This window comes from Anastrepha obliqua, chromosome 4 (genome assembly GCF_027943255.1).
Source record: "Anastrepha obliqua isolate idAnaObli1 chromosome 4, idAnaObli1_1.0, whole genome shotgun sequence".
NCBI classification, from domain to species: Eukaryota; Metazoa; Arthropoda; class Insecta; order Diptera; family Tephritidae; genus Anastrepha; species Anastrepha obliqua.
The window spans coordinates 124,266,132-124,327,079 of NC_072895.1; the positions used below are offsets into that span (position 1 = coordinate 124,266,132).

A 60,948-nucleotide genomic window follows, 5' to 3' on the forward strand; every position below is an offset into this window, starting at 1 on the left:
ATAGCAGCCGCCCCTCAGCAGGCAATGGCAAATCTCCGAGTGTATTTCTTCCATTAAAAAACTCCATTTGTGAAGCAACATCAAGACGAACGCCTGAAATATGAGGAGGAGCTCGACCAAACACCCAAACAAGAGGTAAGCGCCAATTATATATATATATATACACATATATATTCTATGGACCTGCTAAATAGAGGCGGAATACTATCAATATGGACCAATTTAGCATGTAGGAGCATTCGTGTATGACCGCTTGGAGCAACCAGTGAGCAGCCTCAAGTCGTAGCCATAAACCTTCAAGTTATATATACCATGGCGGCTGCCGTGGCCGAATGAGTTGGTGCGTGACTACCATTCGGAATTCAGAGAGAGAACGTCGGTTCGAATATCGGTGAAAGATCAAAATTAAGAAAAAGTTGTTTCTAATAGCGGTCGCCCCTCGGCAGGCAACGGCAAACCTCCGAGTGTATTTCTGCCATGAAAAAGCTCCGCATAAAAATATCTGCCATTCGGAGTCGGCTTAAAACTGTAGGTCCCTCCATTTGTGGAACAACAAAAAGACGCACACCACAAATAGGAGGAGGAGCTCGGCCAAACACCCAAAGAGGGTGTACGCGCCAATTATATATATATCTATATATATATATATATATATATAGATATGTATATATTATATATACCCATTGAATATTTGTTTTATTTTACAAAGTAAATGAAAACACTTTTAAGAGTGAAATAAGGGTAAAAGTTTCGCAGAAATAAAAATAAGTTTCCACTACATCAATAAATGCAAAAATTCTCTTCATAAGGCAAATGAGAGTATACCTACCGATTTTTATTTAACCCATCCACCTTCTTTGTAAGTATTTCTGGTGAAAACCGCCTCAAATCAATAAAACCCTCTTCCTAATTGATACAAGCCTTCATGTCAGACTTTTCACTGGCATCAATGAATCCACTCCACCTTCACACAAATCGAACTTTTAGCTAATAATTGGCAGTGCTCCAACAAATCGGTAGAAAAAACGGTGTGCGCGACTTGCTTGTGACAAGTAGCCTAACTACGGGGGCAGGAAGCTCATTTCTTTCTACTGTAATTCTATATGAAGGCTTCGAGTTGGTTGCTCTGAATTGGTTATGCTGCCCCGGAAAGTGATGTCAGTGATGCTAAGCACAAAATCACATAAGTACATACATATGTACATATATTCAATGCATAAATGTGCTGAAGAATATAGCGGTGGGAGGGCGGCAGACATGTGGGTGCGGGCAACTGGTTCGTTGACGATGAGTGCGATTGTAGGAAAACTGCTGACGAGCACCTTAAAACCACTTGTCACAGTTTCGATGCATAAATTGCTCGCTTTTATAGTAAAGCAGCAACAAAAATAAAGCATACGTTTTCATAGAGGCAATATAAACATTTTTACATGAAATAGAAAGCAAAATCTCAGTACAATAAATGCGATGGGTTAGAATGTGGAACTGAATTCATTCACACATTATACATATACACATGCATACGTACATATGTATGGGCAGAAGCAATAGGGAGGCACATCCCGAAGCAAGGTACCTCATAGTCTTACAAACGGCCGTCTTACTCGGAATGAGCCACAGAATAATTCATTAACTTATTGACAACTGAATTTAAGTATAAGATGAATTTAAATTAAATATCGGGTGTTTTTTTAGCTAACTTAAGGCATTGCGTTGGCATTTCTATTCAGTAAGGTTTGGCAAGTTGGTTTTTTGGTGGATTTGGTGGTGAACGAGGACAAAACGAAGTACCTCCTGTCTTCAAACAAACAGTCGGCGCACTCGCGTATCGGCACCCACGTCACTGTAGACAGTTATAATTTCGAAGTTGTAAAAGACTTCGTCTATTTAGGAACCAGCATTAACACCGATAACAATGTCAGCCTTGAAATCCAACGTAGAATCTCTCTTGCCAACAAGTGCTACTTTGGACTAAGTAGGTAACTGAGTAGTAAAGTCCTCTCTCGACGAACAAAACTAACACTCTACAAGACTCTCATCATGCCCGTCCTAACGTATGGCGCAGAAGCTTGGACGATGACAACATCCGATGAAGCGACGCTTGGAGTGTTCGAGAGAAAGATTCTGCGTAAGATTTTTGGACCTTTGCACGTTGGCAACGGCGAATATCGCAGACGATGGAACGATGAGCTGTATGAGCTTTACGACGACATAGACATAGCGCAGAGAATAAAGATCCAGCGGCTACGTTGGCTGGGTCATGTCGTCCGAATGGATACAAACGCTCCGGCTTGAAAGTATTCGATGCGGTACCAGCTGGTGGTAGCAGAGGAAGAGGGCGGCCTCCACTGCGTTGGAAAGATCAGGTGGAGAAGGACTTGGCTTCACTTGGTGTGTCCAACTGGCGCCGGTTAGCACGAGAAAGAAACGACTGGCGCGCTTTGTTAAACTCGGCCAAAATCGCGTAAGCGTTTATAGCGCCAATTAAGAAGAAGAAGAAGGTTTGGCAAGTCATCATGAATCGTTTAACACCAGAACAACGCTAACAAATTCTGCAAATTTACTTTGAAAAAAAAAAATATGTTTATACAGCACAGGCAGCATCATCAGTCCTTATTTCTTTCGAAAGAAGGAATGAGCCTGCGTTACAGTGAATGGCGAGCGCTATCGAGCCATGCTGAAAGAGTTTTTGTTTCCAAAAATTTATCAGCTAAACATCCCACAGACGACAAAACTTGCCACAATCGATTTCTTGCAATATTCAAGGGACCATACGGCCAAATTTATTTGAAAAAGTAGTTAAAATTTGACTGATCGAATGGACCATGGAAATCGTAGGCGCGGCGGACATACTCGTACACCGGATATTATATTCAAAAAATAAATTACATGAAATTATCCCTCAGATTAGAAAAAAAGAAATTTAATCCAACAATATTTCTGTTTTGCATTAGCATTTTAAGTTTTCATGCTCTTAAAACACCCGATATATTGTGGTAGAAAGTTTCTTTCGCTAATAATTAAGAATTAGAGTTATAGTAGTTATGTACTAAAGCTTTATGCGCCCTTTTCTGTTGTTTGTCTACGTTTTCTTTCTCACTCAGTTTGTAGAATTTGTTCAAAATTAATTAAAAATATCTAATTAAAATAAACATATGTACTATTCTATAAATAAGTTTCTGGTAAGAACCTTCAGATTCATAGAGTTCGAAGTAAACAAACTCCATTAAAAAACTAACTTTGTTAAATTTTTTTTTTTTAATTTTTCCAATTTTTATAATTAAGAAACGGAAATCTTGGACAACTATTTAGTTTTTACAATAACCCCTTTTTATTATTTTTTTTTTCTGAATTTTCTGAGAAAAGTGAGTTCCGGACCTATACCTGTTATTTAGATTTTATAATTTTGTTTTCTTCCATTTTTTCTATTGCATATAGAAAAACTGAACCTCGAAAAACTCAATCTCAATCGCGACATTGTGAGAACTCCGCATGTTAGATTAATTTACTGAATTTTGTTGAAATTAATAAATGTGAGACCCGAAAACAGTCCCGAAATGTCGCGATGAATAATATTTGCATCACTAAATGTATCTATGAATGTACAAACCCGCGTACGAGTACTATAATGAGTAATTATTAGTGGACTTTCCCAAGGCTGTTGTGCTCGTATGGGCCAGCAACTGTTCTATGCGGTCTGTTTTCTCTGAAAACGCGAATTAGCTGGAGGGCGGTGATGCATCCGCCAAGTGGCCAAGCAGTCAGCTAGAACATACCGCGCCTCTAACCATTGCATGATTGAAAATAATTGAGTAATCTTTATTCTCGCATATATGTACATATGTGTGTATGTATATACGCACGAATGTACGATCAGCCACATATGTACATGCATATCTACATACGTACATACATGTGTTCAACTGTTTATGTAAATAAATATACAAAAGCGTAAATGCTAAATCTCTGGTGCGTGATTTAAATGCTTGTCCAGCGGTCATTGAATGAGTGAAAGGGGCTAAATAGGCATACATACATATTTACATATTTCTAATTAGAAGTGACAGTTTTATAAATATAATTTTTGTGCGTGTGAATGCGCACAGATTCATAAATTTATGTATATGTCAATCACTTTCGCGTAAACTGAGAGTGAAGGTTCGGTTAGGTTAGCCTGGTTGGCAATAAGCCACGCGTAGACCTTTTGGTCCCTAGCGATACCAGATGGAGACCGACCTCTATGAATATCTAAAGTAGACATCATGTAGGATGTCAGCGCTTTTGGCGAATCTAAGTAGGGCTGGGAGCTCCGCTTTTGAGACGTCTTCCAGACCCTCAAACAGTGGGGCCGCCAGGCATCTTAGACGCGTTTTTGATAATGCCGGACAAACGCACAGAAGGTGTTCTAAAGTTTCCTCAACATCCTCTCTGCATTTTCTGCATTTGTCCGTGTTAGCAATCCCTATCTTGTACGCATGTGCAGCCAATAGATTATGACCTGTTAGCACACATGACTTTTGCTGTTTTGCATGTGGGCAGGTTAGTCCACCTAGCTTCCACTTGTCTTTTCATGTGGTCGTCTATTTCGTTTTATATTGCGTTTAGCGGTTTTAGTATGTCATTCTCTTGCTCAAAAGGTAGTCGAACAGCACTTTTTGCTATCTCATCTACTATTTCGTTCCCCATAATGCCTTTGTGACCAGGTACCCAGTAGATGTGCCACCTACTGTTTCCGGCTAGCCTTTCTATGGCCTCCCTGCTCCGTCGAACATTTTTGGACTTAATACAATATGAGCTATTGCTCTTATTGCTGCTTGACTATCCACGTATGTATGTATATATTAATTGTTGAGTTCTTTCTTGTTCTAGTGTAGGCTAGCTCCGCGGCTTTCCCCACAGCAAAAACTTCCGCTTGGAAAATACTGCTGTGGTCTGGCAGCTTGATAGGCTGCCTTATTCCTAGTTTTGAGCAGTAAATACCCGCTCCCACTCCGTCTAGAGTTTTAGAGCCATCTGTATAGATGTGAAAAGTTCTATGGCCAGGCTTCATGCCTTTGTGCCATCCCTCCTCTTCAATTGTAGTGCAAAACCTTCTCTCCCAATTAAAGTACGGAGTCCTGTAGTCCGTGCCACCTGAGCTCCACTTTCCCATTGAGCTGTGACCGAAGCTTCTGCAGGTGAATACCCCCGCAGCAATTAACCTCCTCGCGGATTTCGCTGCCAGGTTTTCCGCCATGAGGTCAATAGGTGGCATGCTGAGTATCATTTCCAGCGCCGCCGTTGGAGTGGTTTTCATCGCTCCTGTTATGCACAGAGTAGCGAGTCGTTGAATCCTTTCCAATGGCATTAAGTATGTCTGTTTTCTTGTTGCAGTCCACCATGCTTTTACATGCGTACAGCGCATTACTGACCTTTTTCACCCTCTCCTCAACGTGGTGCTTCCACATCAATTTGCTGTCCAGCATTACTCCGAGGTACCTCGCATAATGTTTGAGAAGTAGTTCGTTGTTGCCTAGCTTCGGGAGGTTCCACGCCGGAACTTTATACTTTCTGGTAAAAAGTACCATGCCCGTTTTTCCCGGGTTTATCCCTAGCCCTTCGCGAGATGCCCATTGGTGTATCGTTTTGACAGTGTTGTTCATCACATTACTGATGGTGTCCAGGTACTTTCCCATAACTACTATAGCTATGTCATCGGCATATGCCACTAGTTTTGGTGCCCCTCCGTCAAGTTTCTTAAGCATTTCATTTGCTATAAGTAAGTATAAGTAATAGCGGCGATAGTACCCCACCTTGCGGAGTACCTCTGCATGCATATTTGGTGACGCTCGCATCGTTCCACTCCGCTCTTATCTTTCTGCTAGCTAATAGCTGCCTTATCCATAGATAAACCGCGAGTTGCACATTAAGTGACTCTATGCTATTTAAAGGCCCCTGATATATCTAGAAATACTCCTAGAGCATACTCCTTATATTCTAACGCCTTTTATATGTTTAGTACAAGTGAGTGAAGTGCAGTTTCAGTAGATCTGCCTTTGGTGTAAGCATGCTGCGCCTTGGATAATTCGTCCGGCGCAATTGTGTCTCTAATATATGTGTCTAGAATCTTCCCTAACGCTTTCAGGAGAAATGAGGTCAGACTTATGGGCCTGTATTCCTTTGAGTATAGAGGGTTGCTTTTTCCTGCTTTTGGAATAAACACAACTCTCGCTTCTCTCCACAGTACAGGAACGTAGCTGAACTTCAGGCATCCCCTGAATATCGTTCTTAACCATGGTACCACAAGATGGCTTACCTTTTGGAGCATGGCTGGGAAGATTCCATCCAGTCCTAGCGATTTATATGGGTCTATTTTGTTGGTTGTAATTACGTTCGTTGGTATTTCGTGCATAATATCTCCTCTGGGTTCGAGATCTGCAGTGCCCGCACACCCTGGAAAATATGTGCTGACTAGGTCTTCTAGAGAGTCCTCACAGCTGTCAGCCCACTCACCGTTAATTTTTCGTATTGTTCTTGGCATAGACGGATTCTTGGATAACAGTTTCCTAAGTCTAGCCACATCGTTAGTGTCTTCCATACTGCTACAGAAGTTCTTCCAAGATTCTCTCTTGGCTTTACGTATCTCTTTCTTGTATACTTCTAGTAGATCCTTATACTCTTTCCAACAGAACTCATGGTCAGCAACTTTGGCTAACCTATAGAATTCATGTCCTGCACGCCTCTGTGATCCTAATTCGCTGTTCCACCAAGGAGGCTTCACCTTGCGTCTATTACGTGTTGGAGGGCAGGATCTTTTAAAGGCTCTGACAAGAGTAGTTGCAAACAATTCAACCCCTTTCTCAAGCGCGACGTGTGACTTGTATTTCCGGGGTATCATTGGTGTTTTTGATAGTATATCCCTATACAAGACCCAGTTCGTATTTTTAGGATTTCTAAAGGATATAGGATTGTTTTTTGAGCGGAATATAACCTGAAAGCTTATGTATCTGTGATCAGAGAATGAGGGCCTACTCAACACTTCCCATTCCTGAACCATAACATGCCTGCTTGTGTAGAGTGTTAAATCAAATACATTCTTCGAGGTTGGTCCCACATATCGCACTTGTTACGTTAAAGCGTAACAACTCAAAATCTGAACATTTTCAGTTGAGACGAAAAACTGTTTCCGTAAATATTAATAATATAGGTATTACAAGGGAAAAAATATGTAATTGCACGAAAATATCATTTAAAACAATATAACGGTTGTTTCATTCTTATTTGTTTAGTAGTTGCGCTAAAATAACAAATTTTTGAGTGGTTACTCTCTTCCTTTTCTTTTTGAGTTGTTACGCTTGAACGTAACAAGTGCGATATGTTGGTTCTTCACCTCTATTAGCTATTTCTAGGCTACTCTGAAGAATATATGTAAATTGTGATTCACCTCGGTCGTTTATGTCTGCACTTCCCCAGACCGTGTGATGTGCGTTTGCGTCCGTTCCTACCACCAGAGCATGCTTCTTTCTGGCAGCGGTTTCTACCAGCTTCCGAAGTTCCGTCTGTGGTGCTTCTTCATCATGTGGCATATAGCAGGACCCAAAGAGTAGCGTCTCATCCTTGCAGCCCTCCAGCGCCACCACTGTCAGATCGTCTGAAGAGAGATTATGATCAATATAAGAACATATACTTTTTTTGACCATTATCGTTGTTCTTACCTTATTTTTTACAATCGGGATGTATGTGTTGTAGTTTTGTGACTTTAGACCGGAGACTATGTTGCCCGATGCTATACATGGTTCCTGGACTAGAGCCACATCGTAGCCGACTCCCTCTATGTTGAGCAGGAGCACGGCTTAGGCGTTCTTACTTTTGTGGAGGTTGATCTGAAGGACTTTCAGCATCTGGCCTCAGTACCTTCTCGGGGTTGGATACTACCTCCAAGTCACCCTTCTCCACTTCCTGTATATTGATGGAGGCTTCCAGGTTCTCTTCTATACCGAGATCCTTTTCCATCTCCCCCGCAGCAAGCGTGTTGTGGTTATCATCTGCCGGGTTGCGCTTTTTGAGGCGAAGGTGCACGCTACCAACTCCCCAAGCCATCCTCCCGAATCGCGCGTAAAGCAGGTCCTCTGCCGGCTTGTTGATTTGGATAATGTAGTCCTTGCCACCATCAGCAGTTGCTGGTTTTGCCACGCTCAACACTTTCCAATCGTCTGTCAGCACGTCTGTGTTTTGTCTTTGTAGTAGTCGCAGCGCATATTCCGGTTTTACCACTCGGGGAATGAAAACCTTTGCCTTCGGTATTGAGGGAATGCAGCTGCGATCAACAATTTCTAGTGATACCCCCTCCCACAGGCCGTGAAGTGTTTTTACCGCTTCCTTTAGCCATGTGAGCGTGGGGTCATCCTTACATTTTATGATTTTGACGCCCCTGAACCAACCCTGCTCCGTCGAATGCTGGCATGGGTGCGTTCGGCTCTGCGTCCATTTTAGTAAACAGGGTTTCCAGTAGCTTCATTTCCACTACCTTCCACCGTTCCTGCGACATTCGCCCCAGCTGTGCCACTATAAGGTATCTCTTGGCAATTTCACTGGCCGCTGCCGCTGCTTTCGACGTCGTAGGTCTTTCGTCTCCGTTTTTCGGTTTAGCCGTCTCGTGCCTGCGCTTCTGCTTTGAGAGAGTGAAAGCGTTTCTAATTATTTCCAAAGTCTCGAATACACACAACATGAACTTTTAAGCGAAGTTCCTCGCATCAAATATTGTTCAGGCCATATAAGCACACAGGCTCTTCTGCATTTCATCATATGCACTCAGAATTCAAATTATTGCTCTAATAAATTCTCATTTTTCGTTATCTGCGTTGGACTACAGCTATTTTAACTGGGTTATTCTGCATTGACTACTTCCACAGTGTTTCCGGCCATTTCATTGCCATTGGAAGTAGCGGCTCAGAAATTCCTCTTATGTGATACCAAGTCGCCTTTATATTTGATTTTGCGCCGAAATTCCTCTCACTCCATGCCTACTTCCGCTATCAAACCATTTCTACCGCTAGCATCCATCTCAAGCGGAAGTTCGCATCGGTCAAACAAGTTTCTAACCTCTACCTTCTTATCCCAATCTCATGCAAATCTACATTTACCCTTTTTATATCGAGGAAATCACTTGAATTCACGCAGCGACACGCACGCTGGAAGTGTGCAATCCTTCCACATATCCATATGTACATACTTGCATCCTTCAATTGATTGCTTGCAGCTTGATTGAGATCCGGATTCACCGCTTCATTCAGTACATTTTTTAAATACCGTTCCACCTATAAATACAGCTATCTTTTCTTTATTTGCCAAATATAATCGAGCAAACACATACATACATATACATACGTATATGTATATGCATAGGTGTACCTGTCAATTTCGTGTGGTGAGAAATTTTTGGAGTTCGCATTGATCGTATTTAATTTAGATTCACATACATGCATACATATGTACGCCTCTGTGTGCGTGCGCGTATGGGTTTAATTTCTTTAGAATTCCCTGGGAATATTTTGCATGTCTCGATTCTTTTACTCATTACACACTGCACCGCTACACTTGCGCGTTGTTCTTTGTGTCTCCTCTTTCCCACATTTTTTAGCCATTATTATTATTCCTCTGTATGCCAACTCATTTCATTTGAACTCATATTTTCATTAACATTAACAGGTGTCCTGCCCGAGTGCTTCGCTCCTTTCTTCATGAGTGTGTATGTATGTGCATATGTATGAGTGTCTGTCTGCATGTACAAGTACATCTTTGCCTTTGTAGGTGTTACATTGCTTGACAGCGCAAATTTTTATTCATACTCGTACAAGTGGTATCCTTCATTTATAACTTTCCCATTCTACCTTTGTTGTTGGTCTTTCGCTTCGTGGCTCCTATTTAGTGCTTCTTATGCGGGTTGTTATCTATGTACTTTATGTCCACGTCTTGGTTCCCATGCTAATCGTCATGAGAACCAAGTGAAAAAATAGTTCTTATCTACATTCAAATTCTTATCTGTATTGCGTTGCAGACTTGGCAAACTGTTACTTGATGGATTGCTCATTGACAATACTGTATATCCCAGAGTATGTATGTATGTATATGAACCCATATTTTCGGCAAAGTTAAAATGATATTTAATGGAATCAAGGCCTAAAAACTTGAGCAATACCCTGAACGTTGGTGGCGAATCATTTCTAAAAATCTTAAAAACAATAAATTATTATTATAAGCGCTGTGGCTTATTGTTGCGTCTAATATATAATAATAGGAGTTTGCAATACAATTGCAGGCTTAAAAAGAGTATGCGAGTGTGTTTGTGCATGTTAGCATATTTTTTCCCACGCCAGCCTTAGCCCAATGCCATTTCGATAAGTAATTTCTTGTGCGGTAGAACCTCAAGGGGTTCCGTGTTGCAATATACTTATCAAAGGACTACTGGTTATTTAGAGGAGTATCAATAGGGTTACCAGTTCCAAAGTACTGCTCTGATGCTCTTTGTACAAATGATCATTTGATTTCTAGAGAACCAGTCGGTTTACCATCAAGTGTATTCCTTGTAATTCCTTTATGTTATGAGGAGCACGGCTAACGACTTGTAACTCCACAGCGAGCTGACTCAGAACCAAAATCTACTTGCATTTAGTAGATAATAAATTGCAATCAAAATAAAACTCCTGGAAGAGCCGTTCCTGAAACAAGCTGGCCTCCTGTTCCCTGTGGTAGCAGTATTAAGGCATCAATGAGACCTCGATTCTAACCAGTGACGGGAACCCCACTAGAATTATATCGTCCATGAGACCATCGAATTTTCCTCACTCGCGCACCCATAGTCAGTATCCAGTATCTAGCTTCACATATCTGGCGCTGAAATGGATCACCGTTGGAAAGTCCAACGACAACTGGTTGGATATTCTATAAAAACAAGCAGCTCATCGGCGTGAACACTGAAATCACAAAGTATCACTAGCTGTATATTACATTATTTCCTAGACCCATTCCACCTATATACTATATAACATCGGTATCCACGTTTGTTCTTGCAGCACTTCGCCAAGTACTCGAAGGTGTCTAACGTTATATCTCGATAGCAAATGCGCAATCATATTTCCTGACATTCCTTTATCTTTTAACTTAGCACAAGCTATTTCTATATTTTACTAGCGAAAACCCGCCCGTTCCGCTGGTCGTCTTTAAAAAAATCTAGATTAATTTATTAAATTAAGCCGAAAAATACTGTGTGTTTTTTATAAAAATTCTCGCGCATAAATAGTAATGAAAGAAGTTTTGAATAGTAGTAGCAATTAAAAAACGTTTGATGTGATTTACTTTTTTATAATGCTCTTTGGTATACAATATTCTTCGTTTTTCCATGCGTTGTTGAATAGATGAACAATACCGATGGCTTACCAACTCTTGATCATGAAACATAAAGTTGGCTATGAGAAAAACATGGGTATTCTAAATCAATACCACAAATTGATAAAGTTTGGCCTTGTGACTTATTAAGAGCATAACCTTTCTGCAAAAAATTAAGGAAACGATCACCAATCACGCCGGCAATGATACAATGAATTTTTCACTATAACTGACTTCAGATTAACGTTTATACCGGGTGCTTCAAAAAAATGTATACACACTTTGAACTTCCATAGAAAATTTATTTACCGGTCTACAAAGTTAAATTTCAGGAAAATAGAAAGCTGAAAGTCCAATGTAAATGAAACATAAATAACAAATGTTAATACTGTTCAAATTGGTGACCTGCAGCATCAATACATTTTTGAGTACGAGTCACCACAGATTCTGTACATTGTATCAAAACGTTGATGACTCATCACTTGTAGCTGTTCGAGGCCGACCTGAATGACCTTTATGCACATCACACACTGTTCCATGAACTTCGAATTTGTCTCGTATGCGTGTAATTGTTAATCTTGAGGGTGGTTCTGTATCATACTCCCTTCTCCACTGTCTTTGAACTTCATTTACATTCTCAAACTTCCAGTACCACTTAATAACCTGCTTACGTTTTTCAAAACTCAAACGTACGTCTCCCATGTTGATATTACAAATTCCAACTGATAATATAACATAGAGGGACGATTATGCTGGCACCTGGCGAAGAAATATAACATTAGCCTTGTAGAGCGGGAAAACTACAACAGTTCAAAGTGTGTATACATTTTTTTGAAGCACCCGGTATAATAAGCGTATATGTAATATAACATTTTAAAATTTTTTTAGACTTTTTTTTTTTAGTTTTTAATAATAAGTGGTCTTCCTCTTCCTGTAGCTATTCCTTTTCCTCTTCCATCTCCAGCTCCATCTCTTTTCTTTATCCCGGAAACGGGCAGTAAAAATTACTTCACTTAAAAGCTTTCATCAACAGCTTCCATCTGATATCCATATTGTACAAACACATCCAAGGGTACCTTGGTCCACCTTTTCGGCTATATCTCGAGACCCTGGTCACTCAGAGATCTAAAAAATACTCTGTATTAAAGCACTCATCAGTAGCTTTGATTTGATACCCACAATGTAAAAACACATCCTAGGGTTACCCGGGTCCTCGTTTTGGCCTTCGGCAGCGCCACCTGGTGGCGAGTGGAATCAATAAGCATATTATACTAACCTTCTCCGTGGAAAAATATATATATATACCAAATTTCATAATAATCGGCCCAGACACACACGACCAAAATGTATTCAATTCTAATGAATGCAATGTGCGGTACAAAAAATACGTGCGGCAAATAGCAAAAACATATGTGTTCCTTACACGCGTTGCTGAGATTACCACGGACAAACGCACACTTTTTTTCGGCTTAATTTTTATATTTATATATATTTATATATATATAGACGTATCACTAAATTGCAGTCAACTGTGACCATTTCTTAAACCCTCCACAACGTGTGAGATTTTCTTTAATGTCCCCCAATTTTGTAGCACCTTGAAGTTCATCAAGTAGCATCAGAAGCCAATGACAATTAGCGCCAAATTTCAATATCTGGGAAAACATTTGCTTTTATATACACATACATATATAATATATGTACAAACGTTGGGGTACATATTACGAGCTCACTAGGTTCAACAAGCCGGCACGCACACGAAGGCACATGTCTGCGGAAATGAGTTAATTAGGGGGTGATTAAATGTAGAGCCAGTATTGGCATTAGGAGAAGTCATCCCTATTTAGCTGTTTATTTTGAAAATAAACAGATAGAAGCATCTCTGAAGAGTTGTGAAGAATTGTTGGAAACAAAGTACTAATTGGAAAATGTCATAAATTAAATATTACCAGGACAATTTTTAAAGAGAAAATATTCTCACCAGCAAGAGGATGGGAAAGCTGATAAAATTCTTCTAGAAATTATTTAAAGCAAAAAGATGTTCCTTGTTTTTTTTTAGAAAAGGAAATCTTGAATGTGTAATGAGAAATTCAGACATTTGCAAATACTCTTTATTCGAAACTAAATTCCTTCCTTAGCCAAACCAACAAAATGAGCATTCCCAGCATGGCTTCTGCACCGCTACGAAACTGACCATTATAATTACGATTCATTAAGCAACTGTTATTGGTAAATTGGTATTTAAAATTGCTCGACGTCGCTGCTAGAAGTAACTGTCCCTCAAGAGAACAGTTGCTGCTGACCGTAGCACGAAAGGATCACAAAAATGATGGGAAAAATTTCCCGCCATTCGTAAGAGGAAAAAAGTGATGTGCTAGTGAATATGCTTTACAAATACGTGTATGTATGTATGATATGTATGTACATGTACATATTTATGTATGTACAAGCTAAGCGCTTCTGCTATTTCGCATACAATCACGAAGATAATGCGTCTGACGATATTGGATCATCCAACCCTTCAATCTCGACCAACTTATTGCCACAAAAGTGCTGAGATTAAATTCACAATTAACAGGCAGTTAAATTTGGGTTAAATGGCTTGTGGTTGCAACTCAAAGGCAGCCACAAACTACGTGTTGCTAAACGTGTAAAGTGTCAAAATCAAAAGCACAAAAAGTGGCCATGAAAACAGATTTCACACGCACACGCGTGACAAACTCATGCACTTGCGTGTAAGGATAATCGGGCAGCAAGCACAATATGTATGTATGTATGTAGGTCACATCAGGTTCCCACTAAAATATTTGCCTTCAAAAATTCTTAACAATACAACCAGACAAAAATCTGTTTTACAATTATACTTTCCATTTTTTGTTTGCCTTGTAGAAGCACTATTTCTGTGGACCACCAGCAGCTGTATGACAAAATTTTAAGTGACATTTAACTGTCGAAGATGTCTTTACATTGTACTTGTTCATGTCGAAAGTGGTTGGCCCAGCAGTAAACGTAAAGTCGAATTTAATTGACATTTTTTGGCGATTGCATTGAAATACACTCGGAAATGATTGCAGAACCGGCCTGAATATTTCCATTTTCAGCTTTAAATTCCGAACACGGCTTAAAGTATAGTAGTTATCTTAGTCCGCGATGTACTTATCAATTTTGATAGTTAAAATAAACTCATCTTTATTTCTTATACGCCATACCAAGTAAACTCACTAAAGCAAAAAAATTTAATCTCTTTTTTTCAATTTGCAGGTTTGAATGTCAAAATTTCAAGCCGAGTGTAAACGAATACACAAAGCAACAACAAAAACCCAGATCACTTTGACATTCAAACAACCAAATAACGAGAAAAAAAATCGGTTTTCCCTTCTATTAAAAATTTTCTGAATAGATAAGCTTTTTTCCGTATAAAAAAATCGTCTATGAACTTATGCATGAAAGAAACGGCGTGAGAGCTCAGCGAACAAAAATTGTAAAAAATCAAGGGTATTTTGCCAACACATGAAACTTAAAACTTATACTTACATACAAACTTATCCACTTGTTGCACTAAAATTCAATGGGCTAAAAACTTGCATACCGAGAAAGGCTGTGTTCGTAAATGCGACATGACTTGCAGCATAAGCATCAGTGGCAACACTGCAAGTTTGACATTTGATACTTCTTATACAATTTTTGACAATTTGCAAATACGTTTGTTTGCATTTTTGAACGCGTATAATACTACAATGGAAATTTTGCTGAATCTAACACTAGACAAAATTTGTGAGCAAAGAAAAGATAGATTTTCTTTAAATTTAAGAAAAAGAAGGCTATTGAAGTCAAAGAGAAAAATCGAAAGTCCTCAAACTACCTCCAGGATGTAGCTTCTCTACCGGAAGAATTATTTCTTTTCTTAATGCGCTTGTACGTTACCAAGGGATTTAAGAATTTTCTCTGCGCTGTGGTGCTGTCCAGTCTTATATTGGGATTTACATTTTTAACTTCGGTCACAACTTTCTTCCACAATACATTTGTTTTCCTTCCACCCGATTTAAACTCGTCCTCCATATTCAACCGTACTCTCAGCAATAACTGTGTCTCCGCATTACTGAGATTTTCACTAAAAATTTAAAAATAATAATTTATACAATTATTATTAACATAATTTAACTAAATTTCAATACAAAAATTAAAATAAAACAGTTTTGCACTTACTTTTCATCAGACATCGTAGTTAAATGCAGTAAACAATTTTTTGTTAGAAATTCTGAGTGACAACTGATAGAATTGTTGTCTTTTTGAGCGCTTGATTATTGCAGTGCTGCCATATTGGCATTTCGGAACGTTCTGTTTGTTATGCAATTGTAGTTTGCGCGTCATGTTGCATTTACGAACACAGCCAAAAATTGCGAAAGCATTGACAAAAAAGTTTTGCTGAAAAAAAAAATTACAAAGTTTGAAACATTGTATGGTTTTTTTTGCAGTATGACCTTTATTGTTATGTTGTTATTGTAGCATTTATAAAAAGCAGTTTTTATAAAAAGGAGTGGTGTGCACATGAGAAGAAATCGTTGATATGCGAATCAATAGTTGTCAGTGCAAGTAACTGAAATAGTAATTTCTGATTCATTTAAAAGAAATAATTTGAGCAGCATATTTAAATTATAATTTCTATTAAACAATTTTGCAAAATACAAAAGCTTGTAAAATCTTTGGATTAATTAGCTCACCGTCGATTATCAACTAATTATCACTCCAAAGCATTGTTATTACTGGTAAGGTCATTTCTATTTCTTCTTGATTAGTCATTCAATGTCTTGCGAAAAAGCAAATAGATTATTATTCCAAGCTATGAGAGCGGGAGAGAGAAGAGCGAGAATCGATCTCAACATTTTGTTGATTCTGGCAGTCTATGGCGTTTTCACTGCACTCACGCCAGCTCACGCGACGAGGTGCATGTGTGTGTGTGTAGGTTGCGCTCACGCGATCCCGCTTTGTTTATACGGGGCCATTGCCAATGCAAAAAACAATTCAGTATTTGAATATTTAAATGTTATGCCGCCTACCTGCGTAACGGTTTTCACTTACTTTGAATTTTTTAATTCCAATTTATTATTGGCAACAAATTTATAAAGCTTGAAAGTGTCAAAAAGTTAAAATCTGTTATAAATGCAAATGCAGGCGAAAGCACGTAAATGTTCTTATATATAAATACATGTACAAAGACACATAAGAATATGTACACACACACATCTACTGTTATATACTTGAGATCAAATGAAATGGAATTGAAAACGAATCTTGAATACCCTTTTACTTCTTTGAATCTTTTCTTTCTTTGTTTTCTAAAAGCATTTCCCTCAAGTATTTAAATAAATTCCTCTGTGTATTTCTATAGCTCTACCCAGTCGGAAATAGTGATGCATAGTCAAATGCTCGGGAATGTATTGGCCTTAGGCATGTATCCGTTATATGTATATGTATGTATGTACTTAGTCCTGCCATAAGTTCAGTTTCACGATAAGTCCGTTATACATATGAAATTATAATACTTTTTTAATGAAGTTAGTTTTATTTAATCATGTAAATTTTTAATTTTCATACGAAATGGCTACCATTTGCTTTTACACCAGGAATATTGTTTTTTAGCCACTGCTGGGTGGTTTTTCCGGGAAGATCCAACGCTCTCCACTGTTCAACTGCTTCATAAATAAATAAGTTCTAGTTCTTCTTTTTGTTTCTTTATTTTCTGTACTGACGTCACAGCAAATGCGAAGGCGCAATCTTGTACTCTATCATTTTTGCAAGATTGTGTTTTCCCAAGTGCCGTGTCGAGATGCTGCTGTTGGTGAAGATGAAGAAGATGAAATTTCCGAAGTTGGACGCTTGTGACGCCAATTGATCTGAAAGAGCGGAAGAAGAGAAAGAAATTTCTGTCTGTCAGGAAGATAATATCTGCGCATTGCCTCCAGGTTAGTCTGTGTTTATACAAACTTGGGTTGAAATAGATAAGATCACTCACTATTGAATCATATTTTGAGCTTCTGTCTCCGGAGTTGTAAGATTCGACAAGAAATCTGATAGTAATTAAAAGCGAGCTCCCGATAGGCTATACGAACGAAGAAGCAACCGGAGAGCCTTACGGTGGTCACAATCTTTGTTTTACTATATGCTGAATATAAGCACATACAATTCTTTTATAATTTTTAGGGAAATAAACTCTGCATGGAGGAAAAATAACTGTCCTTCCTCGTAGCAGTCCAACCAAAACTGCTGTAAGAACCTACCAAAATACCGCAGAAAGTATTGAAAAAGCGCCGCAACCTACAAATCTAAAACGGGGACGTTGCTTCATGTGACCCAATCAATCCAACATCACAAAAAAAAAAGTAATGAATGTATTACGCAATGTAAAGCAATTATGTATTATGCAAAGAGATGCAATAATTGCTTAAAATAAACCTAAAAACTCTATACTTTGTACTTTTATAAATTACTAGCAAACCCGGTCCCCTTCGCTGGACACACTAAAATAGAATAGATATGGTTTAGAACAGAAAATATATGGTTTTCATATTATTTATTTCTTTATTCTTTATTCAATCGCTTTGGCATAAACAATATTTTTTGTTTTTCTATTTGTTTTTGAGTAAATATAAAATATAAATTGAAAATCAGGAAAAAAGAAGATTGTTTTTAAATTTCAAATCAACGCATATGAATAACTAAGAAACAATCGTCTTGTTTCCTGATCATCCATGAATTTTTCGTTTCAATTTATATGTTTTATTAAGCATTGGAGCACGAACACATAATTTCATTCGGATTTCACATTAAATTCTCAAATTTCGTAAGAAATTATTCACTGTTCCAAAATCCACTCTAAAAAAAATGCACAAACAATTTTTACATGTTGCACTTACGTTTTTTCCTTATGGCATCCAGATCAGAAAGAAATATTGACACATTGTAACTCACACTGTCAATTTGACAGTTCAGTTCCGCCCCAAGCGTTAAAAAAGTAAGCGACATTATGGCTGGTTCAAAAAAACGCTGTACCAGTTGCCAGTGCTCCTAATTACAACCAAACTTTACGAAACCCATTTTGAATACTTACTTAACAATGTGCGTAAGTTTGGTTTAATTCGGTGCAAAGACACGGCGGGTCCACGTTTTGGTATATATTTCGAGACCCTAGTCATCAATAGGTATGAAAATTACCCCGTATTAAAGCACTTTCATTTGATACCCATATTGTACATACACAACCAAAGGTTACCCGGGTCCACGTGTTGACCTATATCTCGAGACCCCAGTCACGGAGCGGCATGAAAAATACTCTGTACTAAAGCAGTCACCAACAGCTTCAATTTGATATCCATATTGTACAAATACATTCTAGGCTCCACGTTTTGGTCTCTATCTCGAGACCCTAGTCACGGAGCGGATGGAAATACTCTGAACTAAAGCATTCACCAACAGCTTCCATTTGATACCCATATTGTACATACACGTCCGAAGGTTACCCGGGTCCACGTTTTGACCTATATCTCGGGACCCTATCTACCAATAGGTATCAAACTATACGGAAACCATCTGCAATACCTCCTTAACAATGTGTGTAAGTTTGGTTTAATTCGGTGCAAAGACACGGCGGGTCCACGTTTTGGCATATATTTCCAGACCCTAGTCATCAATAGGTATGAAAATTACCCCGTATTAAAGCACTTATCAACAGCTTTCATTTGATACCCATATTGTACATACACAACCAAAAGTTACCCGGGTCCACGTTTTGACCTATATCTCGAGACCCCAGTCACGGAGCGGCATGAAAAATACTCTGTACTAAAGCATTCACCAACAGCTTCAATTTGATATCCATATTGTACAAACACGTTCTAGGCTCCACGTTTTGGTCTCTATCTCGAGACCCTAGTCACAGAGCGGTATGAAAAATACTCTGAACTAAAGCATTCACCAACAGCTTCCATTTGATACCCATATTGTACATACACATCCAAAGGTTACCCGGGTCCACGTTTTGACCTATATCTCGAGCCCTATCCACCAATAGGTATCCAAACTATACGGAAACCATCTTCAATACCTTCTTAACAATGTGTGTAAGTTTGGTTTAATTCGGTGCAAAGACACGGCCGGTTAGCGAACACTCACACAAAGTTGACTTTATTTTATATTACAATATAAGATTTTTTTCAGTTTGTGTCCGAAAAATCCAAATATCTTACGGAACCCTATTTTTTTCCAAAATAAAATATAATCCATGTTACTCGTGGATAATGTAGCTTTCGAATGGTGAAAGAATTTTTAAAATCGGTCCAGTAGTTTTTGAGCCTATTCATTACAACCAAATAAACAAAGTTTTCCTCTTTATAATATTAGTATAGATATATGTATATTTATGTATTTATTAAAATGCTAATATACGCGAATTTTAATCAAAATATTTTATTTCATATTTTATCTTTAATTTTTCGATTTCACAATAGGCTTCTTTTTTTAGGAAAATATGAGTTAAAATACAAATGAGGAAAAATTAAGAAGTTTGGTACGAACTAATTTACAGTTACATTGGGTGCATCTTTACATAAGTCCTAAAAGCCATAAGTGAACATCACGAAATTTCCGACTGGGTGAGAATTGTACTTGTACATATGTAAGTATATGCGCATCTGTATGTATGACATATGTGTGTGTTTAGGCGTGCATGCCTTAGCGTTCGCGACCCAATAACTTCCGATACTTTTGCTGTTGTTGCTATTACTATATTTGTTTGTAGTGCTTTTGTTGTTGTTTCTTATTTTTCTATGTTTCCCCCCATTACTTATCAGCATTTACTCGATGAGGCATTGCAATAAGAACTAAAACCAAATGTACGGCAATAAAATAAGAACTTTTTTAAATTTATTTACAACCGTTTTGGCTTTGAACGTCGGTCGGTAGTGATTGCAGAATGTTGCAATTGGTCACGCCACTGTGGGCGGGCGAGGGCAGGGAGCGCCGAATGTATGCATTTCCAAATAATGTGCGCGACCACGCAGGCGGAACGTTAAGAAGCCTCAATTCGAAAAGGCATACCAGCCAGTAAAATATTTTAATTGTATAACTTTCACGAAAATTAGTGATACAGTTTTTGACTTTGTCATAATGATTAAAGTTCCTAGAAGGAAATGAGATCCATTCGGCAATACAATTTATCACACATACTACGAAAGTTCTATATAAAGGTAAGCGAGGTATTCAATACCCTTCTTTAGTCCTCCCCCGTTAGACGTCTCCCCGCTCACACTGAAGCTGTGAAGTAATATCTCCTAAGTCGCTTCTTTCCGGCCCGAAGTAACATCCGTCAAATAATCGGCGTTGGTCTGTGATCAGTGACGAAGTGAGTTAAGTCATACAACGATGAGTGCCCCAGTGTTCAGCAAAGCATACCTCGCCCTTCGGACTCCCTGTATTTGGACTTGGTGGGAAATTCGACCGAAGGATTGACGACCATACAGGTAGTTCTTTTTTTTTTTTTGTTTTTTAGTAAACTTTATTTTGTATTCTGTCTATACTTTTAATCCAGAAGACATTTTTTGAATATTTGATTACATTTAAAAATGGCTTTGATTGTATTGTTAAAGTATATTTCTTGCGAAATATCCTTTCTAGTAAATAAATTCAATATTTCATAGGTAGCTCTTAAACGATCTGGATGGATGTTTTTCTTTTCAACCTTAAAAAGACACATAATGGTGACTCGACAGTAGAGGCCAGTTCATTTGGGGGCGATTGAAGTCGATTTCCAAATTTTAATTTAGTGTTGTGCCCCACAGTTGGATTCCATAAGTCCAGACTGGTTTCATCACAGATTTATAAAGGATAAGCTTGTTGCCCAATGAGAGGGTGCATTTATAGTACATTTTTATTATTATTATTATATATAAGAAAAGTAGAGGAGCTCCACTACTTTACATTGGAATGGAGCACTAGTGAAAACACCTTCGGCTCGCTTGTTAATAAATTTACCAGAGTAACTATAAATAGTATTAATATCTTACATTATACGCTATTAGACAATTAACTCTAAATTAACTTCCTAAGCTCAGCTAACTTGTACTTGTTGATGTTCTTGATGGATTCGGAGTCATAGCTTTTCAGGACATCGGAAGGGGTGTTGTAACCGAAGACGTTGAATCTTATTGTTGAAAAATGCTGACAATTATCGAGCAAGTGGATGACCGAGATTGAACCGCTGTTGCAAAATGGACACTGTGGAGGTGGAAGACCCTTAAGGAGATGGTTGTGCGTTGCTGTCGTATGACTAATTCGTAGGCGGGAGAAATTTCTAAGATCGTTACAGTTTATTCCCCTCGGGAAGGTGGGTGACTGCCTTACTGAGTTTAATGCTGAGTAGTGATGCCGGAAATTATTCCACTCAGAAAGTTTGGCTTAGAAAAATGTTGCTTCTGAAAGCCTAAAAACATCTTCTTTGAGAATCACGTTCAAGGCGATAAGTGATTGATTTGCTGCCAGTTTCGCTCTTTCATCAGCGGCTTCATTGCCAGGTATTCTTGCATGGCTTGGAACCCACATGATTTTGATTAAATTATTTCCACCAGCTAAAACGTTGTGGATCGTTGAGATGATAAAGTTGCTTTTTGGTATGTTGGTTACTGAACGAATGGTGGACATGCTGTCAGTACATACAACGTATTTTTCACCAGTTCGAAGAGCATACTGCGTTGCCAGCAGAACGGCGTTTGCTTCCGCAGTAAAAACGGAGCAGAAGTTTAGTAGATGACCAGCTGAAATTGTGTTATGGTCGGAGTCTATTACCGCAAAGGCTGTAGCGGAAACAGTTTTAGTCCCGTCCGTATACAAAAATTTCCATCCTTGTTCTTTTAGATTTGAGGCAAGTTGTTCGAAGGCTTGACGGTAAACTGCCGGAGGAGTTGTACTTGTCTTAAAAGAATGCATGTCTAGATACAGCAAACTATTAAACTGGAACCATGGCACAGTGTTGGCAGTAGCTCTCTCTTCGATGGTTGGAAGACCAGCTTCTGTCAAAGTGCAAATAACCGCTGAGGTAGGGAAGGCACATATGCTTCTCCTGGCTGCGGTGTGGTATAGAGGGAGAATGAGCTTAACATTGTTTTTCGCACAGTGCCCATAGATCGATAGGCCATAGTCGATTTTAGATAAGAGTAGCGCTTTGGTCGCATTGATGAGCGATGCTGGATGGACAAGACAGTGTTTCGACGATAAGTATTTGATTATATCTAATCTTTTAAGTAGAGCTAGTCTAAGGTATTTACAATGACTTTTGAAAGTTAGCTTAGAATCAAATATAATACCAAGAATTTTTAAAGTACTACCTAACAATAGGTTAACATTATTGTAAGATAGGTTCATCGGTGGACACATTTTCTTATTGCATATATGAAAGTTTCTGCATTTATTAAACGATATTTTGGCCCCAGACGTATTTGACCAGTTTGTTAATTCCGATCAAATTTGTATGAAATCATTCTGTACCACCGATAAATCTTGACATTTAGAGAAGTGAAGTAAATCATCGGCATATATTATGTGGTTAATTCTTTTATGCGTCGATATAATTTTGTTTATGTCGTCAAATGCAATAATGAAGAGGATCACTGATAGTGGTGACCCCTGTGGGATACCATTAAAAAGTTTGTATGTGTTTGAATATTTATTATTGACTTTGACTGAAAATAGACGGCAAGTAAGGAAGTTTTTGACAAAGTTATATATCTTTTTACCGATTTTCCAAGACGCAAGATTTCGAAGAATGGCATGCGGACCGATTCTTTCGTAGGCTTTCTCGAAATCAATACTAAGAACAGATACGTGGTTTTTTGTGGAAAGAGCAGAAGTGAAAATGTTCAAAAATAAGTAAGGCGTCCATCGTTCCCTGGCCTTCCTTGAACGCTACTTGATGAGCATCAAATAGTTTGTTTGAAAGTGCGAACCATACAATGCGGTTAGCACAATCTTCTTTAGCGTTTTGCCTAAACATGACAAAAGTGATATAGGTCTATAATCAGAAGCAGAAGTTCCGCATTGAGACGATTTTGGAATGGGAAGTACTAATGCATTCTTCCACGTGTGTGGTAGGATACCTTGGCTTAGGATGGCGTTGTACAGGTTGACTAATCGAGTTTTGACTACAGATGGTAAGTTTTGCAGCAATGAATATGAAATACGGTCACGGCCTGGGGTTTTACCTGACGTGGAATTAATAGTAACTTCAAACTCGAAAATGGTAATAGGGGACTCAATTTTTTGGGCTGAAGGCGATGGAGAGTTATTAACGTACTTTTCTATTAGAGTTAGATTTTTCTCGGCAACAAAATTAGGGTGGAAATTGGAGTCCTTTGAATAGCTTGACCAAGCTGAGCCAAAATGATTTGCCATGTCCGCAGACGAGTTGATAGGGCCATGAGGGGTGTCTAATACTTTGATGGATAAGGGGGAGAAAGTACCCGAAAGCATCTTTATATTAGACCAAATTTTTCTGTGGCGGCAATCTGGGGTTATTGTACTAGTTAACACCTCTAAGCTTTGTCTATTTGCGTCTTTCAGTTTTTTTTTTAAATAAGCGTTACTTTTTTGGTATTCCAATAGATTGGAAAGGGAACGATTCCTCTTATAATTATGCCAAAGGGTTTGTTTTTTGTTACGTAAAGAAACAACAAATTGAGACCAGTAAGGCACCATACTTTTGTGAAATAATTTTGTGTTTGAGGAATAGATAGGTGAGAAGCTGTACGAATAGTTTTAGTTATATTGTTGGCCTCTTTGCTGATCGTAGATGATTGGTTGTACTTAAACGACGTTCCAGTTTCCGTACGTTGGAAAAGTTCCCAGTTCGCCTTTTGTGTTATAAACTTTGGTTTAGGGGTCCCTGGATTGGACAAGGCGGCGACAACTTTAGTGAGAAGGTAGAAATGATCACTACCGTGGAGAAAAGGGGAAGTGGAACAGGAGAGTTTTGGGGCCAAACACGTCGACCACATGCTTATGTCTACATGGGTAAATGTCTGGTGAGTTGAGAAATGAGTTGGCGCCAAGTCGTTTAACACTATGTAGTTATTTAGAAGGATGAAATCTTCTACTATTTTGCCCCTGGAGTTATCTGAAGTGGATCCCCAAAGGGGGCTCCACGCGTTCAAGTCACCGATCAAGAGTATATCTGTAGTAATACTAGAGGTTATGTCTAGAAGCATTATTAGATTAAAAGGTTGTTGCGGAGGAATATAGAGAGAAACGACAGTAAATTTGAAACCTAAATTGACTTCGACGGCAATGACTGACAACGGGGATATAATGTCTAATAATTTGTGGGGCGTTCCTTTTTTTACCATGACGCATATGCCTTGCTTTGAGGTAGCGTTATGGGGCAGGTTATGAAAGTAGCTATGAAACGAATTCGAAATAGGAGCAGACCTATTGAAGGGGATGTGAGTTTCCTGCAGGCAAACTATAGATGGAGATAAGTCTTTAATTAATAGTTTTAATTCATTTAAATTATTATAAAGTCCATGGATATTCCAATGAAGTATATCAAAGGTCATCAATGGAGTTACTAAACCTATCTGATCTTTCGCTTTCAGAGTCAGAGGTCATCCATGTTGAAGAGAAGTAGCGGTTTTGATTTAAGAGTTCCTAGTTTAAACGAGTGATAGGCGAAGAGATTGTAGATTTAGAGATCGGTTGTGATTGCATAGTGTTGCTTGAAGTAGTTGTTATATTAATGGAAGTTGAAGGTTGAGATATGTTGGATGGTTTACTTGGTGGTGGGGAGAAAGTAGGTGAGTTAGAAGTAGTGTTGCTTGATGAAGCTGTTAGATTAATAGGAGTTGCAGATTGATCAACATTGGATGATTGACTTGATTGTAGGAAGAGAGAAGATGAGTTGAAGTTCGTTTGATCATTGGTATTTGCTGGCTTAACTATATTTTTGCTTGAACTCGAAGTGGTATGTTCTTGCTGGAGCAGTAATACGTTCTTGCTAGTGTTTGTTTCTGTTACTGGTTGAATGATTTTGTTGCTGTATGTGACACCAGCGAAAGAAAAGTGAGCTGAGGTAGAGGGAAGTTGAGAAGAGTAAAATTCTCTCGCTTGCTTCAATGTGCATTTACGTTGGGTTTTCATTTTAAGGATTTCCTTTTGTTGCAAAAATTGTAGGCATTTGTTGAAGCTGGATGGATGTTCTTCATGGCAGTTTGCGCACCTTATGCGTGAACACTCTAAGTCTGGATGAGGGGGAGGCTGCATACTTGACACAATGGAGCATTATTGCAATGTTTTTTAGTATGATCTAAATACTGACAAGACTTACAACTCATCGGATTCGAGAAATATTCCCACACCTTAACTTTATACCAAGATATGTTGATGGTTTCTGGAATTCTGAAAGCATCAAAAGTAAGAAGGATGACTCCGCTTGGTGTTGCTTTGTTATCAACTATCCTAGTGAATTTGAAACAACTTACTACACCCTCCGTTGATAGTTCTTTTACGATTTCCTCATCAGGAAGACACTTGAGAAAAGGAGCGAAGACCGTCCCTTTCACGAAGTTGAGGTTAACGTGGTATTTGCATGTGATATCGCTTATTCCTGGAAGTTGTTTGGCAGCTATAAATTTTTGTGCAGTATGCTTGTCTTTGACCAGTAGTAAAAGGTTTCCATCTCTCAGTTCTGAAATGTTTTCTATGTTTTTGCTTAACACGTTTAACGATCTTTGCACTGCGAAGCATGAATAATGCGATAGGGGCTTCTGATAATTAGTAGAAGAAACAACAATGTATTTTGGGGTGGATATTGTTTTGTTAAGATCTGGAAGATCAAGAAAATCGTCGAATTTAATTGGACGTTTTTTCTTCCGTTTTGGGGAGGACGCTAAGGTAGCGAACCTATTATCCCCTAAATTATGCGCCCCGGGGGCATTGTGTCACAGTTTAATAGAAATAAATTAAGCACGTGGTACACTTGAAAATAATCAAATAGAAAAAACCAAACGTAAGAGTGTAGTTGTTGGGATATAACTGCACCGCGAATGAAGAAACTCAGAGAACACTATCGAAAAACAACCTTATGCTACGAATGTTAGTGTTATGTTAATGTTAATGATGACTGCAGCCAGTACATATTTCGAGTTATTAATCATATTTTGGTAAAGATATGCGTTTTCCACGTAAGCCATTTATCCAAACGAATATTTAGCGGTTTTACATTGCGGAATCGAGATACGGTTTAGGTTTATTGATGGGCAAGTGGTGTAATGAAATTATAGGATTCAGGAGGTAGTTTCTTGAGAATTTCGGCGGTGATGCGATCATACCCTGGTGCCTTGTGATCTTTTAGCTTTTTAATAGTGCTAACTATTTCACTTTTGGTGAACTTTTTCGTCGGCAGCACCATTTGGTCATCAGTATCGTTTGGTGTAAGAACATCTTTTAAGTGCTCAGAAATAAGCTCTGATTTCTCGATTGCGGTTTTCGCCTATGGTAAAATTTCTGTAATATCGGCAGGTTCTGTAATTAATTCCAGAGTGAACTTCATTGAAACTGTTTGACAAATGCCTACTTATATTGAGTATAATAACCAAAGCCATGGACAGAGACGTTCCTACTCGTGTATGTCTTACTGCTTATACATAAATATGCACGTTCATATGTAAATAAGTTGTAGCTTTCAAACACCTCATAGGGAACTCTGTCCGCTATGCAAACTTCGCGCAGTATTCACATTTGCACCACTTAATGCCATACTTTGCCTTTGCTTTGTTTTGGAGCTAAATACATTTTTTATTTACAGTTGAGGTTGTTGGTGAATGTTTGTTGTTTTACCAAGTTTGAGTCATGCAATGCAAAGACTCATGTTTATGCACACCCACCTACATACATATATATACATCTGTATTTGTGCATATGTGCGTAAGTACGGCGGTACACACATATGTATGTAAATTCCTACCACCCAATCAACCGTCCGATCGACACTGTGCGCGACTCCAACGCCTCCGTACCTCTTTCTTTCAATTGCCCATTAAAAGTGACGCTTCATTCGAAACTCAGGCGTCCGCTCGCTTCAAATCTGACTGAGCAACGTTCATTGATCGGCGGCACGTCGCGTCGTCGCAAAATACTCAACGAAACCGCTAAACAATTTCTAAGTAACTTCTGTATATGGAATGTGTTGCGTTGAAATTGGCCTGGGCGGGAGAAGACAACAATACCAGTGACACGGCCTGTCCGCATACATATGTCCATATGGCACTCCATATGCATACATGCCTAAGTGCATATTAAAATTTTTATATACATACATACATGAGTATGTATGTATGTACTTCTCTGGCATAACGACTTTTGAGATTTAATTGCCCTGAAAATATTTTTTATTTACTTTTATTCAGTTTTTGAACTGTATAAAAAGTTTTAATTTAGTACGCGAATACAAAAATGGTGGCTGCTGGATTGGTTATTGCTTTTGTGGCGCAATGTAGTATTAATTAAAATGTTTGGAGAATATTTTGAACGCACTTTCTCTTATTTGAAAACTTAATCAAATAGCATAACTTGTAAAGTCATGAGTCTTGTTTTTATTTCTAACCGTTTTACTTAACTTCCGTTTCCGCATTGCAAAGTCCTGATACGAAATTTAAAATTTTCCAATTGAGCGAAATGCATTCTAAGAAATACCCATATACAGACAGTTGCGTGCATCTCATTAGCAACGAGGTGCTTTGACCTCTTTTCTTTTGTTTATAATTTTAATCAATTTTCTATAAAAAAAGGGAACAACTTAAAAAAAAATCGACGAAACTTCTTAATTAGAATTTTTAGAAAATTCGAGTAAGCTGTTTTACAGCCCATTTTAGTGTTTTATTCCATATAAAAAATTAAGTTCATGCGTTATGTGGAGAAAATGTGCAGCACCGTCTAGTAAAAATTAATTAATTAATTTAATATATGGAAAATAACAATAAATTATTATTTTACAATAAAAAAATGAGCACTAGCTGCCAGGGCTTACGGCTCAAATATGAAAATATCACTTGTAATTTATTTGCACACAAATTAATTTACATTTTTACATTCCGCCCCCATCCTCGTAATCCGCAGCATCAGTTGGCTGTATTTTTCGCGATTTTCGTGATGTCACCTCGTCTTCCTCCGAGCTGTACGCGCTCAATTCATCCGACATATCATTGTTAGCATTTAAATCGTTGTAGTTGTGGTTGGTCTAGTAAAAAATTATTAATAATCAACGAGAACCTTGAGACAACTCAAACTTGCATTTTATTGCATTAAATTTAATGGCGTAAATAACTGGGAGCCCAAATTTTTGGTTCAAATAATGACTAAAGCTGGAAACTTTGATGAAAATTGGTCGAAGTTTTATAAATCATGTACATATTTTGGAACTTAAATTTATATGGTATTTTTTGTAGGTTGAACTATGTTTTTATGAAAATTAAAAAAAGATAAAGGAAAATAGTGAAACGTGTTCGAAGCATCGCTTTGCTAATTAGGTACACGCAATCGTATGTAGGTATGTATGTATGTATGAAAACTAGACTTTGAATTCAGTGATTTTCATAAATATTTATGTCGTTATATTTATTTTGTATATATGTACATACGCACATGTATGCATACTGCTGATAAGCAGCTTATGAATTAAACAAAAGTGGCATTTTGGGATAGTCCCATAAACTGACTTGCTCTCTACCACCCATTTTGCGGCTTTATTTACCAAAAGGTAAAGGTGTCCACACATATTTACGCATGTATGCTCAAAATAAGCTTATGTGTATCCCTCTAGTTCAAAGAAAACTCTAATTACTGCTGGATTACAATATTTTTTCTCTCACAGCGAACTGGGCCACCTACAATTTCTCAATATACCCACCTCCGTCGCTTTAATGAAGTGAAGAGAGCGCACGGCAGCATCATTTGCTACTCACTCAACCAACAGAAAATGCAATTCTAGAGTACTACACGCAAATGGAGCACATCACTTAGACCACAACAACACAATCCGCTTGTGGCCCAGCAGCATTTCAGCTAATTATCACTACAAAAGTGTGATGCATCAAACTCCTACGCTCTCTGCCGTCCACATAAAATAAGCATACGGCCACGGGGCATGCCGTCATGGCATAGATAGGACAGCGGCGTCAACAATGTATGCGTCATGTGTTCCCTATCAATTATGACTACTGTGCTATAAACAAATTTATCAGCAGCAATAGTAGAATGTGTAGTAATTACCATGCGAAGTTACATACGTCACCGCACATTCACATGCATTCAACCAAACTGACATAAAAAAATAAGCAAGATCCTGGGAATAAAATGGAAATACAGGAGCTGCAACAACGGAGATGTTAGCGGTGGATATCCAATGGCATTTGCCAAGCCAGAAAAGTGAAAGTACTACACATTTTAAACTAAAGAAGACTTTATTATATTTTTGTAGGTATATATAGTAGGTAATAGTTTCATAATTAATGCAAGGAGAGTATGTACGCTACTCGTGGTTTAGCTGAGGGGTTTGGGGAAGTCGTTTTTGTTTTCGTTTTGGAGTGTGTTGGTTCGCTTGCTTGCTTGCTTTGTAACGTATTTTAAATACAATTTTAGGTATTTCATTACTTAACACAATTCGTCAGCATCATCATCGTCGTCAGTATTTTACCTTCATACCTAGATATATCTGTGCCACCATCTCTTTTTCAGTGGCAACTTTCGTTTTGCATTGATTTTCTTTAACACTAATTTTGCTTCTTTGTGTTTTTAGTTACTCAATACTGCTTCTAGGACTATTGTTTTAAAATTAGTCGTTAAATTAGTTTAGAAACAGTCCCTTCTTCTTTTTTTCCTTCTTGCCGTCAACATTATCGCTGCTACTATTCGCGCCAAGACTGCGTCGCTTCAATTCCTCAAGTGTGATATGATTAGCTTCCTCCCACTCCTTCTTTTCGCGCTCAAATTCACGTCGCTTCTCTTCCAGCTCACGCACTTGCAATTCCAAAGCTTTCTTGCGTTCTTCATGTCGTCGCGCTAGCTCCAATTCGGAATCTTTCAGTTTCTGCATTTTTTCTTTCACTTTCATATCGAAGACCTGTTCCATTTCTGCCTCCATTTTCTTCATTTTTAATTCATGTTCACGCTTCTCCTCTTCCATTTGTGTCAAGGGATTTTTGTTTGAAAGACGGGCTTTGCCATCGACTAGTCCAAGCTCAGATAATTTGCGACAACGATAGTTCTCGTAGTGCACATTGTTGGTAACATCCTTCAAATCCTGTAAATGTGTACGTATAACCATATTGCGGAGCGCAATAAAATCGCAGTGACCTAGATTTTCCACCTCGACCAGGCCCCAGGGATAACGGCGACCACGTAGTTTTTTGCCATCCATTTCGATAATGGAGTTGGCACCTACTACAGCAAAAGGAACGCGTACACGCAGATTCTGTGTAGTTTTCGCCTCTTCTGCGGCATCCTCAATGGTGGAAGGGAAATCGTAAATCTTTATTTTGTGCTGAGCAATTTCATTGAGAATTTGTTTTTTGAATAGATGCACCTCGTCCGGTGTCATTGTGTCTGCTTTGGCAATGATAGGCACCAGATTCACTTTATCGGAGAGACTCTGCATGCAAGCGATGTCTAATGGCCGCAACCCATGGCCGGATGGCGCAATGAAATATAGACAACAATGTACTCGATTATCTGGAATCTGTTTGCGATATACGCGTGACTCAGCCGTCAAGTATTCTTCGTACTTGCTGTCTACATATTCCAGAATGGGTACCCAACAATTTGTGTTATCGACAGCGTCGCCAAAGCCAGGTGTGTCCACAACAGTTAGCGTTAGATTGACACCATTCTCTTTGAGCAGCACCTTTGTAGCTTCTACGGCAACTGTCTTCTTGCGACGCAACGATGGCCCAGGATATTGCTCCGCATTATAGATATCAGCTAAGAACATGGAGTTGATTAATGTCGACTTTCCCAATCCGCTGGCACCTACAACCATCAACGTAAACTCGAAGCCACGCTTCACCGCTTTACGGTACACTTGGTTTGGCAGATTTGCGAAGCCGACATAACCCGCTATTTCCATTGGTTTGTTGCGCACAGGCAGTGGCGGTTTCTGCTTCTGCTGTAGTTGGTTTTGGTTTTCCTTCTCCTGCAACTCGGTGGTCACTTTGTTCGAATCGGCAGCGCCGCTTGCAGATGAATTGCTGCCACTGTTGGCACCCACTCCACCACCACCATTGGCGGACGATGATCCTTCGACCAAATGGCTCTTGTTGGGCACGCTCGGTGGCTGTGTCTGTGGCAACTGCGGAGGCTGTTTATCCCTCAGCGCCAGTTGCGCCAATGTACTAGGCAGCGACTGTATTGCTCCATTAACGGCATTCGTTCTCGGACTCTGCATGCTGCGATTTTTTCTCGCGTTAACACAATTTCAACGTGTTTTACCACACAACTTATTATTTTCGCACAGTTTTACTTCAATATTATGTATTTTTTCTCAACGCGCTGTCACACCTATTTTTCTTCCTTTATGTTTTATGATTTTTTTTCAATTCGCTTGTGCCTTTTTCGTATATTAATCTTTTGTATGTCAATTTGTGTCAACAAAATTCGAACGCGTACTGAAGCGACTCCAGCCAAACTATACCAGCAGCAGCGAATAAGTATTTGTCAGAGAGAGACAAATTAGTCAACTAAATTCCAGGCAAGAATACGTGACACACATGCGAAAAAGGTACGAATGGCAATGTACGATGAAATCGGTAAATATACACGTTGTGTGCTCTCACTCCAGAGAACGCTCTATCTCAACCTCTCTCGGCGCACTCAAACGAAGCTTACGTCAGCGTCGCAGTACAATCGCGCTGACAGTAGTTGTGCATTTTCCAGCAATGACAGCGGCAGTACTGCCAGATATGAGAAAATAACTTGTACTACGAATATTTAAATAAATAAGCAAAAAATTTCATTAATTTATATAAACCACCCATTTTGCTTCAACAACTTATGAAACTACGTGCACAAAAATTATTTTTTTCTTTATTTCTGTTATGTTCACAAGTAAGCGAATGCGTTTTCATCCAAAAAATCACATTTAAATAAAACAAATTTTTCTTGAAGTAACCTATAATATTAGAAGGAAAACATTTCTAATATGGCAATGATGCTTTACGAAAGTGGAATCAATGAGACGAGGGAAAGATTGGTCTCTCATTTTTGAATTGCTGCGCTGCTAGCATTTGTATACGGTCATGTTTTCGAGCCGATTTTCTATTTTTAAGGATTTTTTCGGGTGCATATGAACTTTAGGGCTCACATATTCGCTGTAAATCAAACCGTAGTATTTCCAGACCAAAATTCACGAAACTTCAATAACACTGCCCCAGTACAAAGTGTGCCTCTGCCAACTACGACTTTCTCTGCTGCAGCATTCTCCTTTACACAAAATGCAAATTCATAAGTACATACATACATATATATGTACAATAACTGAGCATTCGGTGTTTTGTAGCCCTATTGAAACGATAACGCCATGTATTTGGCAATTGCATCTACACTTTATCGTTAGGGGTATAAGCAAATGGAGTTTACTGTGAGCATCAGTTTTAAATAACTACATATGTATGTATGTACCTAAATGTGTGAGGTGTATCATGATAATGGGGCAGAGTTATGAGAAAAATACATACATATATGTATATGTGTGTGGGCTTTTACAAAACGACTTGGCACTGCCAACCGTCAAGCACTAAATTGCTGTCTTGTAATGCAATATTGAAACAACAGTACCCATTCGTTTATGTGAACTAATTAACAACAGACCTTTTTACCATAAACGAATTGTGCATATATGACATTACATTAAATATACACGCACTTACCTCTTTATCTATCATATGATAACAAAAAAAAAAATTAAATTTTAGCACTAATAAAAATGTGTATTTAGAAATGCATTGTAATTGTGTACAAACTTAGAACATTTGTTTCTCAGTTGCAATGTCGAAAATATGGAAAAAATGTTAATGTTTTTGTTTTTAATGACGTTTAATTTCATTTGCAATACTTGCACTCTACAAAGTCTTCCATTACGAGAAGATATAGCCATACGTATATTTACCAAATTTTCAGAATGATGGGACAAGTCGATTCAGCCATGCCTGCCCGTTCGTCCATGCGCACGACAACTCACAAAATTTTAATATATTTGAATGATGTCACGTCCACTTTTAGGTAAATCCGGGTATATGTATATATTTGCCATGAAAATCGGATAAGACTCGTGCATCTTCTGCCATTTAACGAATGCTCGACATTTTTTTATATGAAAAAAACACCCAACACCGCCAGCAAAGGAGCATTTGTCAAAAATCAAAAACATACATATGTAATAGTTAAATAAAAAAATATATAAATTGTCTAGCCTTGCCATTGAGTCTCTGGGCATACATAGTTATTTATTATTTATTTATTTCAAAACTTATTTTTATTTATTTCTAAATAACTACACTATTTTCCATTATTTTCGTAACAACCTAAAAGCAAGCGATAGTAGATTGAAAATAATAACGAGGATAATTAGGATGTTGTTCACTCAATAGAGATTAGCCTTGTTCACTCCTCAGAACGTTGTGCTAAAAAAAATTGGAAATTTGTTCTCTCTAATAAATTTTCATAAAGGTGAGGGTCCATATAAATACGTGGATACTGTATTAACCATTCATAACTGTACCTTAAGAAGTCAACTCAATAAAAGTTGAAGTAAAATATTATATACAGTTGAACATTGTGAAACATCAGAATCCATAGATCTACTCAAACCGAATTGAGTGAGAATTTCTCATAAATTACTTTGAATTATGTTGAATTTTATATACATACACATATACAGTAGACTCGGGGTTGAGGGAACTAATTCGTGCACGGGCTATTCCCCTCAACCCAGACTTTCCCTTCAATTGAGATTAAAATTATACATGTACAGAAGTGGGCGGATTATAAATATTTTATTAATACTGTTGTACATACATATGTAAGGTAGAGGTACATAGTTTGTGCAGTGAGTGTATTTATTTCATGTAATAAAAACATATTATTTAAAGAAATCCAATATAGTACATACTTTGCTTTTTACTAGCTTCCAGTGATTTTTTCACTGCAATATCCCTGATATTGTTAAGAAAAATGATGTGTTCGAGCGAGTTGGTATTGTGTTCTGTCCAATGGATTGCTTTGTCAAAAATTTTAATGGCTTCAGCTGCCTCTATTGTACACTTGTCGCCGTTTATTTCGTCATGCTCATCCTCATCCTCATCAGATGCCTCAACAGGTTGATTAACATCATCGATAACGCCTTCAGTACCATTAGCGCAATTGTCATCTATTCCTGTCCATATTCTTAGTTCGTTGACACTTAGGTTTGACTGAAATAAAAAAAAATTATGGCATGTTAAGTGCACGCATAACTGTAATGATTGTGTTTTTTACCTGTGGAAATGCAGTTTCAGTTAAATTGAGTAATTCTTCAAATTCGGAATGTTGTTGTGCAACTATCTGCTGTCTTAAAACACTGAGAGGCACATCATCCTCGATACACTCGTCATTGTCTATCGGATGTTTATAGTCAAGTAATGGACACCAACATTTTTTAATAACGTCGGCATCGACTTTTTGCCATGCTTGGGTCAAAAGGCAAATGGCATCTTTCAAAGTAATTTTTTTTAAAAAGTCGGCTATTTCGTCTTTACCAATAGCTGATTTTAATAAATTTGTTCTATAGTGCAACTTGGTTAACCTTATTACATTCTGGTCCATCGGCTGGAGAAGGGGTGTTACATTTGGTGGCATATATAAAACGAAAATTGAACCACATTCTGTTTTTAATAACTTTTGTTTTGGGTGGCACGGTGCATTATCTAAGATCAAAACAGCTTTGACTGGTAGACCCTCGTGTATTAGGAATGTGGTAACCTAAAAAACAAAAAAAAATTATTTAGTTCAATTTATTATTTACTATGTTATGATTTAATAATTTAATTTACCACTGGTACAAAGGAATTGTGGAACCATTCTTCGAAAATGTCCGCAGTCATCCATGCTCTTTTTGAGCACCTGTAGTTCAACGGAAGCTGAAACTTTCTGAATGATCGTGGTTTTTTGGGTTGACCTATTACTAATGGTTTTAATTTGTGTTTGCCAGTTGCATTAGTGCACACTAAAACTGTGACTCGCGCCTTTTCACTTTTTCTTCCGCACGCATTTTTTTCATTTGAGCTAACGTATGTTTTGTCTGGCAGTAATTTCCAAAATAATCCAGTTTCGTCAGCATTGTAAACCTGGTTTTCATCCAACTGTAAATCATTTTTTAGTCGCCAAAACTTTGCCTTGAATGCTGGCACTGCTTCTTGATCAGAAGACAGTTTTTCACCGAAAATTTTCAACAATCTAATTCCAAATCTAGCCTTGAATCCATTTAGCCAGCCCGAACTTGCGTTAAAACCACTTCCATTTCCATACATTTTTGCATGGAGTTCTTTGGCTTTTTCTTTAATGAGGTTTCCAGATATTGGAATATATCGACTTCTTTGAGTGATGAACCATTTATATAGCTTAGTTTCCATATTAGCAAACTCACCCTTCTTCAGAGACTTCCGTTTAATGCTGCACGCTGTCGATGCTTTTAAAATCTTTCTTTTGCCATTTTTTATACGTGATATGGTCGATTTGGTAACACCATATTGATAAGCCAATGATTTTAATGTAAACCCTTTATCGAGCTTTTGTATAATTTCATATTTTGTTTTGAGGGGTAAAAACCTTTTCGCTTTCATAGTTAACTAGCAAAAGTAAATCACTATCTTATTTCGCACAATTGTTTCAACGCACTGAACCGAACTAAATAGCTTTACACTGGACAATGTACACAATATACATATATATATATATATGTATGTATATACCAATCATATACGCATTCTAACATAACTGTAAAATAACTGAAATTGCATAACAATTTTGAGGTTCCTTCTACTCGGTACTTATTAGATTGAAGGTTCCCTCTACAGAGTACTCAATGAAAGAATTTTTGTGGTCCCCTCAACCGAGTAGTTCCCTCAATCCGGGGTTCCCTCAACCGCGAGTCTATTGTATATAATTGGCGCGAACACCCTTTTCGGGTGTTTGGCCGAGCTCCTTCTCCTATTTGTGGTGTGCGTCTTGATGTTGTTCCACAAATGGAGGGACCTACAGTTTCAAGCCGACTCCGAACGGCAGATATTTTTATGAGGAGCTTTTTCATGGCAGAAATACACTCGAAGGTTTGCCATTGCCTGCCGAGGGGCGACCGCTATTAGAAAAATGTTTTTCTTAATTTTGGTGTTTCACCGAGATTCGAACCAACGTTCTCTCTGTGAATTCCGAATGGTAATCACGCACCAACCCATTCGGCTACGGCGGTCGCTGATGTATTCTATAAATAAATATAATGAGGATACTCAATAATAAAAATAATATCAAGGAAGTATTTGCACTGTACACAGATTTTCTAGCAAGCAACAAAAACAACAAGGCAAGTAATAAAACTTTAAAGCTTTCTCAAGCAAATTGAATGAGCTTTTAAAACTTGATACACTTAACACATTTCGAAACTTTTATTCAAGCGCTTCACTTTCAACTTAAAGTTAGGTACATAAATTGCAGTACTTAGTGTGATTTTCATTAGTTTTTAACTATATTTTCAAATATTTTAACCGACCCAAGTGGGGCACAAATGGCGGTAAATTCTAAGCGAACTCCTATCATTAGTACACAAATTGGATTATTCGTTCTAAGAACAAAAATGTGTATAACTGCCTAAGGAAAATATTCCATTTGATAGGCGTAATTCAAGTCATTGTATGTCAAGTCTGTATATAGAAATTAACCAAGGCGCATTCATTAATAATAATGATATATTCGCTTTGGAAATTAACATACAGCAGAACTACATCAACGATGCTGTTGTCTTAAGAGACAGTCAAGCCACACTCTGAAACCTAGTCCTCATCATTGGAGGTAAACAAAGTGAATGGCAATGTAAAGGCATTCCCACAAGTAATTCCAGACTAAAAAGTCGTCTGTGTAAGTTCGGTATGTAGCAAAACAAAAAACAAAAACATTTTTGCCACATTCATTAACACGTGCGGGGTATATTGGCCGAAGTGCCGTTTCTTACCGCGTACATCCAGGGTTGAAATTATGTAGAGACTTTTCTATAACCGCTTGGTGATTCTGCTTCATATGAAAAGAGACCTCAAATTTAAATATCAATCAAAAACCAGCTAGAGATACAAAAATTCTTAGTAAATTTATTGAAGAAACTAAATCAAATGAACAAAGGATTACAGTTGACACGACGCTTGACGGACATTAAAATTATCCCTAAGATAAACAATAGGCAGAGGAGGGAGTCAGCAGTCAAAGATTCACCAAATTACGCAATGAAAACACTCACACTTGCATACATACCTACATACGTACATACAAACATACGTATGTATACATAATATGCCCGTTAGAACGCATATCCAATTTAGGTTATACGAAAGCAAATTCATACAGGGTGGCTTCGGTAGGACAACAACAACATCTACATGTGTCCTGTTTTCGCGATTTGGCGATTTCAATGACGAAATCTCCATGAAATGTAAGCAAACGAATAAGACAGCAACAAAGAAGCAAGGCACTTTGGCATTCAAGCCAAAAAATCACATGACTCGACTATGCTGTAAAACAAACATTTCTAAAACTCACACATACATACGTACATGTGTACACACATATGTTTCTATGATATTATGTTTATCGCCGTTTGGGTCCAATGTCCAATTGAAAATCCAGCCACTATTGTCGAAAATTGAGAAACACAACAAAACGGCCAGCTGATTGCAAAACGGCGAGTGCCATGCGCGAAGATGTAGAAACGTGCCACAAACTGAATGTACTGAAAAATCCGAAATACAAATAGAGGCGCGCGCGCATGCCACAAAGCAGCTGCAGCCAGATTGACTTTATCTTTAAGAAATTGACGGTTACACGAATAGTGTTACTTTCCGTTTATGCCATTGCTCATAGTTTGGATTGGCTGTTGTTGAGGTTGTAAATTGATAGACAACTTGCGTTTGTAAGAATGTGTTTATTTAACATTCTACTAAGAAAGGGTTGCATCTACTTGGTTTAAACGCTTTGCTCTGTTTGGTTAATTAGAACTTGAGCATTCCTTTGATCGCTGGTTTGTTGTTTAAGTCTTTCGTTTTGTTCCAATTGCTGCCTGACGCGGCTGATGCGAGGCGCTGAGCGTTTTGGGTAGTACTAGTGTGTATAAAAAATTAGAATATTTTCGATAACTGAATTGGAGAGTGTAAATTACTTACATACATAAACGCCTTCATCCGTCACATAGCCAAGTACGTGGTATGTCGACTAGTAGTCCAAAGTGATGGGCTCGAGTAGCAGAAATCAGTCGTTAAATAAGCTCTATGTATTTTTTTTTTTGAAGAGCTACTCATCCGCGAGACAGCCAACAAGCATTACTTCATGTGTAAGGTGGTACTTCGTTAATCCCACTGCATCGTCTAACTCTCTCTAGGCTCCTCAATCGCTTTATAATGTCATGCATAGCAAACATAGTTTGTAACAGAATCTCTGGATAAATTTACTCCGACAATTCCTCCATAAAGCGTGGGCACTCAGCGAAGGCAGTAGTCGCAGAGTGGTTCCCTCTCTCCCTGGATTTATATAGTTATGATAATTAAAACATCCATGTCCGCTCAAAACTTTAGTCAAGTAGAAACTCCCTTCGCCATGCCACATCTCTATTCACATCTTCAAGTCTGGTATGCATCGTTGGGTGCAACAGCCGTTTGATGAGCTCATTTCCCTTTCAGTTGCCATTCTCAGATATTTGCTTTGTCTTTCTGCTGCTCGCTCAACTACACTTACTGAACGCATTTTGCTTCATAATTCAGATGCCTCTTAGCTAATATACTTATAACTCGGAGAAGCAAAATCCATACGTTGAATTTATGACTCGATAGTATAACGAATGGGAAGATGTTTGAGTCAAATAGGTGCACCGCCGTCTATTTGGGTTTGTATCACGCCAGCTAAAAACTGTCTACTTCGCTGTTTGGGGTCTCGAATGTAGAGCTTCATTCTAGATAACGCTGTGAAGGTTCGGCCAATGGCTATATCCATGTATTTCATTGGAGGATCTATAGGCAGGAGCTAGATAACTATCTGCAACTTATTTTATAAGCACGGAGTACTAACTCCACACACCGCTTGTCTGCTCTTAGAATTTACTGTGCTTTCAGAATGGTCTCCGCCGTCAACGCCTTACTGCATATCAGGCGTGGGTGCCGTAGCGCCAAGATGTATTACGAAGCCACCCCTTTAATTATTACCACTTTCTTTGTAGATTCTACAGATCAATACCTTTTCATTATTGGCCTTAGTCTGGCGTTATTGATTAAAATCGGTACAAGCAAAACATTCTGGAACAGTATAAAATTAGCGATCTGTACTTTACTCTTGGAAAGTCTGCATATCTCTCATATTTTGCATTTTTCGAAGGATACTAAGCCCACGAGTTGCACCTCTGGTGGAACTCCATACCTACTTCTGCAGATTTTCAATATACTTTGTAGCTCTTATTATGTATAACTGTACTTTTTACCCACAATAAACAATTAATGTACTTTTTGAACTAAAAACAGAAATCAAAATGACAAAAGGATAAAATAAAAATAACAACGGTCCCAAAGTTATGACTGCACACCTAAATGCATTTACAAAATATAAAATTTCCCACAAAAAAATTATTCTCACGCTCACCTGAAGGGCCGCAATGCAGCGCAGAGCACAGCGTAGTCGGGTCAACGCATAACCATAGATGACAAGCGCACAGATGTGCCTTGTAAACTTCGGCGCAGGGGCTTACAATGAAATCCACGTGCAAAAGGGGGAAGACATTGTCGTCACACCACCAAAGCAAAGACCACAAATATAAAAACAAAAACAATAATAGTATCTACGAGTATTTTAAAATAAAATAAAATACGTCACAGGAATCAACGGAAGCGTATAAGGAAGTAAGGAAGCAAAGGAGTCCGGTAGTAAAGGAATTATAAGGGTGTGCAGTTGTGCCGGTACGCAGGAGTGATCTACATACACACACACACAAATACAAAGTGAAAGGAAAAGCAACTAAGAGTGGAGAACACGACCACGATATGCATGGACAAGTGGTGTTTGGTTGTGTTTTTTTCCTTCAAAATTAAAATATTGAAATTAGACAGACAACAAAAACAGTGCACGAAGGAATGTAAACAACCCTCTTGCGTGTAGGGGAGTTGTTGTGTGAGTGTGTGTGTGTGAGTGCATGTGAGAGGCGGCAATGCAACTTAGCGTGCATGGGAATTTATTGACGAAACTGAGGTGAGAATGCTTTTCGCGGGGAATGCTTAGTGCTTAAGAGTGCAAGGGGGATGTAGGGCGTGGGGTGGACTTACTTACATATATAATATATGTAAATAAAATTATGTGTCTATAATTTCTTTTTAGTATCTCGTTATTAAGGTGAGTCAGTTGCTGATGTCAATTAATTTAGTGCGCAAATGGCAATCAGTAGATATTATAGCGCTAAACTTTTGTTCTGCCTTTTAGTTGATCCTTTTTATGATTAAAATGAAACAGATGTTAGAAATTTCTCACGATTTTACACAGTGATGAAGGGGGTTTTTTTGTGCAAGCAGAGTTCCAAAAAAATAATAAAAGAAATAATATTTTATAATATTTGATATGATTTTTTTTTAACAATTATTTCTTTTAAGTGTCATAACTCAGAAACCAAAATGTCGAGAAAAAAATAGTTTCAAAGCTTTCAATTTACTACCGAAATTCCTACTACTATAAATTCCTACCCGATCGTAGTAAAATTGATGAAGAATGGAGTATTTGAGCGTTCGTTGCTCCAGGTCGGCTTCCCACGCCTATACGAGTTGCGTGCTAGTAGAGCAGAATAGCAAACGAGGCACAACAGCAATGAAAGTTGTTGTTGTAGCTGCATAAATACGGGTAATACTTTTTGAGGGGTAGTCCTTGTTTGAATATAAATTAGAGTCATTCCGGTAACGTAGAACCGATTGTCGTGGGAGGAATGTCACTCTCGCAGCATTCCCCGTACATTATTATAGGGAATTTTAATGCTGCTAAAGCAACAAAAACATCAAAGGAAGTATTTTGTGTATAAAAATACAAAAGATTCCTTAAATCTACTGAAACAATCATTTTGAAAATTTCCACAGTACTTATTTATATAATTCACCACGTTTAGTCGAATTTGGTTTTAACTAACATCGGGTTTTTAGCTTCCAAGTGCTACGAAAAATTAAAAAAAAATCTCTGGAATATCTAACGAAACTTATGATTCAACAAATCATTTGGATTTTTTTGTTTCAGATGATTCTCTTTCCAGTTATGGTGCACACCACAAAACACCTTTTTTCGATTCGAAGCGGCTTTGGAGATCTTTGGTCACTTGCTCAATTTTCAATATTTTGCAATCAAAATTTGTAAAAATATTGTTCAAATGTTGGAATATTATATGGAAATTTACTGAATAAACTATCTTTATCGCCAAAACATGGTTACACCAGATTTAATATTCATTTATGTTGCATAGAGACTTCGAAGTGTGTAGCGACTTACTCTATAGACTTCTGACAACAACTTTTTCTCGACTTGCCATTTTCTACTTGTCTTACACTAAACTTTTAATATTCCCAAAAAAAGTTCAGTTAAAAATTGATTTTTGTATGAAAGCTCAGGGGTTACCGATTTAAAATTTTTCAAGAAATTTTAACAAATTTCGCTCAACTTTGCATCTTTGACTATCCTTTCAACTTACTTTTCTTAGTTTTTTTTGTGTGAGCAAATTTTCAAACGAAAGCATTCGATCGAATAGCTTCCCACCTCCAGCTGAACGTTTCCACTTCATGTTCTCATATTCGTCAGCAAATTGCAGTAAAGCGTAAAATCATTCAATTAAACTGAAAAAAGAAATGCGCGCTCATTTAAGCAGCATAAGATACGCCTCCAAAAGGATCATCTAATTGGGAGCTCTGTTTCCCATAAATGCATTTTTTCCCAACACATCTCACAAAAAAAGTTCCCATAGGTAAGTTGTAGCTCCGTTTGCCATACTTCTGAGATGCATTGCATTTTTTATTATATAATACAGCAACTAAAAATATAATAAAACAACAAGAGCCACAAGAATTCAATGCGAAGATTAACTAGCTGCCGCTTTTATATGTCTACACACGTACATACATACAAACATATGTATGTAGATACTTGGTTGGATGAACGTGAAGAGGTGGTGATTGTATTCGGCGGCACATGGACGCGTATGCCAGGCGGCAGCCGAAAAGACAAAGGAAGCCAAAATATTCACGTACGAAACGTGCATGCCAAGTTTCACATGGCCCACAATTTGTGCAAGGGCTACCGGCAGGCCGGCTGCCGGCTGGCTGCGTCTACGTTTTGAGGTTAAGGTTGCCGATCATAAGAAAAAAAAATTAAAAAATATAATAATACGACTTTGTGCTGCAGTTTCTTATTGATTTCTTTCGCAGCGCACACTTTATATTCTTCTCACACTTTTTAAGGGGAGGGAAGCTGAAAATAGAAAAAACTTAGCAGAACGACGCAACTGTTTAATGAGATCTTCGAAGTTGGATATGCGTGTGTGCGTAAGTGGCGCTGTGCGTGAAGAATAACATACTCTTAAATCCTTTGCGTAGCTTAATGTGTAAATCGTGCGTTGCACGTTTGCAAATGAGAAAGGAAAAGTTCTTCTTCATTAATTGTAAGATATGGACTGAATAATATGAATATTAACGCCACCTGCGTATATGTATATGCACATGTACATTAGGGTGTCTGACCAAAAAAAATTGTGGCTAACTGCTATGTACTACAACAATTACAAAAATATAATAAAAATATAAATGTATATATAAACTAGCAAACCCGGGCCCCTTCGCTGGGCACACTAAAATAGAATAGATATGGTTTAGAACAGAAAATATATGGTTTTCATATTATTTATTTCTTTATTCTTTATTCAATCGCTTTGGCATAAACAATATTTTTTGTTTTTCTATTTGTTTTTGAGTAAATATAAAATATAAATTGAAAATCAGGAAAAAAGAAGATTGTTTTTAAATTTCAAATCAACGCATATGAATAACTAAGAAACAATCGTCTTGTTTCCTGATCATCCATGAATTTTTCGTTTCAATTTATATGTTTTATTAAGCATTGGAGCACGAACACATTTCATTCGGATTTCACATTAAATTCTCAAATTTCGTAAGAAATTATTCACTGTTCCAAAATCCACTCCAAAAAAATGCACAAACAATTTTTACATGTTGCACTTACGTTTTTTCCTTATGGCATCCAAATCAAAAAGAAATATTGACACATTGTAACTCACACTGTGAGTTTGACAGTTCAGTTCCGCCCCAAGCGTTAAAAAAGTAAGTGACATTATGGCTGGTTCAAAAGAACGCTGTACCCGTTGCCAGTGCTCCGAATTACAACCAAACTTTACGAAACCCATTTTCAATACTTACTTAACAATGTGCGTAAGTTTGGTTTAATTCGGTGCAAAGACACGGTGGGTCCACGTTTTGGCATATATTTCCAGACCCTAGTCATCAATAGGTATGAAAATTACTCCGTATTAAAGCACTTATCAACAGCTTTCATTTGATACCGATATTGTACATACACAACCAAAGGTTACCCGGGTCCACGTGTTGACCTATATCTCGAGACCCCAGTCACGGAGCGGCATGAAAAATACTCTGTACTAAAGCATTCACCAACAGCTTCAATTTGATATCCATATTGTACAAACACATTCTAGGGTCCACGTTTTGGTCTCTATCTCGAGACCCTAGTCACAGAGCGGTATGAAAAGTACTCTGAACTAAAGCATTCACCAACAGCTTCCATTTGATACCCATATTGTACATACACATCCGAAGATTACTCGGGTCCACGTTTTGACCTATATCTCGAGCCCTATCCACCAAACTATACGGAAACCATCTCCAATACCTTCTTAACAATATGTGTAAGTTTGGTTTAATTCGGTGCAACTATATTCGGTGACTTTATTTTATATTACAACTAGCATTTCCCAGTGGGCTTCGCACCACCATACATAAAATGTTTTTTTTATATCGCAAGAAATTTTTCATATTAAGTTTTCTAGAACTCGTAAAATGTTTAAACAGTTGAATTAGCTGATTTTTTTCATTCAACATACTTTCTAAAGATGTTACAATAGCCTTTTCTGTACTTTTTTAAAATTTGATTGTGGTGGTCACCTATATACAGGTAAGGTGAAAGAGCCGATAAAAACTTGTAATTAAACTTTGATTCTTTAATTTCCATTTCAATTTTTTACGCTAAATAAATTATGCTAAAATAAATAAAGTTAAAAATGTTTTTCCAGTTCCTTGAGTGCTCCAGTTTTTATTATATTTTCGTCCAAAATTAATATTATTATGTTAATATTACAACCACAACAGTACAACATTTCGTATGAGAGGAAACCATTACTGACATAAAATGTAATAACTCAGGAACGGCTGCACCGATTTCAATCAAACTTCACACAAACCACCTCCTCAAAGATAGAAAAGAACTTGTGTCAATCGGTTTGGCGGTTCTTGAGTTATAGGATTACCAAGGAAATGTAACTTCTTTTTATATATATAGATATAAGATTTTTTTCAGTTTGTGTCCGAAAAATCCAAATATCTTACGGAACCCTATTTTTTTCCAAAATAAAATATAATCCATGTTACTCGTGGATAATGTAGCTTTCGAATGGTGAAAGAATTTTTAAAAATGGGTCCAGTAGTTTTGGAGCCTATTCATTACAACCAAACAAACAAACAAAGTTTTCCTCTTTATAATATTAGTATAGATAATAAAATTTTTGGAGGCACTTTCAAATCGGTCAAGCTCACGTAAAGCTCCACATGTTTGGTAGTATTCTGGCACAAATCATAAAATATAATAAATTATATAATATAATTGTATGGCTCAAAAAATTCGAATATACTGATGAAATTAAATGAGATATATAATCGTTAAAAAAATGCCACATGATTGTTTTAGTAATTTTCCAATCATTTTGAAAATTTCCACAGTATCTATTTACATAATTCACCAAAGTTCCTTGGAAGATGTTTTTTTTTTTTATAATTATTAATCTCAAAATAATAAATAAGCCAGGGTTTTCTAGCACAAATGGTTTTTTTCTTTGCTTCCAAATGCTGCGAATAATTCAAAAATTAAAAAAAAAAACCTCCCAAGAAAATCTCGAGAAACTTCTCCTGAAGCAAATCATTTTGATTCTTTTGCGAAGGGCACAAAAACTTCGGATATGTTGCTGAAATAATTGTCCTATTCAAAAAATATAATTCTGTTAAAAAACGGACAGATCCGACTTCATTGATTACTCGCATAAAAAATATTCAAGGAATTCTTAAATCGCTCCTAGGTGTCCAGACATTACTTTACTTACGCAGTTTATGTTGTGCGGCGTCCTGCTACAACTGGAACATTATCTCATGACAAGAAAATAAGGATTTTTCGAAGAAACTAGCGAAATGATAGTCTTTGCTAGAAAAGTTTTTAATTTTTTCATAAGTAATAAAATGTTACCTCGAAGAATTAAACTATTGTACGCAAAACAGAGGTAACTGCTTTCCTACTCTGGTTTTGCTATACAATAAAATAAGGAAACACTGCGCTTCAATGCAGCTGCTAAAAATACCTACTACAAATTATCGAAAAAGTTGGTGTGGCTTGGTTTGCAGTTGTCTTTTCAGTCTCCACAAAAGTAATTGCAGATATTCAGCATTTACTCGCGTCTGACTCGTGCAAAATTTTGAGCAAAGAATGCCTAAAGTAAAGCCTGAGTAGAGCGATCCCTGAGTGTCCTCAAGTGCCAGTCTATGAGTTTCACACTTTCCCACGCCTAAAATTAATTATTGCTGCGACAGCTGTTCTTTGCCTGCAACCCACCGTGCCATACCATATAATCCTTGGTTGGTTTCATGCCATGGTTCGTAATTACCTCTCCTTACGCGCTGCTTCTTTTATTTTCATTTATGAATATGTCGAAATCTTAATCTACGCTTTGCATCAAAACACAACCCCCATTTGCTAAAGCCAACCGACCGATCGACCAGTCGATCAACCTACCCTCCTCCTTTGATAGGTGATGCTGTACACTGCCAAGTTATGAAGATTTCTTGAGATGCAGCTGTCGATTTTGTATTTTGTGAGCAGAAGAAAGTTTTCTTACCTACCCTACACCCCAGGCAAGGAACGCTTCATGTGTGTTGGATTTTTTTGCATCTACATAAGTATGTATATGTGCATGTAGGTAAGCTGATAGTGAGTTACAGCCTTTAGTCAATATAATTGCATTCTATTGTTCAAAATTAAAAGGTAAAACCAAGAAAAAGAGATACATATGTATGTATGTATTTCCTTATTTTTTTGAAAATTGCTCTAGTTTGTTTAAAAATGATTTAAAACTGAAAATTTTGATTTTACTTGGAGGACTAGATTTTTTTATTCCGATGAGTCTTAGAACTATTTTTAAGCCAGTTTTGGATAAATTATTGTTTTTTTACAAATGCATATCATTCATACATATATATATATATATACATATATATATGCATATGTATATTTATGTTACTGAACCGCGTAAATGTTTTGAATATTAGATCATTGCGTGTTTCCCAACAAAATAAATCACTTCATTACTTAAGTGGGGCAGTCTACTTACATGCATACATACATACACCCATATGTATAAGTTACTATAAAATTACGGATAAATATTAAAATGACTCTAGTTGATTTGAGTTGAGTGATTTCGCTTTCGTTGTTCTGTATCAATTCATAAACTCATATCCGTCATTTAAATGGAAATATAAGTGTGGATGTATGCGCTTCCCTACGCCTCTATATGTGTATGTACATACATAGGTTTGTGTGCATGTCAACCCATTGATATGGTGATAAAAATGTTGACAATGAGGGTAATATTTATTGCAATCACTCACACACACCCACATCCACTCGATTACCGGAAAGTGGTCATACACAGGAATTTCGCCCCCTCCTCTCAAAACGGCGGGGAATGCCGCGACCACCGCCGCCACAGCTTCACACATTTCACCACAGTTCACACACTCGACTTTAGTCATAGGCACAGTGGCAGTCATTGAAGCTCCTCACAGGTCAACGCTAGCTGACTTACTACCCGTACATACACAAGAGTAAAGTCACAAGGAGACAACAGCACTTTACCTGTATACTTCGACTATCTGTCTTGTTGGCTGACTATCGGTCGCAGAGTCTCACGGCTCACACCACCAACACTACAAACTTGCAGTTGAGCAAAAGAACTCAGGTAACAACAATAATGCAAACACAGTCGATTTTGGTGAGCGTGAGAAAAAACGTAAAGGAGCCGTCGATCGTTCGTGTGCGAGTCGTGTGTGTACGTCGCTGCCTGGCTTGCTGACTTCGTGCGCCAAATCGTCGTGGTAGTTGGTCGTGGCTGTCGAAATCCTCGTGTGGTAAGGATCATTTTGAGTGTGCGCATTCCTGACGATCAGTATCCTGTTGGAGTTAAACGCGCGTGGTCATATATTTTGCGCGCCGCATAAGAAACTGCCGAAGCATGCAAGTGATAATAAATTAAAAAACGAAAAAATACTCTGTTCGACATGAACTGTTGCAATAAAAAATGTTAAAGCACAACTGATTGAAGTATGAAACGTTAAGGGAATTTTGTGCAATAAAAAAAGCAAAAACAAATAGCACTCCGCTTAAGTCGCTTGTGTAGACCAAAGTTTTCCTTTAAGTGTTGTGTTTCAAAAATTATTGTTGTTGTTTCTGTATTCAAGCAAACCATAACGTAGCGAATGTGTGTCAATGCCTTTATGAAAAAAAAAATTGTAATGTGTTGATAATAAACCTATTTTCAATTGCAAAACCATTATATTTTTGGATAACCATTAATTTGCAATACTAAACTTACAATAATGGATTACAAAAACGATTTTCAATCGGATGATGATTTCGATTGTTCCAATGGTTATAGCGATAGCTATAACGGTACAAACGGCAGCGGTCAGGCGCAAATGTCGAATCCGCTCGGACTCTCGAAGGCCGAATTGAGAAAGGTTTGTACAATTTTTCAAAATCAACGGATCCTTTTCTTTGAAATTTGTGAAGACTTTTATGGCGTAAGGGGTTAAAGGGATTTAAAAAACCGCAATTAGTGCCTGCCAAAACAAAGTAAAATATTTTGTGTAAGCTGAAAAAGTTTCTGAGGAGAGTTTGAGTAGTTTAAACATTTTTGGTGGCTTGTGAATAAGAAAATATAATTTGGATCGGCAAAGAAATTGAAGATCATAAATTTGGTAAAAATCTCGATGAAAAAGTTGTGTGATTCTAAAAATAATTTGTTGTTGTTTTTCATTAGTCCCATAAGATTTTTCGATGAAACAGAAATCTAAAGTTCGAAAGAGCAGCTGTTGGTTGGAAACACGTTCGAACTAAATATATATAACAAAATAAACTCACCAAGGATAGATGCTCGCTTTTTACCAAAGAACAATACGATGTGTCAACTTAAAAGTGATCTGAAATTGAAAATCAAATTAAATACAGTACCGGCTCAAAAACCGCACCAGCAATAAGCGCCTTTTCTCATCTCCTTGTTTTCTAATTCTGAAAAAACTTTGAGAGAAAAAAGACACACAAATAACAGATAGTAAATTATGTACTTCGAAAAGCTAGTTGTTAAATATATATTTTTCAAAACGTCAGCGCAGATGATAGAAGAGCTTAAGCTAGAAAGGTCTGCAAATTTTTAAAAATAGTATGAACGGAGGTGTATTTATATTTGCGAAAAAAAAGTTTGAGACGTAAATGGGTGGAGTTTCCAAGAAATGTAAATGGTGAGAAAATACCTTTCCAATTATGCATACCCCAGAAGTCAAAACCAGTCAAGACTTGGCTGTATTATTAAAGTTCCTTGAAGCTATCTTCCAAAAAACTAAAAAATAGCAGCGAAAATCGCATTACCTTGTTCCGGTTAAAGAAGTTGTTTGAAAACATTTGTAAGCAGACATTTTAAGCTTACGCTCTTTTATCATTAGAAATGATGGTTTAAAAAAAATGTAAAACTATTTTATAGAAAAAACTCGATTTTTGTGTGTGCTTTCAAACCAGCCCCCTTCTCGTATTTTCCAAAATATTTTGGTAGAAGTCCTAAACTATAATAAATTTTATGATTTCGGAGAGTAAAGAGTACCAATTGGTTGGGAGTGAAGCACTCTAATGTACAAATACATATTAAGAGAAAATCTTCACAAAAAATAGTCATTCACTTGCATAAGCAGGTTTTATTTCAATAAGTGAAATTACATGGATTTTTTATAAGTTGCATTTAACGAGTTCGTACTGTACATACAATTTACATTTCTCTGACTTTTTGCCAAAATAACTTATTTTACTTTGGAATACTTTGCTTTCTCCTAACAGCTATGTCTAGTAAATAGCTGTTTTAAGTTGTAATAAGCGCAAAGGATCAATGCAAATGTAAATAAAAAATTAGGTAAATTGATTTAAAAGTTGTGATTTTATTACTAGGGTGTGTAAAGTATTCGAATCTTCACAAATAGTCACAATGAGTTTCCTCGTGGATCTAGCACTTTCGCACAGACATGAATCATCACATTGAATTCCCTGAGCTCATTCTACGCCACAATAGCTTTCCTTAACAAAGAACAGATATACTTCTCTCATTTGAATAACTTTTTTGCAGACAAATAAGCCAATTATGGAAAAGCGGCGGCGTGCGCGCATAAATCATTGTCTCAACGAGCTGAAGACTTTAATACTGGAAGCTATGAAGAAAGACGTAAGTAAAATAGAAAAAAATGAAATAAATTAAGGTCGAGGGGTACTGAATACTCGTCTGCTGAACAAATGCCATGTTTGAAAGGGTTAGAGCAAACTATTGTATTATGTAGTATTCTGTGATGAAAAGCGCCTCATAAAAACCATTTGCGTTCGGAGTCGTCTTAAAACTGTAGGTCACTTTATTCAAGACGCACCCCACAAATAGGAGGAGGAGCCAAACACCTAAGGTTCTGTATGTACGAGAATATACAAAAGTTGGAATGTTCTAAATATCAACTTTGATCAAACTAAATTGGTTGAGATTATAAACCAATTTCGCTTAACTGATATATCAACTAATCTTTGAGCAAATTGAGCTTAATATTTTCCACGCCTGCAAGTATGCAGCAAGTTACGTCTTCTGCATAACATTTAACTTTCTTAGTATAGAACCTCTCAAATGGCTTACGGAACAATAAATGAAGCGGGAGTGAGAAGGCGCAATAAATTTCAAAAAGTGGTGTTCGCTTAAAAATTACGAGTAACTTCTCTTCCTTTTGTTTTCATTCTCTGCAGGGCTGACGTCATCTGATTGTCAAAATCGCGAAAAATAAAGTAGCGCTTTCCCGAAGACGCCACCTTCTGTATTTTATGGTGTGCATTAACGGATTCCATGAGCTAAACAGCTCAAATAAATAAATACTCTTCCTGCTCTTCTCTTCATCTTCTGTTTCCTACTCTCCCTGAGCTATCTAAATATTTGCGGAACACGCTGAACTCGTCATCGTCATATTGAATGTCTATACCTACCACGCCTCCTTTTCAGTGATTCTGAAATCTATTTTTAGGCTATTTATGTTCGGCAGTACGCGTTATCAGATTTTTATATATGTATTGCTAATTTGTTTTTCAATGTATTGAAAACTCACGCCAGTCAATGATCGCTTTGAGTAAAGATCAACGGAGATCAGCACTGTAAGTTAATAAGCAAATACATTTGAATGTATATATGTATGCAACTATGTACATAAATGTGCACCGAAGAGTATGATTCATTCAGTAATTTAAATTTAAAACTGAGACCAAAGGTTCGACTAATCTTACTGATGAGCAATAAATTATTGTTGATTGTTCAATTTACAGTTAGCATTTTCAAAATGCGATTACGGGCACTTATGTGGACAGACTGTGTGTACCTGAAAAAAAAATAACCATGCGACACGTTTGCATAAAAAAATCAATTTCCAGCAATCCCTTCTACACTTCTTTTCATGAATTTTAGACTCATTTTGAGAGAGAAGCAAAGAAACTACACGAATTGTTATGAGTTCTATGTACATTGAATATATTCCTCATTATTCCTCTTAATTTACTTAATTTGTAGCTAACAAAAAATGCCATCGAAATATAGGAATCAATTAATAAGTGGCGTCAAATTTCAATAGAATCAATTACAAGGCAAAAAGTTGACAAGATCAAGTGGCCCGCAGAGTAATGCTTGCCGACAACTTGCTAACACCGAGTGTCCTGCGGCGCGCTACGCTCGATGAGCTGGTGGTGCCAACAACACACACGTACGTGTTTAGGCAGAAAAAAATGCTCCTGTTCCTTTTGTTTTTCTATAAACAATTTAACTGAGTGTAAAATTCCTCTAAAGACACCATGAAGAAAGAGTGAATTTGAAAAAAGAATGAATCAGCAAAAAATGCATGTCCCTTGAAAGTGTTAAACAAGCCGACAGCGTCGGTAGCGGCGTTGATAAAAGCAAACGATACCCGGTGATTAAATCACTTGTTATAGGCTAAAGGGCAATATGAGAAAATTGCGAGGCCGCTGAGTGGGAACCTGTTACGAGCCAATGCAATGGCAAACAAAATCGAAAATTGAAAAACAAAAAAAAGAAGAAGAAAATAATATCAAATCTTCGCAGTATGAGAGAGACAAGTAAAACACAAAGTAGAGAAGAACAAAATAAAAAATTATTCAAAAAAAAAAAAACAAAAAAACGAAAATAAAGTGATCCTGCTGCGCTCAATACCTTTGCTTATTTACTTATAGACACTAAGCGAATTTATGAATATGGATGTGTGCGTGCGTGCATGTGTGCCATTGTTAAGTGTGAGAAAAAACGCCAACAACCCAACAGCCACCATTGAGCTTAAAACTGAGTATAATAATGATAATGATGATCATAATTATGAAGTTATGGCGGATCGTTATGACGCTCTTGATCGTGAACAAGATCGAAGCGAGTGGCAGTGGCGGCGGCGCTCTGTGCCAAACTGTAGGGAAAAATGAGTAGCAAAAACAAACAATAAGAACAGCAGCAACAACAACAAAACAAAATCGAAGGTAAACATGTTGCGTGGGAAACTTGGCCAGCGTAGTACTGGCGACTTGTGAATCAGCAAAAATGGACAACGACTAAACGAAATTGCCAAAGATGCGAAAAAAACGATGATGTTGAAATTTGCAAACGAATGCATGTTTGCATGAGTATCGATCCGCATGTGTACATGTGGTGCATGCATATGTATGTGTCAGCAGCTTCACTCGCGAAAAGAATCACTCGAATAATAAAAGTATTGAGAAGGCGAAAAGACAACAAACCGCAAAACAATTGCACTTTACCAAGTTGTGGCATTTTGCATGAACGCCGGTTGCATCAAGATTGCAAAAGCATCCAGACATTCCGTAAGTGAAGCATACACGAACATACATACATATGTATGTATGTAAGAAGATATTTCAGCTGATCTGCCGCCGACACAACAAGTAGCTTCACACTCCACTTGGCAGCGCGTCCTTTCGTCGCAGCTAACCAAACTTCGCCGCTTGAATTCCCAGCAAAACTTAGCTGATCGTCAATTTTTTTCTCTTGCTCTCTGTCTGTCACGATCGTGTGCCGATCATCAGTGATCATCTATTCTTATTGCCACGAAATACAACAACAACCACAAATAAATAAATAAAGGGAGTCTACACCATCAGAATCTGTGGCCGCAACCTAGCCATTTGTAGTGGAATGGTCAGTCATTTCAGATTATGAGCTATACTACATATATATGTAGGTACATATCTAAATACTCGTACATACAAACATATGTCTGGGCAAAGCTTTATGTATCCATTGCTGGAGCTGTTTCACTGCCTCTGTTTTACTTTCTGTAAATCTTTTTTTTTACTACCTTGAAATTTGTGATGGGATTTTTCATACAAATTGCTATAAATTAGAGGCAAGGTGGTAAAAAATGCAAAAATAATTGCAACATGGATAAGAATGGAACTACAACAGCAACAAAATCCACGGAACTGGCGCAACTTCAAAAGCATTTTCAGTGATTCACGTAAATGTGAGAAATATTTAAGGCTTTGCCCAGTAGACAATGGATTATCAATGTACCGAATGGGTAGGCCAACTACTTCGAGGAGCGCCGGAAAACTGTGAGGTTAAGGCAAGTTGGTGGCACTGGTTTTTGCATTTAGAAAGCTTTTTCTTATTTCTACCAACAAACCTCTGTTAAATTTTTTTTCATTTTATTTGTAAGTCTAATTGATAGGCCCATGATAGGACGCATTGGCCCACAAGAAAAATCATATACGTCTCTTGTGATACCATTGCAGCAGGAGGAGATGACGTAGATTTTAGGGTTGTGAAAAACAAACAAAGAAGGCCGAAGTTTAACGTTCCCACCGACAGTTGCTTCTACGTAACCGGAGCGACCCGGATTTATATCCGGCCAAGGACTGTCACTTCAGCAACATTCAACGTATATATTGTATATGGGGAATGTTTATGCTGCTACAACAACAACAACCGAAGTTCAACTAATCACGGTTGTGTTAATCACTTTTGTGTACTTATATATAAAACTATATCTTCAAGCATAGCAAACAAGTGAGAGCAGAAGTCACACATCTGAAATCTGCAAGCACAGGACCTGGTTGGGACCTAGCTAGAAAATAATTCACCAGATCTTGATAAATACTATGCAAGCACAGTTCTCCCTCGAATAACACGACTTACATAAGTATATAGAGATATTAGTCTTTGTGCCTCTGTTTATTGTTATTTTCATTTTTTTGTTTGTTCTTCTCGAGAATGCAAAACTTCGAGAGGTTGCCGTTATTATTGTCACATTTTTTCAGTACTCTACACCACTTGACATTCGCTTCAATATATTATTTTCATATTTCCACGATTCAATTCATTAAAATGTCTTTGTTTCCCTTCCTTTTAGCCCGCTCGTCACACCAAACTGGAAAAGGCCGATATACTAGAAATGACCGTCAAGCATTTGCAATCCGTACAGCGCCAACAACTAAACTTGGCAATCCAAACGGACCCCACAGTGGTGCACAAATTCAAGACTGGTTTCATTGAATGTGCCGAGGAGGTCAATCGCTATATCAACCAACTGGATGGCGTAGACACAATAGTTCGACAGCGACTTACCAACCATCTAAATAATTGCGCCAGCAATCTGGAACAACTCGGCTCCATGACAAACTTCAATAATGGCTATCGCGGCCAACTGGCAATGAGCATGTCGGCGCCGAGCAATCTTTTCGGTGCTGCGTTAGCTGCAAATCCGTTAGCAATGCCCAGCGCCGCAGCGTCTGGAGCGCTTTTTCCTCCACTGCCGCAGGACTTAAACAACAACAACAGCAACGGCGGCGTCAATGTCGGCGTCGGGGTCAGCTTCGGCAACAATCTTAATGCGGCCGCCCCACCCATTCCACCCGTGCAAATGGGCGGCGTACAATTGATACCGTCACGCTTGCCATCCGGAGAATTTGCGCTGATTATGCCTACCACGCATGCGAATATCTTGAATAATAATACCATCAACAACAACAATAGCAATAGTTTGCCTTTTGGCAGTTTTCCGCAGAGCAGGAATGCCGCTGCAGCGCCATCTCCAATGGTGACTGCAAAATCCACAGCAAGCATAGCGGCTGTGGGTATGGTGATGCCCGTCGCAGCTGCGCCTGTCAATGATTTTGCGGCAAACTACAAACGTTTAAGCGCATTTAGCCGACCACCAGCAGCGCCGACGCAGTTACAAGTGGATGTGCCGACAAACAGTGGCAGTGTCAGCAGCAAAAGTGACTACTCAGCCGCAAATACACTGCCTTCTCAACAACAACATTTGCAAGAACGGGCCGCTCCTGTAAACCACCAACTACACCAAAACAGCTCCACCGCGACCAACAGTCCACCACTGAGTCCCATTTCATCGGTGTCCAGTCAAGGCGATGATTCGCTGATGCACACCAGCTCCGACTTCAACGGTTCACGCTCAGCCACACCTCCACTCGATGTCACCGGCGATCATCAACAATTGGAGCACAACTTCTCCGGCGTATTTTCCACACCATCCAGTGCAGAGTCGTCGCTTACCACCGGCTCAATCTCATCGCTCTCTTCCGCATCCAAAGCCAACACCAAATTGTCATCGCATTTACAGCAACAACAAGTAACTTCGACCAGCGGCAATGCCGGCAACAGTTCCAATACTAGCATAAGCAGCAACAACAATACAAACAATAACGAGTGCAGTGATAGTGGCATCGAACTGAATGTGTCTCTGAAACGATGCATCGACGACGAAGCGGACTCTAGCGATGCTAGTGAGGCACCTGCCTGCAAGAAAGTTGCCTTGGAGTTGAAAACATGGAATGAAGATTCAGATTTGGGTCTAGTCGATGAGCAACAACGAGTTTTAGTTAAGCAGAAATACAAATTACAGGAACTGAAAGAAGATAGCGATAATATGTGGCGACCCTGGTGATACACCCACTCCACCCATTCTGGGCTGGTCGCCTTTGCCACGCGCAAAATGCGATTTAGAGCCAAATCAAGGGTGCTGTGAAGTTCCATATTTAGGAGGTTCACTTAACAGTGTTGCCAGCTATTTGTACCGAATAGTTAGTCCATTGTGTCGCGGATGTGAAAATTATGTTTTTTTGTACTGTACACTTACTGCTTTGTTTTCTGTTCGCTATTATACGTTAAGTTTTACACTTCATTGTCGTTTTATTAGTTATATGTCTTGTGTAAGTTTTATATATGTTACATATGTAGTTGCGTTGGGAATATATGTATAATATATGTATGGATGTACATATATGTAGAAGAGGAAGTGGAACGCTTCATACTCGCAGTTTAGCTCTTAAAAACACTTTAGATCTGTAATAAATATAATTTTTAATTATTTGTTTAAAAACTAAGGGGACGCTTTATTTAGAAATAATGTGTTATTTTATTTCCGTAGTGGTTTAGAATTTGTAAACAAAAGATTTGAAAATGTTAAGACCTTTTTAATAAATTTCTCAAATGGTTATTTATTTTTTTATACTTGACATTTACTCTGTACATTTTTTCAGGGCATTTAGTTATGATATTTAGTTAATATTTGAAAACAAAAAAAAAAAACACAAATTAGAAAAACAATTAACCCAAAAACAAAAACAATTATTTGAAAAATTATTGCATTGTTTTGTACAACTTTTCAGAGAGATTTTAGACTATACTTGGTTAGATCTATAGCAAAATATATGAATAAGTAAAAGTATTCAAAACAGCGAGCCTAAGAGTATGCAACAAAAAATGTAGGCAGATCGACGTCTATTCACGCTGAATGCTGCATCAAGTCATAAAATGAATTAAGCATACTTTTGGGATTTTAACTTGATCATATTTTAAGTGAAAAATATTTGTGTACAATTCATTGCAAGAAAATCCACTTTTAAGCTGGCATAAATATTTGATCCCTAACTTGTATATTGCGAAGATTCAATTGGCTGATATAAAAGTTTGTCTAAAGAAATGAAATGACTGTCAAAATTAGTGAATATAAAAAAGCTGAAGTATATTGTTTAAAGAAAATAGTAAAAACTCTTACGAATTTTTTTGCTCTTTAACTTTGTAAGTTTCATAGATATACACAGATACAAATACACAGAACTCAAATAAAAGACCATAAATTACTTTGAATTTATTTTCGCTTTTAATACTTGAATGTTTCTTGAAGTTGATTATTTCTTGTGTTTGAAAAAGGGCTTAGTTAAAAAAAGCTAAAGCCACTTCAAAGTTATCATAATCGATGCACGACTATCCGGCAGGGCATGAAACATCAACTGGAAAACCACCCAGGGGACATATTTCAGCCATAAAACGCTTCTCATAAATAACAGAACATCTGCCGTTCGGAGGCGGCTTAAAACTGTAGGTTGCCTCATTCTGTCGGTTCTATGTAACCGGAACGACCCGGATTCAAGGCCAAGGACGTGACAGTACATCAGTACAGCAGCATTCCCTGTACATGCATGGAGAATGTTTTTATTGCTACAAGAACAACAAACACATTTCCTCTCGTGATAGCTACAACAAAACCTGAAATACTGGTTGGGAAAAAGTATTTAAGCTATGACAGAAAAAATGTGAATTAAAAAATTAAAAAGGTTATTTTATTTTATAACTTAAAAATCAGGTTATAAACACAAGGAAATCAAGGATTTGACTTGATATTGAAATTATATTGGCAACCCGAAATGATTTTCCTCCTGAGCAAACCGTGTCAAGGAAATTATTTAGGATAGAGATGCTCATCTGGTGCTTGGCTTATTCCAAGGCCTAGATTTATTTGATTATCACTTGTTTTCATCGATGGGACACTTATCTGCAGCGTAGCGCGCCGTTTCTTACAAAATTGTAAAAAAATTGATTCAGTAATCGAACTTCGTTTGAAGGAATAAAATTGGAGAGATTGATAAATAAATTAATTTCTTGGAATAAAATATTTTCTACCATTTTCGAATAGACGTAAAACTTTTTTTGAATCATAAGTACGAAGATCGTTTGAAAAGTTCGTGCAAAGTCAGAGAGATGGCACTACTGGCACATATAAAGGTTATGTTTAGTTAGTAGCACCTCTTGGAAGAACACACACCAAGTTTCAGCCAGGTCGGTCTATTTCTTTGTGTTTGGCATTCGTTTGAATGAAGAAAGTCGAGTGATGTTCTTTTCAGCAACTGTGGCCGCAAAATTTGTCGAAATAGGATTTCAACTCGTTTCACAACGCCCCCATTCTCCAGACTTGGTTTCCTCGGATCCCCCATACTACTATTTGTTCCCCGATTTGAAGAAGTGGCTAGAAACTATAAAAGCCTTGAACGAAAAGTATACGCTTAAAAGGTTAACCCCAAACAATTAAGTAGATTTTATTTTTGCACGGGTGTTTCAAGCGATTCTCGTATATACATTTTTTTTCCATATTTTTTACAATTATTATTTAGAAGTTGTTGGTGTTGGCGCCTTCAGTAGTACCCCAATAAGCAAACTAAACTTGTCGCGAGTTAAAAATATACGCCTTTTGCTTCTTAACCCTTTTTGTTGAGCCCCTTACTGTTTAGAAATATTCTTAAACTTGATCCTCCAACTGAGCTAATCAACGCAATAGATGAAAAACATACCACGTGCCATCCAACGTAAGCGCATGACCCACCCACACCAGCGAATGTTACGTGATCTGTTTTATTTTTAAATTATGACTCTTTGTAAATTAAACACGAACTTTTAGTGGAGTAAAATTTCGATATACTAACACTAAAAAACTTTTATTAGCGTTTAAAAGTTAAATGTACGTTTTCACAAATGCAGCTATATTATCCTAACACTTAATATAATTTTGTAAATAACTACATTAAATCCACGCCCATTTGATTAAGTCAGAAAAGCAGTTCAAATTTGGTCCGCTACATAAATCTCTACTCAAACGGGTTACCTTAGCGAAAGCAAAATTCATATAAGCCAACTTATACACGAAATTTGTCTACTGTGGACAAAATGTCTACTATGACACTTTAAATTTAAACACCTAAAAAATGTCCGCTTTGTATGCCCAAAGTGCTCGTACTAATTCACTGCCAACTGATGCTAGGCAACGATTATTTCCTTTAGTACGCACACCCAGGCCATGAAGCCAAATCACTCGAATTCTTGCACGAAACAGAGCAAATGTATCATTGCAAAATAATCAAAAGCAAATTTTGCTCTGGTGATCTTTACACTTGCGACTTCTATGGCTTTGTCCGTTTCTTCCCCATACTCTAGTCCTATTATTCTTCCTTCGCATAGCCAAAGAGCTTTTTCAACAAGTTATAAACGATCATTTTGTGTGTAACCTCAGCTTCATATTTCATATATTCCGCCATACGGTTCTCCTTGTAGAGCGAGTCCAGAAGATCGAAAAGTCGCATCTCCAAAGCGTCCAACTCCACCTCTAACTCGGATGTGTGTGTACCTGAGAACAGAGCCTGCATGTAAACGTTAGGCAATTTAGTCAATGCCTCGTCCAATTCGTGTAGTATCGGCTCGTCGGCGGAATGTGGAAAATCGGTCACAGGATCTACACTTTCGGATGATACCTGATATGTGTGCATTGTGGGCGTTTGGTCGTTGTCATGATTGTAGTCGCGGAGTGGTATAGCGCAGACTGTTTGCAGTGAGATCAGTAGCGCAATCAACGGTAAGAGTTGAAACATTTTGATTTTCTGAAAGGAAATGCAAGTATCTGTTAGTTTACGAAAGTAGATTATTTGGTGATCCCAGAAATATTTATACACATACATGCAAATATAAATATGTGCTATTATTTTCGTCCGGTGATATTTTATCGCCAATAAACTCCTGCCTTAGCACACTGCGTTTGCACTGAATTCACTGTATTCGTTGACACCAAACTTTCGACTGCGCGATGGCTTTGCTTTGTCACGGTTTCCTGGCGCACATTGCCTTTTTATAGCAATACTAATCGAAATCTGAGCTAATTTTATTCGTATGGAAGAATGCAAATAATTCTTTCGCAAAAAAAGGTAGAATAAACAAGTAAATATAAATACATATAACTCAATTGTGTGCAAGGGATTATGGCGAGTTACGCGCAACTCTTATCACAATGCGTGTCGTGAATACACATCCGCATGCACACCCATAAATGTAGCCGTGTATGGGTATGTTCGCACAAAATGCGAAAAAAGTCCGCTTCCGCACAGCTTCAGCTGTACTACACTGTGCGAAAAATAACTGATGTCGGCTTGGTTAGTCGAATACCAGTGGATTGAATGATAGAATACAAGAATGATAGAATACAAGAAGCAGAAGAGAGAGGGAATGACTTTGGCTGCCACGTCATAGGAGACTTGACTTCAGAATGTGCTTTCTCATTTTACACGCATTCCTACTCACTTCCAAGTAGACGGCAACGAAGTAGGATGCGCAGCGGCTGCGTTTATTTTTTCGTAAATGGCCAACACAGCCGGTGTATTTACCGACCTCTGCTTTAAACAAACCGCTGTCATCTCTGTGATGTTGGCCGCTGCTTCTGAATTCTCTCCATCGCGGTTGGTTAGCGCTACAAGCTCTCAAATGCAAGTACCTAT

General features: G+C 37.7%; 4 protein-coding genes across 4 annotated transcripts; 1 reads left to right on the forward strand and 3 right to left on the reverse strand.

The window, feature by feature from the left end:
• Positions 1-29,842: 29,842 nt before the first annotated feature.
• On the reverse strand, positions 29,843-32,155 carry LOC129245270 (protein peanut). The gene has a single exon (XM_054883345.1). The coding sequence runs from the start codon at positions 31,838-31,840 to the stop codon at positions 30,245-30,247; it is 1,596 nt and encodes a 531-aa protein (XP_054739320.1). The 5' UTR covers positions 31,841-32,155; the 3' UTR covers positions 29,843-30,244.
• Positions 32,156-34,497: 2,342 nt separating this feature from the next.
• On the reverse strand, positions 34,498-35,957 carry LOC129244409 (jerky protein homolog-like). The gene is made up of 3 exons (XM_054882029.1): positions 35,481-35,957; positions 34,927-35,409; positions 34,498-34,862 (listed from the first exon to the last, which is right to left on the reverse strand). The coding sequence occupies exons 1-3, from the start codon at positions 35,955-35,957 to the stop codon at positions 34,536-34,538; spliced, it is 1,287 nt and encodes a 428-aa protein (XP_054738004.1). The 3' UTR covers positions 34,498-34,535.
• Positions 35,958-48,087: 12,130 nt separating this feature from the next.
• Positions 48,088-56,810, forward strand: LOC129244752 (protein deadpan). Its single transcript, XM_054882567.1, has 3 exons — positions 48,088-48,776; positions 50,426-50,521; positions 54,744-56,810. The coding sequence occupies exons 1-3, from the start codon at positions 48,636-48,638 to the stop codon at positions 56,295-56,297; spliced, it is 1,791 nt and encodes a 596-aa protein (XP_054738542.1). The 5' UTR covers positions 48,088-48,635; the 3' UTR covers positions 56,298-56,810.
• A 2,296-nt stretch (positions 56,811-59,106) lies between these two features.
• On the reverse strand, positions 59,107-60,251 carry LOC129245308 (uncharacterized). The gene is made up of 2 exons (XM_054883393.1): positions 60,137-60,251; positions 59,107-60,060 (listed from the first exon to the last, which is right to left on the reverse strand). The coding sequence occupies exon 2, from the start codon at positions 60,049-60,051 to the stop codon at positions 59,626-59,628; it is 426 nt and encodes a 141-aa protein (XP_054739368.1). The 5' UTR covers positions 60,052-60,060; positions 60,137-60,251; the 3' UTR covers positions 59,107-59,625.
• Between the last annotated feature and the right edge of the window lie 697 nt (positions 60,252-60,948).

Coding starts and splice junctions, on each gene's coding strand:
- LOC129245270 (XM_054883345.1), bottom strand. CDS start 31,840: ATGCAGAGTCCGAGAACGAATGCCGTTAATGGAGCAATACAGTCGCTG.
- LOC129244409 (XM_054882029.1), bottom strand. CDS start 35,957: ATGTATGGAAATGGAAGTGGTTTTAACGCAAGTTCGGGCTGGCTAAAT. Junction 35,410..35,480: donor ACAATTCCTTTGTACCAGTG/GTAAATTAAATT, acceptor TTTGTTTTTTAG/GTTACCACATTCCTAATACA. Junction 34,863..34,926: donor CTGAAACTGCATTTCCACAG/GTAAAAAACACA, acceptor TTTTTATTTCAG/TCAAACCTAAGTGTCAACGA.
- LOC129244752 (XM_054882567.1), top strand. CDS start 48,636: ATGGATTACAAAAACGATTTTCAATCGGATGATGATTTCGATTGTTCC. Junction 48,777..50,425: donor CGAAGGCCGAATTGAGAAAG/GTTTGTACAATT, acceptor ACTTTTTTGCAG/ACAAATAAGCCAATTATGGA. Junction 50,522..54,743: donor TGGAAGCTATGAAGAAAGAC/GTAAGTAAAATA, acceptor CCTTCCTTTTAG/CCCGCTCGTCACACCAAACT.
- LOC129245308 (XM_054883393.1), bottom strand. CDS start 60,051: ATGTTTCAACTCTTACCGTTGATTGCGCTACTGATCTCACTGCAAACA.